Source organism: Hemitrygon akajei, chromosome 17 (genome assembly GCF_048418815.1).
Source record: "Hemitrygon akajei chromosome 17, sHemAka1.3, whole genome shotgun sequence".
Lineage (NCBI taxonomy): Eukaryota > Metazoa > Chordata > Chondrichthyes > Myliobatiformes > Dasyatidae > Hemitrygon > Hemitrygon akajei.
Window position 1 is genome coordinate 47,525,697 of NC_133140.1, and position 72,089 is coordinate 47,597,785.

Here is a 72,089-nt window from a genome sequence, read left to right on the forward strand (position 1 = left end):
CAGGATCAATGAGAGAAAAGTTCCATTTCTACGCACTAAGAAACATCATAGAAGCAACGCAGTAAGTTCATAAGACAGTCGATATGTTAAGGTAAAAATGTTAACGCTGTCTCTGTTAAAAGAAATGACGGTTGATAGAGTTTATTTTCTTGTGCTATTGAAAGCGTTGCTAGAAATTTTGTGTTGAAGTGTATTTAAATTTTTTGTTGGCGTAGGTAGATTCTGACTGTATGTTGTACTTTAATGAATCTTTAATATAGTTTGTTGTAGTTTTACTTTTACAAGTATTTATGATGTAAATGTGATGCTATGAAGGAAACAAATACTGTATATATTTTGTATTGTTTTGTCAACAGTTTTCACCATAGGTTAATGTGGATAAGTGAACAGTAAGCGGTTAATCTTACTGCGATCCTGTCTTCATTGACTTTGGTTTAACTTGGTGTTAGTTCAGAGTTTCTATACCCTGCACGAGAACACTACAACAAAGGAGCTAGGAGATGACTCATGTATGTTCATTTTTACTTTAAGTGAGATGCTTAGGAATCATGTGATAGCATTATGACATATGCAATTCACTAATTTGTAAATGCAACATGTAATAAATTATTTAAACGAACAAGAATGTTTACAATGCAAGAATGCAACAATGTATTTACAGTATTACTCAAATACTACTGAAATATTAAATATCCATGATAGGTTAGGACTTTATTCCTGGCCCATAGGAGAATGAGGGAAGATTTGATAGATGTATGCAGGATTATGAGGGGTATAGATAGGGTAAATACAAGCAGGCCTTTTCCACTTGGGTTGTGTAAGACTAGAGGTCATGAGTTAAGCTTAAAGGTGAAATATTTAAGGGGAGCATGATGGTGAACCTTTTCACTCAGAAGGTGTGAGAGTGTGAAACGAACTGCCATCTGAAGTGGTGGATGTGGGTTTGATTTCAACATTTAAGAGAAATTTGGGTAAGTACGTGGATGGGAGGGGTATGGAGGGCTGTAGTCCGGGTGTGGGTTGACGGGACTAGGCAGAATAGTAGTTCAGCACAGACTGGATGGGCTGAACAGTGCTGTGGTATCCTATGTCTTTAATCTGCCAAATAGTTCCATCATTTTGACTTTTTATTCCGTTTGACTGATTCATTGTGCAAGTTCACTCTGTCTGCATGTACTCAACACATTTACCTTCAGTGGTGACCTTGGCTGCTGTGCTTTGAGCTGAATAGAGGCGTTTGGTGCAGAGGCATTTTCCACCCACATAATGGGTCCAGAGGTTATTCTAGCTTTCTTTTAGTGCAGGAGGGAACAGCGTCTAAGAAACATAGAGAACACAGAAGCACATAATTCAAGTGATGGATTGAACACAAAAAGGCAGTTATCTGGATTGATAGAAAGTGGTATATATGTTTCGGGGTCTGCAGGGAACCTTGTGACTGACCTATGTAATCATCCATAGCAACAGTATGGGCTGTCAATCACGTGTACTATGTTATTGCTCTCTGCAATAGCCATCACCATTCTGTGCTACTGTGGCATAAAAAGCACCTTTCACATATTTGAACCACCTTTCTTTATCTACTGCTCTGTTAAAGAAATAACCACGTGCCTACATTATTTATTTCTTTTGTGGAATCTGGGTGTCATTGGTACCATGTCCTTTATTGCTCATCTTAATTACTCTTTGAACTACACCTTGTTAAGAATCACCCATCACTCCTGTGCATCTGGAGTTGCATTTAGATCAGGTCACTTATCAAGACATACGAACTGTTGTATTAACTACCAGAGGTACTTCATTTGTAGGAGCTCACACTGTGAAAGACATTATTCCTTTACTGTGTGGCCGCACTGCCACATAGGCAGACAACTTTTCCCCAGAGGCGCACAATCTTAGAAATAGATCAAGCTGTAGAATTCTTTTAAGTGTTACCAGCCCAATACAGCCTGGTAGAATTTCTTTATCTAATGGATGAACCAAATACAGTTACCACCTGACATTGTAGCTATAACTCATGGCAGGTGCTTTTATAAGCTGCTGGTTTCACAAGGGCGAAGGGTTCCCCTAATTCTCTACATACAGCTGTCGATATGCCAATAGCACATTATTTGCTCACATGAATGGCAGCCATTAGAGGCCGCAGTGGTTATGTTTGTAATCCTATTATACTGTACGGGCATTATTAGGGCTCTCCGGCATCCGCACTGTATAAACCATCATTGCCCTGATGGATGTCGTTTTCTATTCTTGAAGTAGCATTCTAACCAAAGGCCTCAAAATTCAGTAGAACCTTTTCTTTAGATCCCAAACCCTTCAAGCATCTCTATCAATATTGTTCTGGCAGTGCAGTGGCTGTTGAAATAATTTTCAGAAAATATTACGAGTTGGCATATACTTCCCAGAATGATGCAAGATACTTTATGGCTGAGACTAAAGCTTTTCAGTATTTGAGAGAAGAGTGGATGGTTCCCCTCTTGAAAGGGTTTTCCTTAGAGAATTGCACAAAACTGATAGTGTTTTTAATCTGTAAATGCAAGCGAACCCTTTCAAGATTTATACCTCCTCAAATCTCATTTTCTGCTTTCAACTGCCACTCTGCCTGGTGTCACATTAGAGGAAGACAATATAGATGACCTGAGCTTGATGTGCTGGGGCGTGCGGTCTGTTCCTTTATGGGGCGTTTACTCTGTAATCGTGGTACACAAGTGGTCCTTAGGAAAATCGGTGAAAGGAAATAGATACAGAATAAAACAAAATTAGGACCAATCTACCTCTGCTGTGTATGGAGAATGCTATCAAATGGCACTAAAATCCTGAGCACAAATATTTTGTTTAAGGAAATTAGATTTAGATCTTAAAAGTTCAGTGCAGATGTGAAAAGGGGAGATTAATCCCACAGCTGTGGTGCACTTGATTGCTTTTGACAGCAAGGTAACTATTGACTTAGTGTGACATCAAGAAGGCCATGTGATATTGAAATTATTGATAACTTTTTTTAAAAAAAACATAGACTAGCACAGTATGGGCCCATTGTGCCAACCTATGTACGCCTGCTCCATGATCAATGTAATCCTTTCCTCGTCCACAGCACATAACCTGCCCCTCCCATTTCTCTTACATCCACGTACCTATCTAAAAGTCTTGTAAATGTCCCTATTGTAAAGCTCTACCACCACCCCTGCCACTCTATGTCTCTCATAATCTTATACACCTCTATCCACTCACCTCTCATCCTCATTCACTCCAAAGAGAAAAGTCCTAGCTTGTTCAACCGTTCTGTTGTTGCATGAGGAATGTTTGATGGCTCTTGGGCTGAACTTGTTGGAGTCTAGAAGAATAAAGGGGGGGGCTCATTGAAACATACTGACTACTAATAGGTTTAGCTAGAGTGGCTGTGGAGAGGATGTTTTCAATAGTGGGAGGACCTAGGACCAGTGGGCACGACTTCTGAACAGAGGTGAGGAGGAATGGGAATTCCTCGAGAGGCCAAGTTATTAGGTTTATTTACAATAGAGGTGATATGTTCTTGATTAGCAAGGCATCAAAGGTTATATGGCGAAGGCAGGAGAATAGGGTTGAGAAGGAGAATAAATAAGCCATAATCGAATGGCAGAACAGACTTGATGGGCCAAATGGCCTAATTCTGCTTCTGTGTCTTATGGTCTTGTAAGCCATGTTCCCTAATCCAGAAACATCCTGGTAAATTTCCTCTGCACATTCTCTAAAGCTTTCACATCCTTCCTATAGTAAGGTGACTAGATATGAACGCAGAGTTTTATAGAGCTACAACGTAACCATGTGGCTTCTGAGCTCAATACTCGACTAATGAAGGCCAACACACCATAGGCCTTCTTAACCCTATCAACTTGCACAGAATCTTTGTGGGATGTATGGACTTGGACCACAAGATCCCCCTTTTCCCCTACATTAAGAATCATGCCATTAACCTTCAAGTTGCTCTACCTTCAAGTTCTGTCTTCCAAAGTATATCACTTCACACTTTTCTGCATTGAACTCCATCTGCCATTGAAATTTTCCACTTGTTGAAATCAGTCACAGCACAAACTAAAATAGGTTCTAATTGTTGATCGATCATTCCAGTTTAAGGTAGTGTCCTAAGCCCAATAATTTTCAGTTGCTTCATAACCTTCCTTAATTTATAAGTTCAGGAGTGATAGTATTTGCTGTTTTTATAAAGTTATCTCCATTTATTACTCAAATAATGAAAGAGTGTGCACTCTGACAGTATCATATTTCACCATGCTTTAAAGCATTTTCGGGATATGGTGTCACTGGCAAGGCATTATCTATTGTGTTGTCTGCAGTGAGTAACATATTTCTGCTTCCCAGAGCCCCTTTCAACTTTCCAGTGTTTCTTTAGCCGCAGCCTCCAAACATGCAATTTCTACTATTTAAAAGGAGACGGACAGCCGATAGAAGATGATATCAAATAATCCTTCAAATTATTACTCAAGTCTACATCATACTGCCTTAGAGATATACTGCCTCTGCTCTCTTGTTACTGGATCTATATCCGCAACCTTGAAATTCTGCAAGTATTGGGTGTAACTTTTACCATGCAGTTTGGCAGTTCAAGGCTGTGGCCCAGTGTCCTCACTCAAGGGTATGTAATAATGCAAAATGAATGTTGGCATTGTTATCGATACTCGTGTCTTCTAAATGATTATAGGGTAGGTTGACCCCCTTTGACTTCATTTCTTTCTGTAGATCCTGAATCCAAATGGCATTATGGTCAGGTAATAGGACAGGACAGAACCTGCAGTTTCTTATGCTCATGAACGAGTCTAAGGAACAACTTGTAAAAGACTGAACTGAATTCTCTCCTTGGCCCTCTTCATCTGCTTTTGCAGATTCCCTTAGCAAGGTTGGCATCTGAATCAGCAGGTGTTAAAATTCTTACACAGCTTTGCATAGCATCATCAGCCAATTTTAGAGGCCCTCATCAGCTATCTCACATTTGTTGTTAAAGTGCTGCAAGATGGGTATGAGGTTTGGACAGGGTTTGTAATATAATTGTGGTGTTTGTAACTCTTGTGACTCGATTTTGACAGTTGAAATTGGTAGAAAAAGAGGTGGAACGAGAGTCACTGAGTGTTTAAAAGCCTCTAAAGGTCCAAAAGTTCAAAGTAAACTTATGATCAAAGTACTTATATGTCACTAAATACACAGTGAGATTCATTTTCTTGCAGGCATTCACAGTAGAACAAAGAAATACAATAGAATCAATGAAAAGCTACATGTAAACGAAGAGTGACAGACAACCATTGTGCAAAAGAAGACAAACTGTGCAAATAAGATAATAATAAATAAATAATTCTGAAACCATGATTTGCAGACTCCTTGAAAGTGACTTCATAGCTTGTAGAATCAATTCAGTGCTGAGGTGACCTTTGGAGTGGATGAATGGTTAAAAATGCATCAATTGGAACAGTAACCGAACACTAACCTGCTGCCATCTGCATTTATAACTATATCGGATTGTACAGGATGACTACAATCCAGATATGGTATTCACTCATCAAAGGCATTAGTTTGGGACTTTGCTCCCATTGCGGTCGATCACCTGTCAGCTGAGCTTTCACATTGGTGCTGGGATCCCTTCTTTCATGTGGGCTCTTTGCAGCTCCATCTGCCACACACTAACATATACGAGTCCACCAGCCTTATCCATCCACTGCTGTTTTCCGTCAGTTCACAGTTCACATAACTCGAAATGTCATCTTCCTCTCACCAAGCAAGGCTTCTACGGACCAGAAGTAAGTCCTAACTAATAATTTTGTTGTTCCAAGATCTGAAACATTGGTCTTCTGCACAGTGTTCAAATTTAACATGTGTGCACTTGAGAGTTTACAAATTTATATTCCTTTCTAGAACTTGGTGCTTTCCTGTGGCACCAGAGATAGATTCAACATCTCTGATGGTCAAGGTACTCTTGGTTTGGTGACCCTTGTGTTTTGTAGCCCACAGGAGTGAAAATGTCAATTAAACCTTTTACAGAAGCAGAAATAGTCACAAATATATTTGACAGTGGGTGGGGTGGGAATTCTTTGATTCGAGATCCCATTTTCACATCACCTCTCATTGTCCCTCCTGTATTCTGTTCTCTCAATGCAATAAATATCACAAGTGGCAAAGTATTTTATCTAATGCCCGAGTCATTAATATCATTCAGGCCCTCAGCAAGCACTGCATGAGTTTGTATGCTTTCTACATTTTATTTCCTAAGGTGCTCAGTATTTGAATGTGAAAGCAGCATTACAAAGGCCTTTGATGTTCTTCCATTGATATTTAAGGCATTGGTGTGGCTGCAGTTCATTTTCTTTCTCAGGTCTAGAAATGATCCATTTAAAACCAAAATGGGTTCTATTTAATATGGAATAAGAGCCTTGTATTTAAAGGAAAGTGCTATAAATGATTTAGAGGCACTCAGAGCGTGACAGAGCCATTAGGCCCTTAAAACCTGCTCACCGATTCAGTAAAATCATGACTGATCCTTGACTTTAAAGCAATTTTCTGACATTATCCTTGTTTCCCTTTCCTCTTTAACGTCCAGAACTCTAACTTAATCTGTTTTGAATGATCAAAATGCCTGAACCTCCACAACTTGGTGGGGTGGAGAACTTCAAAGCCACCATTCCTCGAGGGAAGATGTTTCTCTCATCACATCTTAAATGTCTTAATTCCTTTTTCTGAAACTGTGCCTCCTGGTCCTGGATACTTGCCAAGGGAAACGTCCTCCCCGCATTTGTAGTTATAGAGCATGGAGTTATACGGGCCCTTCAGCCCAACTTGTCCATGTCAATCAGGTTGCCTAGTTAAACTTTCATCTCATTCAGTCACAGCTTGCCAATGTCTCCTCAAATGGAAAAGCTGCCATCCTTGGGTCAGGCTCAAGACTTCTTGCTACACTCCTGTATGCTAAAGAGGCAAAACCAGATGCAATGCTACAAAATCTCTAAACAATTATAATAAGACCTGCTTACTCCTGAATTTAAATATTCTTTTAGTTGTGCTTAACCTACTATTTACTCTCTTAATCACTTGTTATACCTGCATATTGGTCCCCTCTGCAACAGCACATCTAGGTTCTGTGAGTATCAGTACTACCTAGTTTCTCATCATTTACCAAGCCATTTTTCTGGTGTGTGCCCCAAAGAGGATAATCTCTCATTATCCATATGATGTTCTATCTGCTTATATTCTCACCCACTCTCTCAGTTTGCCTGTATTCCCTCGACGACTCTTTACGTTGTCCTACATTAGATTACATTAGAATTTTATTGTCGTTGCTGACGACAACGAGATTAGAGTGCTGCTCCATTCAGTGCAAAACAGCAGACTGGCGATTCAATTACTGAAAACACAATGACTAAATTTAAAATAACATCTGAGTTTTTTTTAGAGTGACATCTACGTTACAACTGGATTAAAAACAAACAACTCTTAAAATTTAAAGGAACAGTGGCCGCCCCTTCAAAAATTGCATGTGCCCGTGTTATAGAATACAATGGTTAAATATTTTTTAAAAATTAAGAATTCAAACAAACTTAAAAAAACAAAGGGCTCGGAAATCATAGAAAGGCAGCTGCCCCTTTGAAACCCAAATATTACCTATGACTATGTATTGCTGTTAGAGATGGTCTATGTACCTATGGGTGGGTGGGGGGCATTGTTGAGTTGCACAACAGCTCTGGGGGGGGGAAGCTGTTTTTCAGTCTGGATGTCTGTGCAGAAATGCTTCTGTATTTCCTTCAAAATGATAAGAGATTGATCAGGTGATTACTGGGGTGGGGTGAGTCCATCATGATGTTGTGAGCCCACTGTAGACAAAGTGGTTTGTTGATGGTGTCCAAATCTAGTAGTTGTGTCCCGGTGAAGTTCTGTGCAGTCCTGATCACTCGTTGAAGTGTTTTCTGGTCAATATTTTTGCAGCTAGCATTCTACCAGTTCTACCAGAACCTTCATACATTCTACCAGTCTGTTGTCACCAGTACAATCTTTTATGTGGTTGTGTTCTGGGGCAGTGGCATCAACACAGGTGATGCCAACAGGCTCGATAAACTGATCAGAAAGGCTGACTCTGTTATAGGATTCAAACTGGACACACTGGAGGCTGTGGTAGAACAAAGAACCCTACGGAAAATCCTGACAATTCTGGACAATGTTTCTCACTCTCTGTATGCCTCCTTGGCTGAACAGTGGAGCACTTTTAGTAATAGACAAAGACAACTGCGCTGCTCCAAAGAGCACTATATAAAGTTATTCTTACCCTCGGCCATTAGGCTCTGTAATGAGTCAACCTACAGTCAGTGATGACCCCCTCCTGTTAGACTGTTTGAGGTAACTTATTTATTATTTTTTCTTTCTTCTCTTCTAATATTTGTATATCTGTGCACTTGTAATGCTACTGTGACACTAATTTCCTTTGAAATCAATAAAGTATCTATCTTTTTCTCTATCTATCTATACTATTATGTAGTAAGTTAGTATGCTTTCAATGGCACATTGGTAAATGTTTACCAGCAGGTTTTGGGGCAGATTTGCTCTCTTTAAACTCCTAAGATTGTCTAGGCACTGTTGAGCCTTCCCTACAATCAAGGAGGTGTTGCTGGTCTGAGAGAGCTCCTCTGTGATCACTCTCAAGAACTTAAAACTGGAGATCCTTTTCACTGCTTCACCAGTTATGAGCAGTCGAGCTCGTTCATACCACGTTGATTTCCTGAAGCTGCTAATCATTTCATTAATTTTTTTAATGTCAAGTGAAAGGTTATGGTTGTTGCACCATTCAGACAGTTTCTGCACCTCCTTTCCGTATGCTCTTTCATTGTTATTTATAATCAATCCAATCACTGGCATCCACTTCGAATTTGATGATGGAGCTGGTGGTGTAGGCAGGGCATATGTTAATTTTCAACAAGTTTGGTATCATCAGCAAAGATGGAAATGTAGTATTTGGTGTTCTCAGCCAAATTATTGGTGTATGTTATGAATTGCTGTGGTCCAAAGTATTAATCCCTGTTTTATGCCACTAGTTGTAATGGGGATAATCCACTCATTCCCACTATTTGCCTTCTGTACAACAACCAATTTCCTGTGAATTGCTCCCACAAACCTAAATTCACTATTTCCACTAACCTCTCTTTAACAATTCTACTTGTCCATCCACTAAGGACTCCAGCAGAGTTGATTCTCCTGTCAACAAAATCCATGTTGGCCCTGCTCTATTCAATATTCTTTTTAAGGTGCTCTGCAATTATATTATATGTTCCAGCATGATCCCTACCTCTGTTGAGCTAATATGTTGGTTGTTCTCTTTTCTTCTTAAATTGGTGTTTGCAAGGGTGGGAGAGAGGCACATTTACTGTCCTCCACTCCACATAAACTACTTCAGAATCTACAGAATCTGGAAGATGATAACTAGAACATCCAGCATTTCTAAAGCCACTTCTTTCAAAGCTCAAGGATATATATTGTATTACTGTATGTCCTTGGCAGCTATCAGCTTTCAAGGTCTTCAGCTATTTTTTGATTAATACTTTCTTCATTCAGTTCCTAATTCTGACTGGACTTTTGATTCTCTTGCAGTTTTTGGTGCCATCTTTGAGTGGATGTGCAAAATAATTGTCTAATTCCTTTTCTATTTTCTTATTCCTTATTGTACGCACATACTCCTTTTCCTTCCCCTGTGATTACTGGCTATTTCCTCTTTATGGACCTGTAAAAGCACTTGCAGTCTGTTTTTATGTTTCTTGCCAGATACGTTCCTATTCCATCTTTACTTTATCAATTTCTCAGTCCTTTGTCGAGTTCTAAGATGCCCTCAATCCTCAAGTCCAATGCTATTTTTGGCAACTTTACGAACCCCCTTCCTTTGATTTAATCTAACTATCTTTAATTTCTATTGTCAACCAACAATGTATTACATTTCCTGTGGGTTTTTGTGCTTTAAAGGATTTTTTCCCCCAGAATGCTAACCATTGACTATCCACCATCATAACATGCTCTTCCAACCAATCACAGTCAATTTTCCACTCATACCTTATTATTTCTTTTGTTTTGGTTTTAAGTCTTTAGTTTTGCATTAAGATACATCTTCAAACTCAATGATAAATTCCGTCACACTTGATGTGAATTAGGTTACAGACACCAATGAACTGGATGTGTCTGGTTCATTAAGGTTGGTCAGGAAAGCATTGTAGTTAACAACAACAAAAAAAATGCAGGTTTTAAATAAAATCTAGAAAGCTGGCTTTAGCCAGATATGAGCTGAAGCAGGAGTGCCACCAACTGATAATCTCGTGGAGAAAATGGGTAGGTTTGGTGCAGGTATGCATACAGTATGTGTTTAGAAATTCATTGCAAGGCCACTGAGATTGACAAGGTAACCAGATTTGATCTTGGATCATGGTCAGGGAATGATAGATTAATGGAAGTAGGCTCTTCAGCTTGAACCGTCTTTGCTGACTATGATGCTCTGCAAGCTAGTCCCATTTCCCTACATTCGACTTGTATTCCTCTAAACCCCCACCTCAACATCTAACTGTTCAAATACCTTTAAAATACTATTGTTATTGAGAGGGGTGGAATCTCTGGCTATAAAACAGTGTGTGGGATGGCACTGAGTACAATATGTGGCTATGGTGGATGGAGTGGAGGGTGGGAAGAATGGGGCATGAAGCAGTAAAGGGACTGAAATGTCCTTGGCTTCTTAGTTTTGGAAGAAATTTCTATTCATCTGTGACTTCTTGTCAGACAACCACTGGGGATATTGAGAGAGGTAATGATAAGTAGCCCTGGATATCGTCAGCGCCACCATTATAAATATTAGGCTAAAGGATGTGAATTCTGTAATTTTTATTGCTTTGGTGACTTGTATTTTCCTTTGATGTTGGCAGATTCAATTTAATTGGCATGCTGTAGCAGTTCAACTGACATTTCTAATGCTTCAACCTTACCTTGACAGAGACACACCACTGCTCCTTGGCAGTAGCTCAACTTGCTGTTTCTGCATGGTTAGAAACCACTTGGATGCAAATTCTGTCTTATAAGTTTCTGTACAATTACTGAGGGATTCGGGGAGTGGCGTGGAAGTGGTGCTTTATGTTTAGTCATGAAACTAAAAGTCTGTTCACCTCTAATTCATGACTGAAATGAGGCTGAATTATAGGTAAATCTTCAACATTAAGGTTTTTAATAATTAGCGTATTAAGTGCTGAATTGAAAACACTCACACCTTGAATTGAGAGAAGGAAATCTTGAAATTATCAAAACCTCAAGACTTCAGCATCTCCATGTCCCCCTCTACCACCAAAAAATAAATAAATTCTGGTTTAAAAGAAAGCAAAGAAATTAAAATAAAGCAAAACATGGAAATTGCTATTTGGGTGCTCTGTGTCTTCATAACCATGCTACAAATCTTTATCTGATTAAACCAACATTAAACCTGACACTAAGCCAAACATAGCACTTTTTTCACTTAAGATAAATTATTAAGCTGTGTATGTTGGTGTGCAGTTGAGATGTGTAAACTTAAAGGTCCGAAATATAAAGATAAGCTGTCATTAAATTCTGAACTTAGGTCAACTAATTTCAGCTGGTGTGGCCATAAAGTTCTGTAATTGATATTGTTGCTTGATTTTCATATCACGTTTCCTTGAAGTTTTATGAATATTTATGGTGCTGTTAAGGGTTAATTGTGATGATTCCAAAGCATCAATAAACAACATCTATAATTACCATGTGATGAATGCACCTAATGGAAGTTAAAGGAGGATTTGATCTTCATAAGCTATACCTCAGCAGAGAAAAGCCAACAGCTTGACATGCAAGTATGGTTTTCAATTTACAGTTACAAGATGAGGGAATTGTAATGTTGGTTGGATAGGGTTTAAGTCCAGAGTAGGAAAGATCTGCATTTATTGTTATTCATGCAAAGTTCAGTTTTATTAGCATTCACTGAGTACTATTGGAAATAATTCATTAAACTATGAGAGCCTATGTTCGTGTATGACTGAGCTAATACTTGGGTAGTACCTCTAAGTCTAAATTATTGATGTAATTTTGACTGTCATCTTTGTGAGGAATGTGGTTATCCACAGTAGGATCGATGTCAATGTCATGTAGAGAATTTGTGACTTATGTCAACAATGTTGACTATTCCTGCTTCATGTACGATATGATTTGAATAACTGATGCTTTGCTGTTTGCTGGTTCATTTCAAGGGCAGTTGGAAAACCTGCTTGCCCCTTCTGGCAAATGGCTATTTAATCAGTAAAATTGCATTTCACCTGTCTTTAATAACTTTGTATTCTATCTTTAGTGACAATGAGCAAGAGAAAAAGGTTTAATTTTATTAATGTTTAAATATTCTCTCCTCTGCTTTCTGGTTGCCTGTGTCTTCTGAGCCTTTTAGTCTATATTTGAATGGATCACAATGAAAGATGCCCTTGGCTTCTTATTTCACCATCATTTGGAATAAAACCAACAGATTTTCCTGAGGATTACTACTTTTGATATCCTTTATCAGCTTGTAGCTAATTGCTTTGCTGAAATTAAGTGCTCCTCTGTGATCTGAGGTACTAAAACTGCTTGCTATTATGTCTTAAGGCAGAATACTTCTGGTGAGGCTGTAGGAATTAAATTCTCAGTGTACCTGTACATCCTTCGCAGAGTCAGCTAATTTACGGTGCCTGCCACAGTAACTCCTGATGACAAGGACTACAAAAGGTCGTGGCATCAACACTTAAAAGGCACTTACCTCCTTTATGAATGCATCAGGGAAAAATAAATAATGTCAAAGCCAGAGAACAACAATTAAAAATCACAGTGCTTGGAACAAACCGATATCTACAGTGTTAGCAAAACGGTGTTCCATCATCGCTTAAAAAATCCAGTTTTATTATAGTCTCACTTACTTTTATTCAGGGCATTCATGGAAAGAAAATTTGCACAAAAATGAAGAATGACAGAAACCATGCATAAATAACTCACAGGGAGTCTCGCTTGTCTTGTGTGCTTTGCTGTATTGTCAGTATAATGCATTAGCTTAGTTTGTTGGGTGTAGAGGTCATTTGGCAAGTTGTATGGATGAAAGGCTATTGCCTACAGTATGATAAACACAACTAGTTTACAGATTTGAATAGAGATTATTTTCAACTAGAATAAACATTCCAAAAAGTCCATAGTTGGCACACTGGCACACCTGATGGCATGTTTGTATATTTAATAAGCTATTGTAATTTTTTATTTCTTGGTGTGATTTATCTTTATAAAGTAATATATTTCTCAAATTTAAGCCTTATTTTAATAGTCAGGTTACTTCATTTTTTCCTTATTAAGAATATTTTTGGATAAATAAAATAGTAAAGAATTTGAAGTATATTTACGAATAAAAAGAGATTTTGAAGAATTATATACAAGCAGATCTCTCAAGGCGATCTTCCAATGCTGCAAGTTTATAATGATAGAAAGCATTAACTGATGTCACTATACAATGTAGTATTCACCTGCGCTTTCAATTCCTCCCTTGCTATTGTCCACTCCCTGTCCAGGTGAAATAGCAATTTGCTTTCAATTTAGTGTTTTCAATGCGGCTTGGCTCACTGCTTTGCAGAAAACACCATTCAACCTGCAAACGTGACCCTGGACTTCAGGAAATCTATTGCTGCAATTCCACTTCATCTCTGACCCCTCACTTACTCTCTTGTGCAGTCCCAGCAGAGCTCAATGTAAACCGAAGTAACATTACCGTCTCTTTCACTGAGATACTTTTCAGCCATTTGAACTTCTCAATGAATTTAATAATTTCAGACAACAATATTGCTGTTTTCAACATATAACTCAGTTAATCCTATCTTTTTGTTTCTTGTTCCATTGTTTTGCCCATTATCCAGCTCCTTCATCCCATTAGTTGTTTTTCTCTGTCTTACAACCTCTCATCAATGTTTCCTTTTGTTCCCTCCTCTCCTAATCCACTTCCATGCACCTTAAAACTTGATTCATCTATTTCTTCTGGTTTTGATGAAAAGCCATTTATATGAAATGTCAGCTTTGTTTCTCATCTCATGGATGCCACTAGTCTATTGAATTTTCAGCATTTTTTTTATTGTTTGAATATTTGTTTCTGCTTGCTTTATCTTGCTGTGGTGCAGTAATATTTAACCAGACTTGCCATTTTCAGATCATAAAATTAAATACACAATAAGGTCAATTAGAATCTGATGTTATGAATACAAGTTTGTACTTCCGTTAAGAATTCTCTGCTTCAGAGGGGAAAATTCTGGCAGAAGTAAATTCCTCTTTTTCAATGTTTTACATTTATTTTGTGGGACCTCAAAGTTGATTTTCTAGAGACATTTTTTATTATGGTTGGTAATATTTGGCTAATCTTGTTCGCAAACAAGAAGAGAAAGCTAATTTCAGACATTCATGCTGCATTGAAGGCTAGCATGCAGTTTGAAATGATGTCTAATTGTTAAAGAGTAGCGCCTTGACACGTTAAATTGTGAGAAACAACATTTGCATTGTTTACATTAAGAACTAATTTTTGTGACAGAATGAAGCCTAGAAGCTTTCAGCTTATCAAAAGACCTGTGTGTTCAGTGCATGTCTGGGCACCATGAGGGGAAAAGATGAACACTGAACATCAAGCATACAATTACATGAATTGTCTGAGACGAGAAACATCCAAGTTCTTTCACAGTGGTATCTCTGAAATCATATGTGGAAAGGTATAGAAAATTCTCATGGTTAATGGGAGAAGAAAAGAAAGATCATTTTCTTACGAGGGGTGATTGATATGTTCGTGTCCTAAGGTAGAAGGCATCAAGTTTAGAAAACCTAGCACATTTATTTTTCAACATAGTCCCCTCCCATGTTTACACACTTAGTCCAGCAGTCGTGGAGCATACGGATCTTGGACCTTCAGGAAGTGTCCACAGCAGGGGTGATTGATACGTTTGTGGCGTAAGGTAGAAGGAGATGAGTTATATAGCTGTCTTTACATGCACATGCAGCTCAACTCTTAGAGTGATTATGCAGAAAGTTTGAAGTTAACAACTTAGCAGTTAATAACTCATTGGGGTGATTGATAAGTTCGTGGCCTAGGGTAGAAGGAGATGAGGTCCAAGATCTGTGTGCTCCACGGCCGCTGGACTAAGTGTGTAAATGTAAGAGAGGACTATGTTGAAAAATAATGGGGGTCTACCTTAGGCCACAAACTTATCAATCAGCCCTCATATATGACTGCATTTCACTATCAGTTGACATGCTACTTCACTGTTTACCAACTTTCCCATCTGTATTCTACTGCCTGTTTCCTCAAAATTTGTATTCTGGAACTTGCAATTTCATACTACCATCTGGTCTGCTTATTCGAACTGAATATGTAAATATATTGTTTTGCACAATATAGACACATTCAAAATGAAGTAGCAATGGGAATGACAAAATTTAACTTTATTCACCAGAGGGTTGGAGTAACAACGCTTTAAACGCCTTTGATTGTTTTTCATCTGAATATTCCACTGAATTCAATTTTGGTCTCCATTGGGCATGACAATTCTACACAACCAGAGACTGAAAGCTTGGAAAAATTCAGTAAATTGTGTTTTGATAAAAAGTCATCTACCTGAAACTTAGATTTAGTCTCTCTTTCCACAGACGCACTCTGCAGCTGGCTGAATTTTCCAGAACTTAATTTTGGTTTTATATTTACAGTAAGAATTTGTATTAGTGACTATTTGCTTTTGTTATTTTCCTTTAAAATATTCAAAGAATACTGAATTTATAACATAAACTGGAACATGCCATGTCTCTGATAAGATAGGGTACTTGTTAATGTCACACCTACAATGATGGTGTGATACACTGAGTCACCCAAAGAAGCCGTAAGTTCAGGCAATGACAAATGTCTACAATTGGATGGTTAAATGAAGAGTCCAGACCCATGATGTTGAGTGTACATTCCTCTCCATAATTCTATCTGACCTGCTGAGCTTCTCTAGATTATTCTTCTTTTGCCTAAAATTACTGCCAGCTCCTGAGAACAATCTTCTTCAGTTATCAAAGATTAACTTTAAAGTTCAGTGTAAACAAATTTTGAAGTAAAATTTATTACCGGAGTACATGCATGTCACCACATACAATGCTGAGATTCCTCTTCTGTGGGCATACTTAGCAAATCTATAGAACAGTAACTGTAAACAGGATCAACAGGCAACAATGTGTGCCAATGCAGATATAAATAAATAACGAGCATGAAATAGGAAGATAAGAGTCCTTAAGTGAGTGTAGATATCCTTTATTGTTCAAGAGCCTGATGTTTGAGGGCTAGAAACCATTTTTGAACCTGCTGGGTGCGAGTCCTGAGGTACCTGTACTTTACATCTTTACAAGTAGTTACATTGGGAAGCAGGGCCTCTGCAAATGTTAGCCAAGAAATTAGATTGTGTGGTGCCTTTTTGTCAAATTTCAATGTTACCCCGGAATAAATCATAATTCTTTCTGGGTGAATTAGTGCCTTTTGTGAAATTGGACTAGCTAACTCCATTGTGGTTGATGTGATCGTCTAATGTTTCGGTGCGCACTGAAAAATGTTCCTATTTGTATAACCCACATAAGTCTCCTTGAAGTAGAAGTAACTCTGTGTGACCTGGATAAGATTAGTGGTCATCGTCACGGCAGTTGGCTGTATTGCTCCATAGCTTCAGATACCAGAGCTGATTATAGCCTTCACTGTATTTGAAAAATTTCAATACTCTGCATTTTACCCTGTGACTTTCCCTGGCTGCTCTGGCTTCTTCCCATAATTCATTGGAGTGTAGAAGAATGTTAATAAGGATATGAGAGGACATCATGTAGATGATGCTTCATGGTCAGTTTGGATGTGGTGGTCCACTTGTTAACTTTCTTTTGGCTTTTCTTGTTATTTTAAGGAGGCGTGTGGTCTAAATAGGGATATTGACTGGGCAACTTCTGGACTGACTGCAGGCTAGAAAGAGACTTTGCTAACTAACAGGAAGAGTTTTCAGTTGCTAAAGTCCTTTTTCCATGATTGCCTGAGTAGTGCAGCTGCTGGAAGTACTCCACTGCAAGCAAGGAAGGCTGCAGTGCTGGGACGCTCCGGTCAGTTATATAACCATATAACAATTACAGCACGGAAACAGGCCATCTCAGCCCTTCTAGTCCGTGCCGAACGCTTACTGTCGCCTAGTCCCACTAACCCGCACTCAGCCCATAACCCTCCATTCCTATCCTGTCCATGTACCTATCCAATTTCTTTTTAAATGACAATACCGAACCTGCCTCTACCACTTCTACTGAAAGCTCGTTCCACACAGCTACCACTCTCTGAGTAAAGAAATTCCCCCTCGTGTTGCCCTTACACTTTTGCCCCCTAACTCTCAACTCATGTCCTCTTGTTTGAATCTCCCCTACTCTCAATGGAAAAAGCCTATCCATGTCAACTCTATTTATGCCCCTCATAATTTTAAATACCTCTATCAAGTCCCCCCTCAATCTTCTACGCTCCAAAGAATAAAGACCTAACTTGTTCAATCTTTCCCTGTAACTTAGGTGCTGAAACCCAGGTAACATTCTAGTAAATCTTCTCTGTACGCTCTCTCTTTTGTTGACATCTTTCCTATAATTCGGTGACCAGAACTGTACACAATACTCCAAATTCGGCCTTACCAATGCCTTGTACAATTTTAACATTACATCCCAACTCCTATACTCAATGCTCTGAATTATAAAGGCCAACATACCAAAAGCTTTCTTCACCACCCTATCCACATGAGATTCCACCTTCAGAGAACTATGCACCATTATTCCTAGATCACTCTGTTCTACTGCATTCTTCAATGCCCTACCATTTACCATGTACATCCTATTTGGATTATTCCTACCAAAATGTAGCATCTCACACTCATCAGCATTAAACTCCATCTGCCATCATTCAGTCCATTCTTCTAACTGGCCTAAATCTCTCTGTAAACTTTGAAAACCTACTTCATTATCCACAATAATTATCCACCGACCTTAGTATCATCTGCATACTTACTGATCCAATTTACCACCCCATCATCCAGGTCATTAATGTATATGACAAACAACATTGGACCCAGTACAGATCCCTGAAGCACACCACTAGTCACCGGCCTCCAACCTGACAAACAGTTATCCACCACTACTCTCTGGCATCTCCCATCCAGCCACTGTTGAATCCATTTTACTACTTCAATATTAATACCTAACGATTGAACCTTCCTAACTAACCTTCCGTGCAAAACCTTGTCAAAACCTTACTGAAGTCCATATAGACAACATCCACTGCTTTACCCTCGTCAACTTTCCTTGTAACCTCTTCAAAAAATTCAATAAGGTTTGTCAAACATGATCTTCCACGCACAAGTCTATGTTGACTGTTCGTACAAATGTTCAGTTATTACATTTTTGACCCATCTCTGATGACCCCGCTCCTAAAGACTCTTCACAACTCTTGGATCACTACGCAAGATGCACACTGATTCTTGTTGCCCAGGTTTCTCGTCACTGAGATATGTGATAATCTGTAGGAATACCTTCACCCATGCTCTCATGCCTGGATTGTCCTCTGCACTGTTCATAATTCTGTTGGCTTTCAGCCTTTTAGGCCTGTCCACCACAAAAGGCAGAGTTCCCTGGTGGCCAGCCACTTAGTTCCAATCCCCTTTCCAATTCTGACATGATGAGGCCATTCTCCGGTTGGGGGAGCAACACTTCATATTCCATTTACGTAGCCTCCAACTTGATGGCATGGAGATTGATTTCTCCAACTTCTGGTAATTTTCCACCTCTCCCCTTCCTTCCCTTTCAGTTCCCACTTGTGGCCCCCCACTTACCTCTTCTCTTCTCACCTGCCCATGGTTTTCCTCCTGTTTCATTTTCTCCCATGGTCCACACTCATCTCCTATCAGATTCCTTCTTCTCCAGTCCTTTATCTTTTCTACCTATCACCTCCCCCCCCCCCCATCTTCTTACTTCATTCCTTCCCTCCCCACCCACCTGGCTTTGCCTGTCATCTTCTAGCTTGTACCACTTCACATTCTCCTACCTTCTTGTTCTGGCTTTTACACCTTTCCTTTCCAGTCCTGATGAGGGGTCTTGGCCAGAAAAGACAATCGATTATCATTTCCATTGATACCATCTGACCTGCAGAGTTCCTTCAGCATTTTGCATGTTTCTCTAGATTCCTAGCATCTGTAGAATTTTTTGTGCTTATAATAGTGGCTATTTGCTACCATCTACCTTCTCCCAGGGTAGAATTGGTGAACAGTTTTTTCTATTCTGACAATACATCCCAATGAACTTCTTGGTGAATGTGAGAGCTGTTTCCCTCTCACTCCATGGCAACTATAGTCTATGTTGCTGCTGCCACTCATTGAGGGAAATAGTGTATTGAGAGTTGTATGGATACTGTTCTCAGAGAGCCACACTTCTGAAGTTGGGAGTGTGTACATGTATATTCCTTTACGGTTGCTATAGCTGGGGATGGTAATGGGAACAAGCTCTAACTACCTATTAAGTGCTCCCAATGGCATGCACCTCAAATAGTCTCTGACAACCAAATCCAGCTCCTGGTCTTCATGTGTGGCTTAGCTACTAAGCCCAGGGGAACTGTTTCTGCTGACAGGAGAAGGGGCAAAGGCAGGTTACTGGCGGCTTAAAACCAATTGCATTGGGTCGAAGGGGCTTGTCAGCCGTGGATGGCAGCTCATCCAGGAGATGGAAAACTCTGATCTCAAACCTCTGCTGCCTTGCAGGTGTATTCAGTCATGGGGGAAGGCTTCTGGAGGAAACCCTGTGGAGAAAATCCAGAGCTGCAGTCCCTAAGGCAGTCCTAATGCTGACTGGTAACTCTTGCGACGTTGCTGGTACCAAACTGTAATCAGTCTCTGCTATTCCTTTGGGTTCATCAGATTCATGGAGAAGGGGAGCTTGCTGCATGGGCAACAGTCTATTGTGTGCATGTCCCCCACCCCCTCTCCCCCTCCCCCCATTTAGCAAGCACCTCTACCTTCTCTTTGTATACCCATTCATCACTGTTGTTGATGAGGCCGGCCACTGTAGTATCATCAGTGAACTTGATGACATGGCTTGAGCTGAATCTGGCAGGGCAGTTGTGAGTCAGCAGTGGGCTGAGCACACACCCCTGGGGGGCACTAGTGATCAGCATGACGGAGCTCGAGATGTTGATGCCAACTCAGACCGACAGGGGTCTTTCCATCAGGAAGTCCAAGATCCGGTTACAGAGTCCCAGCAAGGACAGTTTACCCTCCAGCCTCCGAGAGATAATCATGTTAAGTGCCAGGCTGAAGTCAATGAACAACAAGTCAAGTACAAGTCATCGTTTTCTAGTTAGGACATGATGGAGTGGAGGGCTGAGGCAATGGTAACTTCAGTAGATCGGTTTGAGCAGTAGGTGAACTGAGAAGGGTCCAATGTAGCTGGAAAGTGAGATTTTATACATTCCATCACCAGCAGCTCAAAGCTCTTCATGATTGTTGAAATTAATACCACTGGGTGGTAATTATATAGGCCAGTTACTGTGCTCTCTTGGACACTTGAATGATGGTGGCTGCTTTGAAGCCTGCAAGGACAGTGAACTGTTTCAGAGAGATGTTAAAGATGTCTCTTTTAGCTGGGCTGCGCAGTTCCTCAGCACTTGACCAGGTATGTTGTCTGGCCCTGCAACTTTGCATTGGTTTACCCTGGCTAGGTCCTCCTCACATCGGTGCTTTTATCTTGCTGCAACTCTTTCAGATTTTTGTCCAGTTTCACTTTCGTTTTCCAGAATACGCTTTGGGGGGGGGGGGGGGGGGGGGGTCAGTGCTAAATGCCGCATTGTTTCACCACGGCAAGCTAGAAGTCTTCCAATCCCTCAACAATAGTAATTTAAAAGCTGAGTAATACTCCTACATGTGTTTCTTTTGCTTTGCCCTGAACAAATTTTCTGATAAATGTCACCCGTGTATCCACCGAAACCAATGTTATAAATGTGGAGTGATCTTGTGGATAGTTATGGAATGTATTGAATCATTGAATCATTGTGAGACAGTGCAAGCTTATAACTAAACCCTTGACAGTGTTATATTGGTCAGTAACTAATGTTAAAAATAGCATTGCTGCTATTATGCAGCAGAATATTTGAGGAGGATTTGGAACTGAATGTTCCAGTTTGCTAATTAATATTGGCCCTGCTTGCAGGGAAGCTTTTGTACAGAAGAAACACTTGAGTTACAGAGTACTTACCATTGTGTGCTGGAGGTCTCCTGCTGCACAGTACGGTGTGGAAGTAATGGACATGCTGGAGCACAGATTTGCATGTGTCTCACTTTCTGCTCCATCCCAGAACTCTCAGGGGTGATCCTGGAAAATGACCTGCAAAATCACAGTGCTGGCTGGAGGGTCAAAGCCAGGCAGCTAGCTCTTTGAAAGCGTGAATGTTTCAATGGTTGGTGAGGTCAATGCAGCTGGAAACAAATACATGGAAGTGTGCCGAGGTAGCCCCATCTGCCTTTGAACTGATGGGAACTGCCAATCCAGGTGGAACAGCAATGGTTATGAACAGGAGATGATGAGTTAAAGGGGGATGGGTGTGAGGGAAAGAGGAGAGGGACTGTGAAGAATTGACAATGAGTTTGGTAAATGTCTGGCTGTAGATTTTGTGGGGGGAAAGCAGTGAATATATCCAAATGAGAAAGCTTTTCTTGAATTTAGGAGTAACTTACCCAAGAACTGGGAGGTGAAAATGAATGAGCTGGTTAAAAGAAGTGGGAATATCTGAGAAATCAGTTGCGTTTGGTGATAAAGCTCATATGGGAGAAGGAAGAGGTGATAGACAGGAGCTACAGAGAGGTTGTCACCCCTAGACTGCAGAAGACCGGTAACTGGGTGACAGTCAGGAGAAGGAGGGGAAATGTACAACCAGTGCAGAGTACACCTGTGGCCATTCCCTTCAATAATAATTATGCAACTTTAGATACTGTTGAGGGGGAGGACTTACCGGGGGGAGCCACAGTGGGTCACTGGCATTGTCTAGTGCTGTGGCTCAGAGGAGCAGAGAGGTGAAGGGAAGTGCAGTGTTGATAGGAGGTTCCATAGTCAGAGGAACAGAGACAAGGTTCTGTGCGTGCAATAGAGACACCCAGGTGGTATGTTGCCTCTCTGGTGCCAGGATCAAGGATGTGTCAGCTCGGGTCCATCCATTCTCAAGGGCAAAGGCGAGCAGCCAGAAGTCTTGGTACTTACTGGCATCAAGTACGTAGGTAAACAAGGTGAGGAGATCCTGAAGAGAGATTTTAGGGAGAGGTAGAAAGATGAGAAACAGGACTTCCAGGGTATTAATCTCTGGCTTGATACCTGTGCCACATGCCAGAGAGGGTAAGAATAGGATCAGTTGGCAGATGAATGTGTGGTTGAGGAACTGGTGCATGGTGTAACAGTTCAGTTTTATGGATCGTTGAGATCTCTTCTGGGAAAAGTACTACCTGTAAGAAAGGGATGGCTTACACCTGAACCCGAGGTGGTCCAATATCCTTGTGCCAGGGTGGCTAAAGTTATTCAGGTGGGTTTTTATCTAATTTGGCAGGGGGATGGGAACCGGAGTGGTTGTGCTGAAGATGAGGTAGTTGGTTTACAAACAGACCATGTGTAGTGATACTCCCAGCAAGGAGAGGCTGATGATGAGGCAAAGTTGCAGTCAACAGGTTGCAATGTAAAAGGCGGATAAAATTGAAAAGGGAAAATGCAGGACTGAAGGTGGTATATTTGAATGGGCGAGTGTACAGAATAAGGTAGATGAACTTGTAGTACAGTTACAGATTGGCATTGTGATGTTGTAGGCATCACTAAGTCATGGCTGAAAGAAGATTTCAGCTGGGAGCTTAAGATCCAAGTATACATGTTGTATTGAAAGGATAGGCAGGCAAAGGGGGTGGTGTTGCTCTGTAGGAAAAAATGAAATCAAATCATTAGTAGGTGACATAGGGTCAGAAGGCATTGAATTATTGTGGATAGAGCTAAGGAACTGCAAGAGTGAAAAGACCCAGATGGGAGTTATATATACCCCCAAACAGTAGTGAGGATATAATCTATAAATGACAACAAGAGATAGAAAATGCATGCTAAAAGGGTAATGTTACAATAGTCATGGGAGAATTTCAATATACAGGTAGATTAGGAAACTTAGGTTGGTGCTGGATTCCAATGTGGTGTGGAAACACTTCTGCTAGGTCACAGTATGAAGACTTCTTCAGTTTCCAGCAGTGGAAGATGTGACAAGCCATCAGCATTGTTGCTGTGTTTTTGGTACCCTGAACTCTGTCATAAGTGCAGGCTCCTAAGAATAGTGAGGTAGCAGTCATCACTGGAATTCCCTTCCTGGGATTGAAAATGGACACAAGGGCTGGTGATCTGTGTCCGTAGGGGTAGTGTCCGTAAACTTTTGTCCATAGGGGTAGTGGTGGAGCTTCTTTATTCTCCATACTAGACTAAGGGCCCCTCGGTCAATCTGTGTGTAGTTGCACTTTGCTCTTCTCAGCAATCTTGAAGATCTCAATCGGGCACTCAGATCCATCTTTCATAATGTGTGACAATGCCATAAGGGGACGCATCATATTCCAGTCTGATGGAAAGGGGTGGGTCATAATGGGTGAGCAGTTCATCTGATGTTATTAGTCTCATTGTTTCCTTGAATGCCTTTTCACATCTTTCTGACCGTTCCCACTTTGCTCCTGTCTGCAACAGTACATTCAGTAGATGCAACACTGTAGCAGTGTTTGGGAGAAACCGGTGGTAGTAGTTTACAAGGCCCAAGTATGACCTGAGTTGTGACACGTTTTCCGCTTTGGTGCCTGCAGCACTGCTTCAGTCTTCTCTTGTGACGTATGTAAGCCATGCTTGTCAATGACGAGTCTAACACTATGAGATTTTGTTCTGGAAAAACTCACATTTCTCTCTCTTTGCATGCATATTATACTCACTCAGCCTGGTAAGCACTTTACCAAGGTTCTGGAGGTGCTCTTCAATACATTTGCCAGTCACGATGATGTCATCAAGGTAACTTTGTGTTCCTGGGATATTTTGGAGCACTTGGTCCATTGCTCTTTGCCAAATTGCTGGAGCTGATGCCACGCCAGAGATGAGACGATTATACTGGAACAGTCCCTTGTGTTGATTGTGAGGAACTTCCTGCTTGACTCCTCAATCTCCTTTTGCAGATAGGCTTGTTACAAGTCAATTTTTGAAAACTCTCCCTGCCTGCCAAAGGTGCAAAAGTGTCTTCTATTCATGGCAGGGATATACACAGAACTCAGCACTGGGCTGATGTTCATGTTGAAATCTCTACATATGTGAATGGCTCTGGCCTTCCCTTTCTTGAGCTTGATCCAATCATTCTACTCAGCCTTGGAGAGAATTCCAGATGTCTCCAAACTCTGCAGTTCAGCATTCCCTTTAAGACATTGGTGTTGCTGCTTCATCCAGTTCAATTCTGACTTTCATGCCTTTGTGTTTACCAGTCCCCTTCTCAAACACCTTCTCATTAGTATTAAGCAGCAGTGACAGTCTCTGGTTAGTGCTACCATTTGGGCTGCTGTTGCCTGTTGATGGCACATGGAGAGCTTTGATTGACCGCCAGTCTAGTTGGAGTTTTCTCAACCATTCATGTCCGACAAGTGCTGGACTCCACTTTTCAATACATAAAACTCTAACTGTTGTGTTTGACCTCCATACATCACATTTACTTTCAGTTTGCCTTTGGGAGACACTCTTTTTCCTGTGTAAGTGTTTAGCATCACTGAGCTCTTCTCTAATGGTATCTTAGAAAACAGTGTGTTGTAGTCAGCCTCTGGAATTATGGACAAAGCTGACCCTGTATCCAGCACCATTTTCAGTTTTACACCAAACATGTCTGTTGTGATCCATATTTACGTGATCTGCTTCAGTAATTCTATGAAGTTCTAGGCATGTCAGCTCATCTTTTTCAGACTTGATGGTGAGGACATGGATGTGGTGAGCACCTACAAGTATGTGGGGGTGCACCTGGATGACGGATTTGATTGGAGCATCACCAGAGAGGTTGTGTACAAGAAGGGCCAGAGTCACCCCTACTTCCTGAGGACTGAGGCTCTTTGGAGTGTGCAGGCCTCTCCTTCACATGTTCTGCCAGTCTGTTGTCGCCAGTACAATCTTCTATGCGGTGGTGTGCTGGGGCAATGGCATCAACACGGGTGATGCCAACAGGCTCGATAAACTGATAAGAAAGGCTGGTTCTGTTATAGGAGTCAAACTGGACCCACTGGAGGCCGTGGTAGAACAAAGTTCCCTACGGAAAATCCTGGCAATTGTGGACAAAGTTTCTCACCCTCTGCATGCCACCTTGGCTGAACAGAGGAGCACTTTTAGTAACAGACTAAGACAACTGTGGTACTCCAAAGAGCGCTGTATTCTTGCCCTTGGCCATTAGAGCTCTATAAAAAATGAACCTATGGCCGGGGTAGTGATGACCCTTGTTAGACTGAGGTAACTTATTTTCTATTCTTTCTTATTTCTTTTCTAATATTTGTATATCTGTGCACTTGTAATGCTACTGTGACACTGTAATTTCCTTTGGGATCAATAAAGTATCTATCTCGATCCATGTTGTCTGATTCTGTGGTATATTTGGTCACTTTATGCATTTGCTTAGTTTGTATTTTTCACTTGGTTGTGCATTTTGTCTACGTTGCACACTCTCTTGATGTGCCCCTGTCTGTGACACTTCCCGCAGACATTTTCTTTGAACCAACAGTCATTTACACCATGGGAGGACTTGTCACATTGATAAAATTATTGGCTTTTTGCACCATTCAGGAACATTTTATGCATTTCACATTCTAACCTCCTTTTCTGTAGTTCTGCAGGAGCCTTTGCTGCAGTGTCCAATGATATTGCAATGGTCAATGCTTGTTCTAAGGTTAGGTCTCCTTCTACAGGTCACATACAAGCCTGCCTTTTAATGCATCAGGAAGCCCATCTCTAAGGTCACAGTACTGGGAGAGTTTGTGCAGTTCTGCAATGTATTCAGAAAGGCTTTCATCTTTTGACTGGTTCCTTTTGTATAATCTGAATCTCTCAGCTATTTCCAGCAGTTTATGGCTCAAGGGATTTTGTAAAATTGTTGCAATTTAGTTGAACATTTTGCTTGCTGGCTTTGCAAGGGTTATTAGGTTGTGTAAGAGACTGTGTCCTTGCACCCATTAAGCTAAGAAGTGCAGGAGCTTTCTTTTGCTCCTCCACGTTGTTCGCGTTACAATACAGTTCAACCCTCTTGATATATGACTCCCAGTCTTCATCAGCACGATCAAATTCACTGACTTTCCTGACTGAAGCTATCGCCATGTTATTTTCACTTTAGGTTCAGCGCGTCTTTCACTGTTACTCATGCGTTTGTTGGCGGTTGTGATGGCCTTCTTGTGCTGTTTGACTCTTGCTGTTTCATCCCATAAGTGTCTGTGCAGTTCGTGATATCCTCTGACATTCAGGTTTGTACTTGTCACCGATTTGTTGTGTCTGTACACAACTTCGTATCAATAAAATAAAAGCACATGTGCTGGGGATGGCTTTAACTGTTGTATTCACATTGCAATGAGAGAGAGAGCACAATGCGCATGCATAGACAGCAACCCATGTGCAGACAACAGGTCAATATGTAGTGCTAAGGGAGGGTCATTGCTCTAAAAGAAATAGATCCATACATTACAGCACTGATGTGGAGGACCTATTTCAGTGGTGCTTTATACCTCAAACTCCAGTAGCTAAACTTCTGATAGTACAGTGTACCTGGCAAAGCAAAGAGCTATATTCTGCTGGCTCTGCAAGGTGTCATTGGCTTGAATAGTTTATAAACTTAGGATGCAATTTCATCCCTTTACAAACTGATGCTGGAAATAACTGAAAAAGTTATTAGCTTGTTAAAATTAAAGTTAAATTAATCATATTATTATTTTGTTCTTTAAAAATCCGTTTTAAAATCAGTGCACCCCAGTCTGACACGACCAGAGTAGGTAGCATCTATGAAAAAGGGTAAACAGATCTCGGCTCGAAACATTGACTGTTTACTCTTTTCCACAGATGCTGCCTGGCCAGCTGAGTTCCCCCAGCATTTTGTGTGTGTTGCTCCGAATTGCCAGCAATTACAGATTTTCTCCTGTCTGTGACAAGACCAGAATGGTGTTTTCCCCCGGCTTTTCCGCTGACTTTCATTAAGATTGGAGTGAACTTATAGGTTCTGTTTTGTTAGTCTTCTGAATGTTTGGAAGATCTGGTCAGAGCAGCTGGCAAATATCTACTCATCATCTTATCTGTAAATTGCCATTCTGATGGGAGATGTATAAAGGGATGATGATGGCTGAGGCAGTGACAGATAACACATCATTACCATTGGTTGGGATGACTTGGAAGGGAAGGAGATTGACAAGGTTAACCACGTGTGGAAGAACTGGGTTGATTTCTGGAAGATAGTAGATTGGAGCAACTTTAGTTACTGCTTGTAAGGAGTCAGTAATGAATGTCTGGTGGGATCTTTAGAGAGAAACTGCCAACTTCGGTAGAGCCAAGATGGCAACGGGAGAATATGAAGGATGAGCAGTATAGAGTAGTGGGGGCAAGAATTTTGAGGAAGCCAAGTTCTTGGGAAAGAGGAATGAAAGGAGGTATGATAAAAGTAGAGTGGAATGTGAATGGTAAAAGGAAGGTCAGCCCTGGTCAGCAGCCATCTTGGATTTAAAGTTCAGCATGACTGCAGAAGAACTGTAAAGCAGAAAAAAAGAAAATATGACAGAGATTGTATATTACCATAAAATGTAGAAGATCTATGCTTTAAAATCAATAACTGAAAAGGCACTTTTTAATGATGTCTTAAAATTGGAGGTGTTAGGACTAGTTGATACTGCATAAAAATGAGAGCCTGCCTTCTCAGGAGTGCAGAAGGGAAGTACTTACACATGCAAAAGGAAGCAGCTGGAAGTTTGCTTTTACAGATTAATTGGTAATTTTAAATCATTGGGATAAAAGTGTTTCAATGCAGTCAGATTGCAGTTCAGCCATGATCTCACTAAATGGCAGAACTACTGGAAGGACTAACGTATGTCACTTTCCCTGGTGCACCAGAATGCAACGTATTTATGTCTTCAGGATTTTCTTTGATGTGGGATGGTGATGTTTTAGTTTCCACTGGAATGTTTTTAATCTGGGCAATTTATTGTTCCTGATGTCCAGATGTGTCTCAAATCTGCACGAAGTTCCAATGTGACAAGATAAGTTGGGTCATTCATATTTACACGGACAGCGGATGGTGAGTGAGGTTCCTTTTTGCTGCAAGATGATATCCTGTTATGTGCATTTTTTTTTTTGCACCTCCATGTGGAATATGCTGTTATTACAAAAACAGAAAGTGATAGAAATGCTGCACTGGTCAAGAAGCATTCATGGAAAGACAAGCAGCTAATATTTCAGCTTGATGGATGCTGTCTGACCTGCATGTTTACAACACCTTCTGGTTTGTTTCTTTTTTTTTGATTTTCATGCAGTTGACACAGACTGCTATTCATTACTTAATAAGTCTTCTGCCCACACTTTCTTCTTGTCACATAACACTTGACCATAAATGCTAATAAACTGTTCTGTGTACTGATAATTGGAAATCAATCTGGGAATTAAGTCCAGTGCCAGCATTAATGAATAGAGTACTCTGCGCTGATATCATTGGAAGTTGTGGTGAGCACGCATCAGCAGCCCATTGCTTGCATCATTGGATTAATTTTATTCTGAGCTATTGCACTCTGAATGCCCATAAAAGTAATTAACTTGATCTTCTGGAAACAATAAGCTTGTTAGTTTGAGATGAGTGAATATTCCAGCAAAGATACAGTAAATCATCAATGTCACTTCAGGTCTTGAGTCCTTCAGTTAATTGATGTACGTACAAATGAAAATTTCCTCTATACTCAAGTTGTAGGATTTTCCCATAAGCACTAAACTAGGGTCACTAGGAGTAAAATAGCTTGGGACGTGATATTCAACGTATATTGTCAAATTCTCCTTTATGCTAACCCCAATATTCTTTGAGGTACAGTCTAACTGGTTGTATCATATCCGCTAAACCTTACCAGTGGTTAGTATATCAACATTTGTGGGGTCAGAAGAGATCATTTATTGAACAAGGGCCGTGCAGCTGGGAGACATACAAAGGGAAGGTCTAGTCTGCAATTTCTAGGGAGGGCCATAACTTGATCGACTTATCTGTTGTTACCAGCCCTTTGCCCTTCTCAATCCCTTGAGTTAGGAATCTGATTAGGAGAAGTATTTATAAACAGAATAAAAATAACAGTTAGGTGGAGGTCTACCTGACTTTGTTACCCTGAATCCTGTGGTTTAAAATCTAAAAACTGCAGATGCTGGAAATTTGAACTGCAAGTATAAAATACTGGAAATACTCTGCAGGTCAGGCAACTGTGGGAATGTTTTAATGTTGCAGTTGTTGCAGTTAAATGACCTTCAAACTCTTTCCACAGGTACTGCTAGATTTGTTGAGTATTGCAGCATTTTTGCTTTGCTTCCCATTCTCCCATTTGGAGTTTAGTACATTACTCAGATGCATGAATATGCCAAGCTAAGGATGTACTGTAATATTTGGGCATAGGTTCTGCACTGGAAAGAAAGAAAGGCTCACCACAATCAGAAAATTTTTGAAGCACTCAGCATGTCTCCGCCGTCAGCCATAAAGGTTAATTCTGTTTCTCTTTCCTTACATGTTGCGTGACCCGTCAAGTGGTTCTGGAATGTTTTTATTTCAGCTTTCCGGCATAAGTAGTTCTTCGATATTCACCCAACACGGTCAGTTCCCTGTTTTGTTTTCTGAACGGTTGTGGAAGAGTTAAGGAAGATGATGAGTAGTATCCCTACATTTAGACTGCTTGGAAACTTTAAATTACTTGTTTACTTATTTAGAGATACAGTGGAGAATGTACAAACTCCTTACAGGCAGAAACTGAATCAGAATTAGTCTTTCAGAATCAGGTTTAATATCACCAGCATATCTCATGAAATTTGTTGTTATGCAATGCATAATAAAAATTGTGAATTATTGTTAAGAAGTGTGCATGTGTGTATACATTTCAAAAGTTAACTTAAATAAGTAATGCAAAAGGAGCAAAAAAGTGGTGAAGTAGTGTTCATGGGTTCAAAGTCCATTTAGAAATCTGATGGTGGAGGGGAAGAAGCAGTTCCTCAATCACTGAGTGTGTGTCTTCAGGTTCCTTTAACACTTCCCTGATGGTAGCAATGAGGTCCTGGATAGATCCTCAGAGATTCTGACTCCCAGGAATTTGAAATTGCTCACTCTTTCCATGTCTGATCCCTCGATTGGACTGGTATGCATTCCCTCGTCTTACCTTTCTGAAATCCCCGATCAAATCTTTGGTCTTATTGATGTTGAGTGCAAAATTGTTGCTGTAATTCTGCATATCTTGCTCCTGCATGCCTCCTAGTCACCATCTGAAATTCTGCCAACAATAGTTGTGCCGTCAGCAAATTTATAGATGGCATTTGAGCTTTGCCTGCCCACACAGTCACGGGTGTAGCGAGAGTAGAGCAGTGAGCTAAACACACATCCTTAAGGTGCGCCGGTGTTGATTATCAGTGAGTTGGAAATGTTATTTCTGATCTGTACAGACTGTGGCCTTCCAATGAGGAAGTTGAGGATCCAGTTCCAGATGGAGGTTCAGAGGCCCAGAACTTGGAGCTTTTTGAGCAGACCTGTAGGAATTATTGTATTAAACTCTGAGCTGTTTTCAATAAAAACAGCTTAAGTATGAGTGATGGATCCAAGTGATCCAAGGCTGCATGAAGAGCCGATGAGACTGCATCCATTGTAGAACCGTTGTGCCAATAGGCAAATCGCAGTGTATCCAGGTCCTTGGATATTACCTTGAGATTGACGGTGATTGGTTTCGTGGTCCTCTGTTCGGTGGAAGTTGGAGAGAGAAGATGCCAGAACGGGGAGTTGTAGACTGCAGAACGGAGTGGATTTGAATGGGGTTGGGAGTCGACGCCCGGGGAGGAACTCGACTGAGAACGAACAGACACAAAAACTGTGAGCTCCAATGTTGCAAAATAAACTGTTTCATGAGAATGGGCCCTTTTCCTTTTTTTAATGTTTTCTTTACCAGCCTTAGTCAAATTAAGAATTATAAAGCTTAATCATTTAATTGCATATTGTGTACTGTTTGTTATTTCATGATATTGATTTGTTAACAGAGGCCACATCACACCGCATCCACCCAAACAAAATTTCTTAAGTTTGGCCGGGCCAGAGGCCGTCTTTCCCTAGAGTAAGCTGCTCCAAACCTGAAGGAAACAATTGTGGGGTTCGTCCAGGATTGATTTTGTTGGATGCTGTGTGATTACCCTGAGCATTGATCCAGTGGGGTAGATATTTATACTCGGGATGAATTGTTAATTCGCCTGTTAAGTACTGCTCGAGTTGTGATTGTGGGCAGAGGTTTGATAAAATGGCAGGCGCAGCTCTCGTTTTAATGCAGACGAGTGCTGATGTAGCGGTGGCAGAGCGGGCCAAATCACAAGTCAAGTTTCCTGTAGCTGGGGGTGGAGATTTCAAAGACAGGTTCTATTGTTTCTGAGGAGTGAGGGAAAGGAGTGGTCAGATTTGGAATGTCTAATTGGTTGCCTTCCCCAGGGAAGAAGGAGAATTCCGAGTTAGTATCCGCCCTCACCTCTCTGACAAGTAAGTGGGAAAATGCCAAGGTCCAGAGTCCCTGCTATGGTAGGCTTTGCCTATTCTCTGGAATAACACCCACCCCCAAGGGGGAAGAGGAGTATGAGAGCTGGGCAGAGCAGACCTCTCAGTTGTTAGGTGAGTGGCAGTGCTCTGATAATGAAAAGCGACAGAGATTGGTTGAGAGTTTGAGTGGGCAGGCTGATGGTGTTGTGAGAGCCATCAGGTTGCAGTATTCCTTAACGACAGCTGTCAGTTACATGCAAGCACTGGGAAATGCTTTTGGCTCGACAGGAAGTCCCATGGAGCTCAGGGTGGGGTTTCAGAACATGCATCAGGAGAAGCCTTCTGCTTATATTTTTTGGCTAGAGAGGCAGCTAAATTACTTGCAGTGCAGAGGGGTCATACAGGCAGCTGAGGTGGATCAGTTAAGAATGGACCAGATAGCCAGGGGCACCCAGTCCCAGGAGCCTGTGACTGTCTCGTAAGATGTGCCCCCCTCCCTCTTTTGAGCTAACCAGAGAGGTACAGGAGGAGGAGGATGCATCGGAGGCGCGGAAGGACTCTGTCAGCAGCGTAGAGTCTTCGTAGTAGTCCCCTGCAGTGGACCACGGATAGCCTACCCCGGGGAGTGGTAGAGGAGATTGTGGCAGAGTTGAGAACAGAGATGTCTCAGCTGTTATCAACCGGTGTGACCCCCCCCCCCCCATATGATGGAGCTGATAGAGGGCAGATCCTCTAAGGGGCAACGAATGCAGAGGGTTGCTATCAGCCGGTGTCACATGAGAAAGAGAGCGAACCCCCTGGGTACCTAAGCGGAGAGAGTCATTGCGAAAACTTAGCGGAGACCCAGTGAGGGAACGGCCTGGTGTCTCTGGGGGAGCACGTTCCCAACAATATACCAAGGAGCCCCCGAAAGCGAAAGGCCCAATTTCTGAGGGTGTAGTGGGACCCTGCTCCAGTGTGTTGCCTCAGATAGAAGGTATTTATGCTAAAGCCATATTCGACACTGGGTCACAGGTCTCATTGTTGTACTGTTCGTTTTACACCCGATATCTGAAGCATTTATCATTGACCCCCTACAGGACACTGGAGATCTGGGGTCTCAGTGCTGGTGATTATCCATACGATGGTTATTTGTCAGTGAAGCTGGAGTTCTCGGAGGCCGATGTAAAAGTGTTGGAGGTCCATGATACATTAGCGCTGGTTTGTCCGGACCCTGTTGAGGCGGGCGGCGTTTCAGTTCTGGTGGGGACCAACACCCCTCTTGTGAGGAGGCTCATGGGGGCCTGCAAGGAGAAGGTGGGTGAGAGCTTTCAGGGAACATTGTCTGTGCACCCGGTGTTTCGAGCTGCTTTTGAGGAAGGGTGTCGCAGCATTGGGCCGGATACCGAATTTAAACGAGGGACTGTGTGGTTCACCCAGTCGAAGCCAATGGTGGTACGGCCCGAGGAAGTAGCGAGAGTGATGGGGACCTCCAAATTTCCCGGAATGCCTGAGGGCCAAGCCCCCTTAGTGGATGCTCTGGAAGACCATGAGGGGGAGTTGGGATTTCTTGCTGGGGTACTGGTGAGGCCCAAATTGCAGAAGCCCTCGATTGTACAGGTGAGCAGGATGGCAGTGATTGTCAGGAACACTACAAAGAGGGAGGTCACCTTCAAATGAGGGATGCCCCTGGCATCTGTTCCCAGTGACGGTAATGTCTAGTGGCCCTGTGAGACAAGCCAGGGAGAAACTATTGGAAAATTACTGGAAAAAAGGGGAAAGTTGACCACTGAGTCATTCAACTTTTGGGACTTCCTGGTTCCTATGGGTTGGAAGAGGAGGTTGAAAGAGAAGATGTTGATGAATTTGATGTGGTTGTTCCAAGAGCACTCATCACACTATCCGGGTGACTGAGGACAACCCGTTTAGATATTTGGCAGCATTTGTGTAAGTTGAAGGAAGCTGTGGCCCAAAAGAAGAATGGGAAGGTACGGATGTGTATGGACTATCGGACTTTGAACAGGCATACCGTCCCTCACCCGTATACGGTTCTGAGGATCGAAGACACGCTGGCTTGTCTGAGTAGTGTGAAGTGGTTCACTGTGCTGGACTTGAGGAGTGAAGGAGGCTGACAAAGTGAAGATGGCATTTATATGACCCCTGGGATTCTTCCAGTTCGAAAGGATGCCCCAGAGCATATCGGGCGCCCCTGCAACCTTCCAGCGGGTCATGGAGAAGATGATGGGGGATATGAACTTGCTTGAGGTATTGGTGTATCTGGATATCCTCATAGTGTTTGGATTCACCTTGGAAGAACATGGAGCGAAGCTGCTGAAGGTGCTCGGCCACCTGAAAGCTGAAGGGTCAGAACTTTCCCTGGACAAGTGCCAGTTCTGCCAAACGTCTGTTAGCTATGTTGGACACGTAGTCTCACAGAATAGAGTAGCTACAGATCTGGTTAAGATAGAGGCGGCTATCATTTGGCCAAGAACCCAAACTGTGAGCGCTCTGCGCTCGTTTCTCGGGTTCTGTGGTTACTATCGGAGATTTGTGAGTGGCTACGCAAAAATGAGTCACCCTTTGAGTCAGCTTCTGTGCGGTTACATTCCATTGGGGAAGAAATGGAGGGGGAGAAAAGGACTGGAGGGTGGAGAGTATCTTAGCCCGTCAGAGCCCTTTGGACCGAAGTGGGATGCAAAATATGAAGAGGACTTGCAGTCGCTGAAGGAGTTGCTGACCCAGGCACCGGTGCTGGCTTTTGCGGACCCCCGATTGCCATACGTACTGCACACGGATGCCAGCCAAGAGGGTCCTGTATCAGGTTCAGGGCACCGGGTTAACATCCATTGCGTTTGTCAGCCGGAGACTCACCCTCTGAGAAAAAACTATTTCACCCTATAAGTGAAACTATAGTTGAAATAGTTGAAATTATAGTTGAAATTTCTGGTGTTGAGATGGGTGGTAGTGGATAAGCTCAGTGACTACCTCAAGTTTGAAGTGAGGATGGACAACAACCCCCTAACTTATATCCTGACCTCGGTGAAACTGGATGCCACAGGCCAGCAGTGGTTGGTGGTGTTGTCTGCCTGTGATTTCAGCCTGAAATACCAGCCGGGAAGTTGGAACATTGATGCAAACATTTTGTCCCGACAGGTACATGAGGGACTGGACAGGGACAAGGAGTGGGAGAGTGTTCCTGCCCCGGGGGTGAAAGCTATGTGTCAGTTTGCCATCACCGTGAAGGCAGAGGGAAAGGAGAGGCAGGATCGAGCAGTGGATCAATAATGCCTTGATCAATAAAAGGTTCTGATAACGCCATTCCACAAGTTTACTGTAACCTGACTGCTCTGAAGACAAATCAGCTGTCGGAATTGAGTTCTGGGGAAGTGGCAGTCGCTCAGCGAGATGACACGAACATCGCTATCGTTTGGTCAGCGGTCGAGAAGGGAGACATGGCTCAGGCAGAAAAGACAAACCATGCGGCAGTGCCTCCGTTACTGAGAGAATGGCCTCGGCTGGAGTTGCGGAACCAGATCTTATACCTGTTCTCGTCACCCCCAGACTGACTTCGGCGTTCCCAGCTGGTTCTGCCGGAGAAGTATCAGAGGATTGTGTTGAAGTCACTTCATGAGGTTTCTGGACATCTGGGCATGGAAAAGACCCATGGATTGCTCAGAGACCAGTTTTACTGGCCCAGAATGAAGTCTGAGGTCCAAGAATACTGCAAGTCGTGCATTTGAAGATGCTGCCTACGCGAGCAGCTCCCTTGTCCCACCTGCAGAGTGCGGGGCCTCTGGACCTGGTACGTGTGGATTTCCTGTCCATAGAGGCCAATGCCAGCAACACGGCGAATGTCTTAGTCATCACGGACCACTACACCAGATATGCGCAGGACCAGGACCAGAGGGCGTCCACAGTGGCCAAAGTGTTATGGGATAAATATTTCATTTATTATGGCCTTCCCAGGTGGATACATAGTGATCAGGGATAGGATTTTGAGAACAGATTCAACCATGAGTTACTGGGCATGCTTGGAGTCAAGAAGTTGAGGACCATGCCCTATCATCTGCAGGGTGATCTCTAGCCCAAGATGTTTATTCGGACCTTGTTAGATATGCTCGGCATCTTGGAGATCAGCAAGAAGAGCAAGTGGAGTCAACATATTGGACATCTGGTCCACTGCTACAACTGTACCCTAAATGAAGCTACCGGGTACTCACCATACTATCTGATGTTTGGGCACGAGGCGAGGTTGCCCATTGACCTTTGTTTTGGGACTGACGAAGGCGACTTACCACCGAAGACTTGTCTGAAGTATGTGTTGGATATGAGAAGATATAAGAAGAGGATATGAAAGGGCTTATGAATTAGTTAGGGTCAGGGCTGCCAAGCAGAATCAAGGGAATAAGAGGAGGTATGATCAAAAGGTGAGGTTCTCCCAATTCCTGCTGGGAGACCAAGTCCTCATAAGGAATTTGGGGCTACCTGGGAAGCATAAGTTGGCTGACCTCTGGGCGGCTACGCCCTATGTGGTAGAGAGTCAGATGCCAAACCTACCAGTTTTCTGGGTAAAACCAAAGGATGGGAATGGGCCTGTCAAGATTCTTCATCGGAACCACCTGCTGCCCCTGGGTCAAGAGGTGTAGGTAGACCCAGAGCCTGACTTGGAGTCTACACCTAGCAAGAGGACTCCGTGGAAACGTGGGGCAACTGCAAGGCCAACAGCCGGAGAGGTTAAGCCAGCCCCCACCCCTGAGAGGGAAACTGATTTGGAGGATAATGACCTGGATGTGTGGTATATGTTGCCTTTTGCTAACTCCCCACTGATTGATGGAGAGACTCCCAGCCCTTCTTCCACTGAGTCAGGTGAAGTGGGGGTGGGGGCTATCTGTGGGCAGCCTGGGTTGCAGCGGGACCCTGCAGGGGATGAAGCGGGGCCTGGACACGGGACACAGGGGTCTAAGTTGCAGGTGGGCATGTGTGACAGGTCAGGGGAGGCCTCTCCAGGTAGACCAGAAGTATCCCCAGCAGTATCTGAACCTGAAGAGTTAGGTGAGGGGGAACGAAGGTCTCAGAGAATTAAGAGACCACCGGATAGGCTGACCTATGTAGCACCAGGGGAACAGAGTGGGACCCCTACCTTTTTTGGGGAGCTATGTCACTGCCTTTTACAACTGGGTTGGAGTTTGTGTTTTGCAGGAAGAGTTGGTGAATTATCTCAACGTCATGAGGACATGACTAAATTTAGTGGGGGAGAGTGTAACATGCTGTAAGGTTTCACTGCTAATGTAATGGCCTCTCTGTAATGTTTTACTGCTAAGGTAATGGTTTCTCTGTAGCAGCAATGTTTGGGTTATGACTAGAGATAACGGGGTTTGGAATGTATGCTAGCCAATGAGAGGCATGTTGTTCTTTCTTGTGGGTCTGGGAGCAAAGGTTTCATAGTCAGTGGCAGCTGGAGAGAGAAGATGCTGGAACGGGGAAGTCGTAGACTGCAGGATGGTGTGACTTTGAATGGGGTTGGGAGTCAACACATGGGGAGGAATTCGATGGAGAATGAACAGACGGGAAAACCATGAGCTCCAACGTTGCAATATAGACTGTTTAATGAGAATTGGCCCTTTTTCTTTACTAACCCCATAGTCAGATTAAGAATTATAAAGTTCAACCTTTTGATTGCATATTGTGTACTGTTTGTTATTTCGGGGTACTGATTTGTAATGGGGAACACATCACACAGCATCCACCCAAACAAGATTTCTTACGTTTGGCTGGGCCGGAGTCTGTCTTCCCCTAGTTTAATCCGCTAGCCAAACCTGAGGGTTATATTCATCGGGACAATTTCAGCAGCAAACCTTCCTTTTCTGGATCTCTTTGCCTCCATCTCAGGGGACAGACTTGTCATTGACATCTTCTCTATAAACCCACTGACTCCCACATGTGCCTTAGCAGTAACTCCTCCTGCCCTGCTGTGGGTTCAATTCCTGCCACTGACTGTAAGAGGTTTCACCGTGTCTGATCCCACTGGGTGCTTTGGTTTCCTCGCACATTCCAAATATCATAAGACATAACAGCAGAATTAGGCCATTTGGCCCATTGAGCCTGCACTGCCAATTCATCATGGCTGAATTATTCACCGTCTGAGCCACGTTCTCCTGCCTTCTCCCCATAACCTTTGACATCCTTATGAATTAAGAACTTATCCACTTTTGCTTAAATATACTCAATGATTTGTCCATCACAGTTGTCTGTGGCAATTAATTCCACAGATTCACCACCCCCTGCCTAAAGAAATTCCTCCTTTGCTCTAAATGGACATCCCTCTATTCTGAATCTGTGCCCTCTGATCCAAGATAGTGAGAGCAAGATTTACCCAACATTCCTCTCAATGGCAGAATCCTTTTTGGATTCCAGTCATTACTGAGAATGTCCTATTTTAGACTTATTAGTTAGTATCATAACTGCCATGCTGTAGTCGAGTCAACAGAAACTTCTGTGGGCAACCACATTTGAGAATACTGTAGTGCTCAATAGTCCTTGAATGATGGTCAAAGGTATTGGTGAGGCTAAGAAAGGTCACGTAAGGTGCTACTTACTGCTGTTTTTCTTGAAATTGTCACGCAGTAATGTTCATGTGCGCTATATGTCTAAATGGGTAGAAACCACAGAGTACTGAGACCTGTTAATGTCAATGAAGAATTGATTAGATCTTGCAATGGTATCAAACATTACCCCCAGTGCATAGGACCTACACACATGATCCAGATGGACTCGAAGACTTCTAGCCAGTGTACATTTTGTTACTACCTCCTCCAGCAGGATCTTTGGGATAACACACAATTCACATTGTTGTGTTGTCCAAAAGAAATTTAACCTGTAGTAATTTCTATTGATTTATCAAGAATATCACAATTTCCTTATTTTCAGAAGAACCTCTATTTCTCTGATTTTCTTTTTGTCACTGACTGATAACCTTCTGTCCAACTTAGTTCTATTTTGCCCAGCTAATCCTATGTTTTGTGGTGCTGGTCAGGAGCACCCAATCACTGTGCAATACCTTTTAGTCAAACAACCTATTTGCACAATATTGCATATGTCTAAAGCAAACCCTTTTAATTGTTGTGTTATTTTTCTGTTCACTTATTTACTAATTTTGCATCTCTCACATCCACTGTCAGAGTAGGAGTATGGAATCCTACTACCAACAGAATATGTTGCCAGTCTGTCCCAAATAAATATAGTTTAAGTGATAGGTATTGTAATTTTATTATTTTTATCTGTCTTAACTTCATAACATTAACTTCATAATTATCACATGGATTTGTTTCTTTCGTGTGCTTACGTCCCATTGCTATTCATTCAAAATGTAGTAGGGTCATTTCATGATGCATGTTAATTGTTGCAGATTAATGATACCTCACTTGAAGGTGGTACCACTGTGTTCAGTTGACTCCATAGTAACTTGAGATTTGTCCTTGCTTAGCAGTTGCTTTTGTCTGGTAGATGATGTCTTTTGTTGTTTCTGTTTCTTAGAGTTAGAAACTCAGTTGTTAGCAACTAGGAAAAAAACCATATTGTTCTTATCCTACAATTCTCTGCCCCATCCCTTCCCCTCCGCACATTCCTCTGCTCCATTCCCTCCTCTCACAATCCTCCACTCCATTCCCTCCTTCCATAATCCTCTACCCCATTCCCCAACCTATTTAATTGAGCAATTTTATTTTTTACTTCTAATTTTGGCATCTCTTTTGAAGAGGCATTGACAATGAGAAGTGCTGTTTGATCTTTGGAAAATTTTCATCACGACTTTTGCAAGGAGTTGTTTGGCTTAAGTTGGGATTGCACAGAGATGTCTAAATTTTACTTAAAGTCAGTTGATGCTAGATATGGAGTGTGGTGATTATTGTTCTCAGTTTTGAATCTGATGCTGGGAGACGGCACATTTGCTAGCTGCCTTGTGGAACCCTCTTGCATGCCCTCAGTGAGAAGCAATCAATGAGGAAACATGGCAACAGTGCTGCTGGTACTTTGAAACATCTCCTGAATCTGCCACTCATTGAGGGGGATTGCCAATGATCTGTTAATCGTTGATAGGAACATTATAGAAGATGTGTAGGAACACCGATAACAGGAAGTTCCCTTTCAAGTCGAGTGGGAATTGTGGTAAGGCAAGGGTTAAAGATGACGTCCAGGCGAAGATGACTGTGGCAGTGTGTAGTCAACCCAGACAAGGGAGACATTTGAAGTGAGACTGCTGGAGCCACCCGGGACAGGCAAGGGTGACTGTGGCAGCGTGTGTTCAACTAGATGAGTGGTGCCTCTGATATGAGAGCTTTTTTTGGAAAGATTCTTGAAGAACACAGCTTCCCTTTACATAGTAGGAGGTACGAGAGACAGATGAGTTACGAGTAATGGAAGGAATGTGAAACACACCTAACAACTGAGGGACAATTGCTTTATTAACTTCAGAGTGCCATTGGTTGTCAGCTTGCAGTTTGTATTGACTTTTAACATCTCTATATTGAAAGGTGACTGACCTTGCAATTAAATAATTCAAACATACAATTTACAGCCAATGTCCATAATTGATAAGCTAATTCTGTATGTGTAAAAAAAAATACACGTTTCAGTCCTGGCTTCAGAGCAGTGTGGTGCTTGGGCCATGCTGTTCTCCTTGCGCACAAGTAAAATAGTCTGGTTGAGTTGGGGGGGGGGGTGCGTGTACGTGTGTGTGTGTGTGTACTGGGCTCAGTTATTTTTAATTTTATTATCATGATGACAGTTATTTAGAGGTTTCACTGGTATTTCTAACCTTTGACTTTAGGGAGGAAAGGAATTCAGCCCCAGTAGCTTCTCAGTCCTAAATCTTAGGCTGTTCATATTGAAGAAGAGATGGAGTCACAAATTTCCTCCTGTGTGGGGTAGTCAACGTACACCAACACCTTAGCTGCCAATGTAGGAAAGCTGCAGTGTTTAAAAAAGGGGTGGGTCCCATAGGAAGCATAGAAACAGAGAAAACCTACAACACAATACAGGCCTTTCAGCCCACAATGCTGTGCCCAACATGTCCTTACCTCAGAAATTACTTAGGGTTACCCGTAGCCCTCTATTTTTCTGAGCTCCATGTACTTATCCAGGAGTTTCTTAAAAGACCCTATTGTATCCGCCTCCACCACCGTCGCTGGCAGCCCATTCCACGCACTCACCACTCTCTGAGTAAAAAACAATTACTCTGACATCTCCTCTGTGCCCTCTAAGCACCAGAATATACACCCGTGGTCCAGGTCAGGATTGAGGGAAGAACAGGAAGACTGTGGTCTGAATCGGGTCCCACGAGAAGGAAAAAGTTGCCTGGTTCTGGGTTGGGTCATGTAGGAAGCACAGGGAAAATTGTGTTTGTACATTATGGACTAGAAAGCATTAAGTATGTTGGGAAGTATATTGTATGGGTGGATGGACTAAGCATCTGCAGACATTGTTAGAGAAAGGAAATGTGAGAAGATTGTAGAGTGGCCTCTGACTGTAGAGCGTAGATGTGCCAAAATAGTTCAATGAATCCTGTTTTTAAAAAAGAAAAGCAGAGAAGGTGAACAAAATTAAATGAAGGACAAGACTCTGAAAGAACTGGAAAGGTTAGTAGTGTTTCCCTCAGTGTTTGAAAATAGCACCAGAGTCTGAGGATGAACTGGATGACTATAACCTGCTGTTTCCCTGCCTTCCTTAGACACCGTTCCCACAGGGCTCACGCCAAGCAGCACTTCTTGAGTACTCGATGAGACCAACATCTAAGAAAATATTTCTTTTGTACTATAGGTTGGCATAAAACAAGTGTCACACTGAAGGCAATTATGTTAATGAATATGTAGAATGCATGTGTAAATGTTTTCAAAATTATTCTGGATTAAATCTAGAAGTGGGGATGCCCGACTTTGTAATTGTTAATGTAAATAAGTTCAAGATTGTTCAATATTATTTCCTGTACACAAGTGTAAAGGAGAATAATATAATTGTTACTCTGGATCTGATGCAGCAGAAAAAACACAAGGATAATGAACACAATAATTAAAAACACAATAAATATAAGTGCTTAAGATGGTTTATGGTTATGTAAATAGATTGTTTGTTCATAAAGTGATGCCATAAAGTGCAACTTAGGTTAAAGGAAAATGTATCCTGTTCCTTGTGTGAGATGAGAGGAGTTGAGGAAAATTATGAGTGTTTTATGATTTTGCTGAAAGCAATTACAACATCAAAGGATTAAAGCTGTTAAGGGGAATGGGGATAATACGTGTGAGAATTCCTGGCTGCTCCACTATAGCCTCTGGGCAATACTGTATATTTGCCCAATACAATCTGAATGCTATTTTACCTCATAGCTTTGTTTCATACTTAATGAATTTGACAGTGACCAAATTTTGGCTAATCATTACCAGATTAACTTCTGATTAAAAATTCACTGTAAATTATGTTTTTTACATTTCCTGCTTTATACGCATATAGCTCATGTGACCCACTTGTGGCTGGTATTATGTTTTTGAACAGTGTAGAGATATTTTAGATAATGCTATTCTATATGTATGATTTTATATTCTTCACATCAACAAGCACAGAAATGGGGCAGTGGACGTGTTAGGGATAAAACATGAGGTGAATCTTTTTCTTTGCAGACAGCCTGGCCACTGGGCTTGAAGGTGCCCTCGGGCCAAGGCAACTTTGCTAACAGTTGCTGCCTCCACTGCCACCAGCACTATAGACTACGCAATTTAAATAATCCTTTCCTGAACTGTACTTAAGAACTTGTACAATTATGAAAACTACATGGGCGTCTCACCTCGTTGGAACTCTGATAAAACATGGTGAATGAACTATGAATCTTTTCTTGTTTTCAATTACTTACTGCAATTGTTGCTATAAACTATGCAGCTCATACTAATGGGAATAACCAGAGGGAACAAATGAGCTGATTCCTTTGCTAAAGCAGCAACAATAGATCTTTATGGCCACGTAGCACTCCAGTGTGATCAGGCTGCCAATACTTTCCAAATCCTTTAATGAACTAGTACAATGAGAGTGTGATGTATCAGTGGCTGAGCAGACTTCTGGTTTAAAGCACTCTACATGCAAAACTATAAAGGACGATGAGTATAATTGTAAATGAGACTCTTGACCATAGCACGAAAAGTAGCAGCAACTGTGTTTTCCCACAGACATAATCCTGAAAGGCACTGCCAGTATTTGCCACTGCCAGACCCTCCTCCTGAAGGTTATTTGTGCATCTTTGTGCATTTACCTAAATATTTAGGTTATGATTGTTAGTGTGTTTCTTATCTCCGTGGGTAAAAGCTTTTCCAGCTCATAGAAATGATGCTGTATCTGTCGCTAAACTCTTACTGCAAAAATTCTTTTCCTTGGTTTGGAGTCCCTGAAAACGTCTTGAATGATAATGGCCCATGCTTCACTGGCAAAGTTTTGCAGGAACTTATGAAAGTCTTGCAGTGTAAGCACCATTTCACCTTCTCTTACCACCCACAATCCACTGGGGTAGTTGAAAGGCAGAACGGGGCCCTGCAAAGCAAGCGGGCTAAGTTGTGTGAGGAAACACCTCAGAGGGCCTGAGGTGCTTCCACTGTCCCTCACAACAATCTGTGTGACCAGCCTATCTCTGTATGAGATTAGTTTTGGGACATCCTGAGTGCTTGCCAGTCACTCCTCCCTTTTTAATTAAACAAATGGACATCCATACTATGAGTGAAAGCATGTGGCAGTATTGTATAGTACTAACACACGCAGTTAAAGGTTCCCATCAACAGGTACTTGAAGCTCAGAAGATTGCGCTGGCTACAGAGTGCCACATCTACCAACTGAGAGATTGGCTACTGGTGAGAGCCTACCGATGAAAGAATTGCTTGGAACCCCCTACAAAGGTCCATTCCAAGTGTTGCTAACCACATAAACTGCTTTCAAGGTCCAGGGAAAGCCGATGTGGATACACTCCTTTCACCTTAGGTCAGCGGTGCCACCTGACCAGGGAACAAGTGGCCAAAGAAACCTTGATGATAAGGACTGACAGACTGAAATCTTGATCTTTGCTATTTGCCACCTTAAGTATTCACTTTGCATTAACAGTTTTGGGTAACCTGGGCATCTATTTTCTGCTGCAGTGCTGAAGTATCTCACAACACTAATTTTTCTAACACTTTTCTTCACTGTAGTTATGAGCATGTGCTGGTCAGGTTCTTGGATGTGCTCTGAAAGGCCTATATGATTAGAAAGTGGACTGCACTGCCCAAGGGAATGACTCTTACTAATGCAAATGTTTTGAGGGATGGTATCAACCTACCTACAACAGATTTAATAACCCCCCCATCCCCCGAAGCTTCATGGGGATAAGGGTGCAGTATCAATCAGGGATGGGACAAGACTTAGATAATGGTACATGCAATGTCTGTACCACTGCTGACCCTCTGAATCCTGCTAATGGTGCCTACTGGGTGTCCGACCACCAGACCTACTACTGGTTGTCAGGAGTACCCCTTAAACATGGGATCTTTGGCTTGAACCAACTCCATGGAGGGGTTCAAAGTTCAAAATAAAATTTATTATCATATGTTCACCACATCCAACTCTGAGGTGCTATTTTTGTGGGCGTACCTAGCAAATCTGTAGAACCATACTGTAAGCAGGACAATGGACACTGAACTGTGAAAATGCAGATATAAGTAAATAGCAATAAATAACAAGCATGAAATAACAAGATGAGAGTTCATAAATGAGTGTAGTTATCTCTTTTTGTTCAAGAGCCTGATAGTTGAGGGGTAGTTACAGTTCTTGAACCTGGTGGTGTGAGTCCCGAGGCTCTTGTACCTTCTACTTGATGGCAGCAGCGAGAAGAGAGCACGACCTGGGTGGTGAGGATCTTTGATGATGGATGCTGATTTTCTATGGCAATGTTTCATGTAGATGTGCTCAATGGTTAGGAGGGTGTTTTTCCTATGATGTACGGGCAGAATCCTCTACCTTTTGTAGGATTTTCCACTCAAAGACATTGGTGTTCCCATACCAGGCCATCGTGCAGCCACTCAGCACCCTTTCCACCACACATCTATAGAAGGTCCTCTGAGATCCTCTCCGCCTCTGATTCTCCATTGATTACTGGTTCATGGACATCTGGTTTCCCTCTCTTGGAGTCTACCTCTAGTTCCTTGGTCTTATTGATATTGAGTGAGAGGTTGTTGTTACTATACCATTCAGCCAAATTTTCATTTTCTCTCCTGTATGCTGATTCATCACCCCCTTTGATACAGCCCACAACAGTGCTGTTATCAGCAAATTTGTATATGGTGTTGGAGCTGTACTTGGCCGTACAGTCACAGGTGTAAAGCAAATAGAGCAGGGGGTGAAGCACACATCCCCGTGGTGCTCCTTTGTTGATGGAGATTGTGGAGGAGATGTTTTTTGCCAATCCGAACTGACTAGGGTCTACAAGTGAGGAAATCCAGGATCCAATTGCACAAAGGGGTATTGAGGCCCAGGTCTTGGAGTTTACTGATTAGTTTTGAGGGATGGTGGTGTTAAGTGCTGAGCTGTCATCGATAAAGAGCATCCTGACGTATGCATCTTTGCTGTCCAGATATTTCAGAGTTGTGTGAAGAGCCAACGAGATAGCATCTGCTGTAGACCTGTTGCTTCAGTAGGCGAATTGGAGTGGATCCAAGTCGCCATTCAGGCAGGAGCTGATTTGCTTCACCAGCCTCTCAAAACACTTCATCTCTGTGGATGTAAGTGCCACTGAGTGATAGTCATTTAGACATGTTACCACACTCTTCTTGGGCACTGGTACGATTGAAGCCTGCTTGAAGCAGGTGCGTACAGACACTGCCAGAGTGAGAGGTTGAAGATATCTGTGAATACACCAGCCAGTTGGTCGGCATAAGTTTTTATACTTGGCCAGGTAATCTGTCTGGACCAGATGCTATCCTTGGATTCTTTCTCTTGAAGACAGCCTACATGTCATCTTCAGATACTGAGACCAAAGGATCATTGGTTGTTGTTATCTGGCCAATGTAGTACCATAAATAAACAACCTATCTATGCTCTCCACATCCTACTCTGTGCATCATCATCAAAGGAACGTTATGGAAACTGAGTGTTTCTGGATAATAGCATCCCTGTCCTGGAGATCTGTCAGACAGGCTTGTGACAGCATCATTATGGCCTCAGTGCTGGGGAAATGATGCAGCCTTAGCACTACATGTCAGGGTATCAATGACATCACTGCTGAAATAGTGGCAATCTGAACTCTGGCCAATTGATTAGCATTGGACTTGGCATTATTGGCTGAAAAGCATGGTACTTGTGCCATCATTGGCTAGGAGTTTTGTATATATAGCCTGTCTGAGAATATCATCAATTTAGCTGTGTGCATCCAAGTAGAAGCTGATAAGTTTAGTCCAATTGGGAAGGAGAAACACGAGACTCCATCCCCATCCTGAGGGCCCTTCAGCTGTCTTCACTCTTTACTTGGGGACTGGGGCAGGTCCATTGTTCAGTGGGCAATGGGAGCCATATCCTTGCTGGTTTAGTTACTCTGATTCAATTTCAACTCTGGCCTGAGATTACTCTATGGAATGTTAGACATAGAACAGCCAACTCCATCATGATAAAACTATCAGCTACCCCTGATGAAACTATCACTGAGTTTCAGAGCCTCTGTGCTATTGAAATTTGGTAAGACACGTGTTGCCCTCTATAGGACTAAATGGCAGGAGTGTGGGAGTTGTGGTAAGGCAAGGATTAAGGTCAATATCCTCACAGGGATGACTGCAGCAGATGTAGTCAACTCAGACAAGGGAGACCTTTGAAGTGAGTTTGCTGGAGCCACCCCGCTTACTACAGACGAGATGAGCATTGGCGACTGTGTCAGTGTATATTCAACTAGATGAGTGAGGTCTCTGAAATGAGACATTTTCTAGAAAGATCCTTGAGAAACTTTACAGAGTAGGGGGCACTGGAGGCAGATGAGATGGGAATAATGGAAGGATGTGATACACACCCACCAATGAAGGGACAATTTCTTTGCTAATTTTAAAGAGTCACCTGTTGTCAGTTTGTAGATTCTATTGACTTTTAACACCACTATTGTGAATGACAATTGATCTTGCAATTGAAGAATTCGAACATACTATTTACAATGAATATTCACAACTGATAAGCCAATTCTGCATAAAAATGCATTTTTCTGTCATTTGCTATGGAACAGTATGGTGATAGGTGCCATGCTATTCTCCTTGTGCACAAGAAAATAAAATGTGGTTGAGTTGGAATATTATGTGTGTTTAGGGTCAGTTATTTTATTTTATTGGTGCCAACGCATGCACTTTACTGACTCAAAATTATAGCACTATTTTGTTGTTGATGGGACCAACACCCAATGGAACACAAGAGCACATGAATACCTTCTCAAGGGCATCAAGGGTTTAGCAATGAATGTCAGCACTGTCAAGCGATGCTCTCATCTAGTAAACCAGCTATGTTTTATTTCACTTCCAAAATTTGTTAATGTTGCCTGTGAGACTTGAGTTTCAGAAGTAGAATATATTGCTCAGCTGACCTGACACAAATATCCACACAATGAACTTTATGCATCAACAGGTAGATTAAAGCAATGTTGCACATTACCTGGTAGAAGTGTTGCCATTAATGACGTCTGATAGTGATGTGCATAGAAGTTCAGCATGACATGGTCTAGAGATGGTCATGTTGCTCACGTGATTTTACTTTTTTAGAAATGAGAGAAATAATTCTTAGAAGAGATCTTGAATTCATACCCACTTCCCGCCACCAATAAATTCACTTTGGCATTTTCAGCCTGTAGCGATGTAATGCGCAGTCACTGAGCGTGGTTCAAAGTACAAAGTTAATTTATTATCAGTATGGATGTATGTCACCTTGTACAACCCCCAAGATTCATTGGCTTGTGGCTATACTTAATAAATCTATAATAGAATAATAACCAGAACAGAATCAATGAAAGACTGTACCAATTTGGACATTCAGCCAGTGTGCGAAAGACAACCAACTGTGTAAATACAAAAAGAAAGAAATTATAATCATGAATAAATAAGCAATAAATATCAAGAACGAGAGATGTAGAGTCCTTGAAAGTGAGTCCATTGGCTGTGGGAACATCTCAATGATGGGGCAAGTGAAATTGAGTGAAGTTATCTCCTTTCGTTTAAGAGCCTGATGGTTGAGGGGTAATAACTGTTCTTGAACCTGGTGGTGTGAGACCGGAGGCTCCTGTATCTTCTTCCTGTTGACAGAAGAGAGCATGTGCTGGTTTGTGAGGGTCCCTGATGATGGATACTGCTTTCCCTCGACAGTGTTTCGCGTAGATGTGATCGATTGTGGGGAGGGCTTTATCCCTGATGGACAGGGCTATATCCACTACTTTTTGTAGGATTTTCCATTCAAGGTCATTGGTATTTCCATACCAGTCTGTGATACAGCCTGTAATTATACTCTCCACTGCACATCTATAGAAGTTTGTCAAACTTTTAGATGTCATGCTGAATCTTTGCAAACTCCTCAGGAAGTAGAGGCACTGCCATGCTTTCTTTGCAATTGCACTTATGTGCTGGGCCCAGGACAGGTTCACCGAAATAATAACATTGAGGAATTTAAAGTTGCCGACCCTCGCCACCTCTGATTCTTCGATGAGGACTGACTCATGGACCTCTGGTTTCATTGTGAAGTCAATAATCAGCTCCTTGGTCTTCTTGATACTGAGTAAGTTACTGTTATGGCACCACTCAGCCAGATTTTCAATCTCCCTTCCATATGTTGATTCATCACACATGGCAATGGTGTTGTCAGCAAAATTGAATATGGCACTGGAGCTGTGCTTAGCCACACAGTCATAAGTGTCAAGCGATTAGAACAGGGGGCAAAGCACACAGCTTTATGGTGCATCTGTGCTGATGGAGATCGTGGAGGAGATATTTTGCCAATCCGAACTGATGGGTCTGCAAGTAAGGAGAACAAGGATCCAATTGCACAAGGAGGTATTGAGGCCAAGGTCTTGAAGCTTCTTGATTAGTTTTGAGGGAATGATGGTATTGAATGCTGAGCTGTTGTTGATAAAGAGCATTCTGGTGTATGTACCTTTGCTGTCCAGATGCCCAGCGTTGAGTGGAGAGCCAATGAGATGGCATCTGCTGTGACCTGTTGCTCCAGTAGGCAAATTGGAGCAGATCCAAGTTGATTCTCAGGCAGTAGTTGATATGTTTCGTCACAGTGGATGCAAGTGCTACTGGATAATAGTCAGTGACGCAGGATAGCATGCTTTTCGTAGACACCAGGATAATTGAAGCCTGCTTGAAGCAGGTGGGTATCTGAAATAGACAAAAGGAGAGGTTAAAGATCTCAGTGAACATGCCAGCCAGTTGATTAGTACAGGTCTTTCTTACATGACCAGGTACTACGTCTGGGCCGATGCTATTCTTGGGTTCACCCTCCTGATGGCTCCTCAGAGACCGAATTCACAAGATCATCAGGGGTTGGGGGAGTTCATGATGGTTCTTCCAGATTGTGAAGCTCAAAGTGAGCACAGAAGGCAATGAGCTCACCTGGAAGCCACCCCTGATGTCACCTGTGTCGCTTGATTTTACTTTATAAAAGGCAATATTATTCAAGCCCTGCCACAATTGTAGAGCATCCTTCATTGATTCAAGATTACTCTGGAATTGTCACTTCACCTGTGAGATGGCTTTCTGTAGATTGTTCCTGGTCCTCTTGTAACTTTCTTGGTCACCAGACTGGAATGCCTCTGATCTGGCTCTCAGCAGGTTGTGAATTTCACAGGTCAGCCCGGGTTTCTGATTAGGGAGATGGTGTGGAGACGGATGTGAGATATATTGTATACATTTATTGCATGCCTAATATTTTTTCCTTTAAAAAGAAGCTTGGTATTCATCTTGGTGAATTGGACAGCAAAACTGTGTTGAAGTTAAAGATTACCTCTTAAATTTGGTCCCAAATTTGTGCACCCCATTAACTTGCTGAAACTGTGAATATCAGTCAGAATAATTGAAAATGTAGATGCACTTTGAAACGTTATTGACTGATTCTGATTGTTGTGCAGAATCCACTTCTTTAAACAGAAATTCTGACAACATTTTTGCACACTTCAGTTGCTTGGTTCTACCACCTAGTAAGGTGTTGTTTTCTTGTACAGTCAGCATTGTTTACTCCAATATGTTCCACTGAAAGGATTTGATAAAATAATCCTACATTGAAGTATTTCTTTGTTTCTTTGACAGTAATTCAGTGAAGTACTAAAGAGCAGAGCATTTGTGATATCTCATCTTTCAGCTGCACATTGATAGAACAGCTGTGTAACTGTTTTATTTTATCTTCATAGCCACTTGGCAAGTAGTTTTTTAAAAATACAATAATTTATATAAATACCACTGCAAAGTACAATTAAATCAGTAAAACCAGTAAGTGATTAAAGTGATAAATAATTTAGCTCTGGTTCTGTTGTGAAAGCAGTCACTGTAACCTTTTTCCAGTACATTGAGGCATCACTTCCAATGATGTTATATCTCAATCATTCTGCTCCGTTAGAGGATAGAGAAATGTGTGCATCTTTAGAGACTCGACAGCAAATAAAACACAGCTTATTGTGGGAAGCCAGCACAATTTCTATCATAAGATTATAAGTAAATGAAGACCTATTGCCTGCCTAAATAAAACACTAATAGTTTTGGTGAAGCATCTTAGGTTTTCCTAAAGAAAAGGGGACCATGTCTTTGACGTTTAAAATATTTGCCAATGGATATTTCTGAACTCGCACAATCCTAAAGCTAAATCTCAAAAAGAGGAATGCGCAGTTTGTTTATTTCTGTTGCCTGAACTGGAAAAGTCCTTCTTGTCACGACAAGTAACTTGATAATTAAATATACTTTGGCTGCTTTAAGTGTTTAAAGCATGGTATCCCATGATCATTTATTCAGTATGAGCAATTAGAAACATATACAATGATATAACTGTATTTCTGCCGATCTAGTTCAATAATCTATAATCCAAGCATTCTTTGAAGTGAAATAGGAATAAGCAAACTGTTCAATACTTTGGTCTAAATATATAGAATTTGTATTTTCTCAAACAGGCACCCCTTGTGCATTTAGTTGAAAATTAGCAAAATCATGAATCCCCAGGCATCTGTTTGATTTATGTCGGTTTTATTCTTCTGACATTTTAGGAACACTTGTGCTGCGTATCAGTCAGAATCTTCCTTTTACCGCATTATGCAAATATAAATTTCCAATGTTTAATGTTGGACTCTTTCCTTTCTGAACATTATTTTGCTTTATTTTCAACACAGTTCCTCCCTCTCAATTGAACTAGCAACAGAAATTCACAGGTGGTGGACATTTTTAATATTTTATATTGCAGTATAATATAATGCCAGTGAATTGAAGGGGATCGGTATATGTCATACCATTTTTGTACCTTTGAGGTTGATATTCTTTAAATGAAAGTTTTAGTGTGACCATTAGTACATGATAGACATAGCAGCTGCAGCAATATATGTCATTATAATAGCATTGTTTGACAGCAAGGAACAATTTCTTTGTGAAATAATGTTCAAGCAATAGATATTTATTATAAATGACATTGCAAGAAAGTTGGGTATTAAAGCTATGCTTCTTCTTAAGCAATTCAACCTTTTGCCCTGCTCCTGATGTGTCCAGGATAATAAAGAGCCATGCACTATTAATGTTGCTCAGCCAAGCTACTACTGTGTGTTTCTGAGCTTCAAGGTCTTCTGAAAATGTCTCTTCATAATGCTTCACTTTAGGATGGTTTGGAAGTGTGAAAAACACATTTCAAGGTGCTGAATGATGTCTTTGTGTAACTCACATGAATAAAATGTTGAAAGGTTAATGGTAATCCAAGGTTGCACTGAATTTCCTATTGTTCCAAATGATGTCTATTGTACAACAGTTTACCAAAGGAGGAAAAATACCTTTATGATGAAAATTTACTGAAATACAGTGATTATAGACATTAAGTTTGTATAAGGGAAACAAAAAAGCTTGGATTTACATGCAATATTGCATTACTTTCAGATTCCACATTGTTTCAAACTGGAACACATTATGGGAGATTTTCCTTTGTGGCATGCTTGGTACACAGCTCTCAGAACTGTAGCCGACTTTCAGGCACATCCCTCCCATTTTTCAGGATTTTGCTGCACGATTTCCTACAGCTGCTGCTGTGAAACTCAATGTAACAGATCTCCCCTTCCTTATTCTTAGTATGTACCTCTACAAAAATACAGGGAGGGGGGTAGGGCTAACTCTGACTAAGCACGGTAATTACTGAGCACTATTCAGTACCCAAGCAAAGCTAGAAACAGGAAGAGACTTGGGAGAGGAAAGGTAATCTAAAACAAAATGACCCAGCACTTCACGGAATGAATTTTATGGGCTGCGAAGAAAAGAATCCATTTTCCTGATACCTTCATGGGTCCTTAACATGTCTAGCTTCTTAAAAGTTGGGTGTGAACACTTTTAATAATTATACCGTTTAACTATTTGCTGCCCATATACATATTGTTTCATCATAACATCTGAACTGGCTGGAAAATTTGCCCCTCTGGGAATAGGTAGACAGACAACAAAAGAACTGCTTCTTTCCTTGTAAATTTTTTTGCTTAGTTTGGCATTTTGCTAATTTAATTTATCAACTAACCTCTAATATCTTAGAGCAAGATATTAATACATGGTGGTAGAAGTGCCACCTAATGAAAATCACAATTTGAATGCCTGAAATCGGAATTTCAAGGACTGAGCGAGAACGTGCCTATTTGTGATGATATGTGCTGAGAGCCATTGGGTGATGTGATTCAAGTGGGAACAGATAAGACTCTTGAGACATTGGCTTTCCAGACGGGTAACACATCCAACAGGAAATCTTGCGCCATATGCTGAGTTGGCTATGCAAGATTAACAATGAGAGAGAAGTAAAATATCATATTGGCTACAAGAGCAACCTGTTTAGAAATGAACAGCTCAGTGTTACTGGATCTTTACAAACAGCCAGCAGCAGTGGCCATTCTTTCATATTTCCTTGATGGAACTGAGATTGTTAAATGCATAGATAAATTCGAAGGAGTCTTATTAGTCGGAGATCAGATTATTTGGGAACCTGTTCTGAGGGAGAGGTTACTACCTGAGATGATATCCTCCAGAAAAGCTCAAAGCTCTGGAATTATCTGAAGCTAGCTTGGAATTATTAGATAGCCAACAGTAGGATGTGCATGTTAAAAAGGCTGAATAGAGATAACATAACCAGGATGTTCAGGCAGTATGAGTTTTGTGGATGGTAATGTGAGTTATTCTGAAAGTAGTAGTCTGCATTTAGGAGACATGGCACAACGAGGAATGTAAAACTCTTCCAACAAGTGCTGCAAGACCTCAAAGGACTTTGGAATGGATGAGATTGGGGAGATTGATCTGAAGCAGAGTGCCAGCTGAACACAATATTTCTGGTGCCAGACAAGGTCAGTTTTGTGGACAGACATTGCTGGTTGTATCTATGGCAATAACAGTGGTGCAAGGGCAACTGGTGACATCTGAATTCAAGTTTAGAGCAGTTTAGAACATTATTAATTTCAGGCTGATGAATTGTACACGACACCGCACTGAAGTCGTCTGGAAGATGAGCTTTGAGTGTGGTGAATGCAGTGAATCAATGGAGACAGGAGAGAAACTGCAGATGCTAGAAATCTGGAGCAACACAAAATATGAGACGCACTTAGCATGTCAGGCAGCAACTATGGAGGGAAATGAACATTCGGGCTGAGACACTTCAGGACTGGAAAGAAAAAGAGCAGATTAAATGAGGCCACAAGGAAAAGGGTTTTTCAGACTGGACAGATAGACCCAGGGCTACGTTGGTTGGGATAGTACACTGTATTGTCGTAAAGTGAAATATGCAGGATCTGGATAATTACTTTGATTTTTTCCCTTTTCTGTTTTTTTTCTTATAAAAACAAATATAACATTTGTGCTTTATTTTGTGTGCCCTGTTAGGAATGGTGCAGTGGGACTATCTGTTCTTTAGATAGTTATTGTTCATTTGAGAGTTTCGAATGAGCTAGAATGTATTGTTTTGTCTGGAAATAGGCAAGAAGGAAATAAATGCTTTGCTTTTCTCTTTGAGTTGCTTTGATTAATAAAGCACTCAGATAATTTAACCTCTTGACTATCCACCATTATCTCAGAGCTGCTTTCCTAGGACTGCTGTTTTGTTGTATCAATGTTGATGATGTTTGTTCCACTTATGAGTATCTCTAGAATTATTTGGGTTTTTGAGGACTGGAACATCCAGGCAAGATCACCCTTTAGAATGGGCAATAGCAAAAGCAATGGAACAGGGAAATGTTCTATGACTTTTAACACATCGTCACTTCAGACTCCATCAGAGATCTCCTGATAACATCTCCTGTCCAGTTTGACCAATTGTTGTTAATAGTCCTGATGATGTAGTTGCGTTACTTGTTTGGTATTTGTAGAGTTAAATAATGTAGGTTTTAATAAGTTAAATTAGCATTTTGGCTCTGATCTTGCTCGACTAGTTCTGGGCCACCTCATCTACATGCCTGATAATCAAACTCCTGAAGTAAGGACTCCAAACTCTGGGGTGGGGGGGGGGGGGGGTGGTGGTGGAGAAAATTGCTTCAAAGACATTCTTAAAATGTTATTTTTTAACTCACAGGGATCTATAGTTTAGCCAATCAAATTGAAGGAGCATCTGAAATGCTGCAGAGCACTGGGAGTCTCTGATGGGAGAATGTGGAGGCCAAAAGAGCTGCTCATTGACTTCAGGAAGTGGGAAGAGCGCATGTTCCTGTCCATATTAGGGTTTTTGAGATTGACAGAGTTGACAGCTTTCAAGTTCCCCGGAGTGAACATCACTAGTTGCCTCTCCTGGCCCAGCCAGATTGATGTCATGGCTAAGAAAGTTCAGCAACTTTCATGAGGCTCAAAAAAAAAATTGGCATGTTCCTGTTGACACTTAAGAATTTGATTTTCCATCTGGATGTATAATGACAGCGGCTCCACATATGACAGTAAGAAACTGCAGCGAATTGTGGACACAGCTCAGTACATCACGGAAAACAGCTCCCCCCCCCCCCCCCCTCCATCGACTCTATAACTGTCACTGCTTCAGCATAATCAAATACCCCACCACTCTGGACATGATCTCTCCTCTCCCATCAGGCAGAAGATGCAGAAGCCAGAGGGCACATATAGAACCACCAGGCCTAAGGACAGCTTCTATCCCCCCCATTATCAGACTCTTGAGTGGACCTCTTGTACAATAACGTGGGCTCTGGACCTCATAATCTCAGTTGTTAAGATCTTGCACTTCGTTTACTTGCATTGAACTTTCTCTGCAGCCTTTACACTTTGCTCCTCATTGTTGTTGTTTTACCTTGTAAAATTCTACCCCAATGCACTGTGTAATGATGTGATCTTATGACAGTATGCAAAGCAAGCTTTTCACTGTATCTTGGTATATGGCACTAAGAAACCAAACGTTTAATAGAGCTAACATGAGGAAATCTGCAGATGCTGGAAATTCAAACAACAACATGCTGGTGGAACATAGCAGGCCAGGCAGCATCTATAGTGAGAAGCGCTGTCGACGTTTCGGGCCGAGACCCTTCGTCAGGACTAACCGAAAGGAAAGATAGTCAGAGATTTGAAAGTAGTGGGGGAAGGGGGAAATGCGAAAATAATAGAGCTGTTAGGGAGGGTTTAAACTAATTTGGCAGGGGGATGGGAAATGGAGTGATAGGACTGAGGAGGGGGGAAACAGAAATAAATCAAAGCATGCACCAGAGATTATAGAAAGGACGGGCAGGAGATGAGGCTCAATCAAAGCCAGTGGTATGAGTTACAGGGCAATAGAGGTGTGGTGCTGTTGAAACACAAAGCAACAAATACTGGACTGAGAGTGTTGTATTTGAATGCACACAGCATAAGTAATAAAATGGACAATCTTGAAATTCAGCTACAGATTGGCAAATATGATGCTGTGGCCATCTCTGAAATTTGGCTAAAGGATGGCTGCCATTGGGAGCTGAACGTCCAAGGATATATAGTATGTTGGAAAGATAAGTTAGTACATAGAGGGGGTGGTGTGGCTCTGTGTATAAGAAATAATATTAAATCATTGGAAAGAGATGACATAGTGGAAGGTGTAGTCTCTATGGGTTAAGGTAAGAAATGGCAAGGGTAAAAGGACCCTAATGCCAGTTGTATATGAGTCTCCAAACAGCAGATGGGATGTGGATTACAAATTACAACAGGAAATAGAAAAGGCGTGTCAGAAAGGCAATGTCATGATAATCGTTGGGGATTTTAACATGAAAGTGGATTGGGAAAACCAGGTCAGTACTGGGCCTCGAGAGAGAATTTGTAGAATGTCTAAATGGTGGCTTTTTAGAACAGCTTGTTGTTGAGCCCACTAGGGGATCGGCTGTGCTGGATTGGGTGTTGTGCAATGATCCAGAGGTGATAAGAGAGCTTGAGGTTAAGGAACCCTTAGGAAAAAATGATCACAATGTGATTGAGTTCACTGAAGTTTGAGAGGGAAAAAATAAAATCCAATGTGTTGGTATTTCATTGGAATAAAGGAAATTACAATGGCAGGAGAGGGGAACTGGTCAAAGTTGACTGGAAGGGCCATTTGCAGGAAAGACAGCAGAGCAGCAATGGTTGGAGATTTTGCAAAAAAATGAGGGAAGTGCAAGACAGATATATTCCAAATAAGAAGAAATTTTCAAATAGAAGAAGGACACTACCGTGGCAATCAAGTGAAGTCAGAGCCAAAGTAAAAGCAAAAGAGAGGGCATACAAGGAAGCCAGCGCTAGTGGGAAGATAGAGGATTGGGAAGCTTTTAAAAACTTGCAGAAGGAAACTAAGAAGGTCATACGGAAGGAAAAGATGAATTATAACAGGAAGCTGGCGACTACTATCAAAGAAGATACTAAAAGCTTTTTTAAGTATATAAAGGGTAAATGAGAGCCGAGGGTATATATAGGACCAATACAAAATTAGGCTGGAGATATTGTAATGAGAGATGCAGAGATAGCAGAGGAACTGATTGTGTGTTTTGCATCACTCTTCACAGTGGAAGATGTCTGCAGTATACCAGACATTCAAGAGTGTCAGGGAAGTGAAGATCGTGCAGTGAAAATTATGACTGAGAAGGTGTTCAGGAAGTTTAATGGTCTGAGGGTGGATAAATCTCCTGAACCTGATGGAATGCATCCTTGAGTTCTGAAGGAAGTAGCTGCAGAGATTGCAGAGGCACTGACGATGATCTTTCAATTCTGGCATTGTACCGGATGACTGTAAAATTGCAAATGTTATTCTGCTATTTAAGAAGGGTGGGAGGCAGCAGAAAGGAAACTATAGACCTGTTAGCCTGACATCAGTGGTTGGGAAGTTGTTGGAATCGATTGTTAGGGATGAGATTACGGAGTACCTGGAGGCACATGACAAGATAGGCCAAAGCCAGCATGGTTTCCTGAAAGGAAAATCCTGCCTGACTAACCTACTGCAATTCTTTGAGGAAATTCCTAGCAGGATAGACAAAGGAGATGCAGTGGACGTGGTGTACTTGGATTTTTAGAAGGCCTTTGACAAGGTGTTGCACATGAGGCTGCTTAGAAAGATACGAGCCCATGGAATTACAGGGAAGTTAGTAGCATGGGTGGAGCATTGACTGGTTGGCAGAAAGCAGAGAGTGGCAGTAAAGGGTTACTATTCTGGCTGGCTGCCGGTTACCAGTGGAGTTCTACAGGGGTTGGTGTTGGGGCCACTGCTATTTACGATGTATGTCAATGATTTGGGCAACGGCGTTAATGGATTTGTGGCTAAATTTGCTGATGATACAAAGGTAGGTGGAGGTGAGGGTAGTGTTGAGGAAACAGAGAACCAGCAGAGAGACTAAGATAGTTTAGGGGAATGGGCAAAGAAGTGGCAAATGAAATACAATGTTGGAAAGTATATGGTCATGAACTTTGGTGGAAGAAATAAACAGGCAGACTGTTATTTAGATAGGGAGAAAATTCAAAATGCAGAGATGCAAAGGGACTTGGGAGTCCTTGTGTAAGATACCCTTATGGTTAACCTCCAGGTTGAGTCAGTGGTGAAGAAAGCGAATGCAATGTTGGCATTCATTTCTAAGTGTATAGAAGATAAGAGCAGGGATGTGATTTTGAGGCTCCGAGGCACTCGTGAGACCACACTTGGAGTATTGTGTGCAGTTTTGGGCTCCTTATTATAGAACGTATATACTGTCATTGGAGAGGGATCAGAGAAGATTCACAAGAATTATTCCAGGAATGAAAAGGTTACCATATGAGGAACATCTGGCAGCTCTTGGTCTGTATTCCTTGGAGTTCAGGAGAATGGAGTGGGGGGGGGGGGGGTCCTCATAGAAACATTCCGAATGTTAGAAGGCCCGAACAGTTTAGATATGGCAAAGTTATTTCCCATCATAGGGGATTCTAGGACTTCAGAATTGAAGGACGTCCTTTAGAACTGAGATGCAAATAAATTATTTTAGTCAGAGGATGGTAAATCTGTGGAATTTGTTGCCACGAGTGGCTGTGGAGGCCAAGTAATTGGGTGTATTTAAGGCAGAGATAGATAGGTTCTTGATTAGCCAGGGCATCAAAAGGTATTGGGTGAAAGCGGGAGAATGAAGATGACTGGAAGAATTGTATCAGACCATAATTGAATGACAGAGCAGACTTGATGGGCTGAATGGCCTACTTCTGCTCCTATATCTTATGGTCTTATGGTCTAATATACCAATGCCAACTCACAATCAATGGAACATAGTCTGTAAAGCATCACCTTCCCCCCCCCCCCCCCCACCAGTATGTAGGGTAGTGCACATAATGGGAATGAAAGCTAGTCAGCAATAACCCCAGGGGCATCCTCTCCTCTGGCCAGGCACAGGAATTCTTTCTTGCCTTATCTGTACGGTATGCTCATCTTTTTAGTTTTTCCTTTCGTATATTGGTCATTGTCAAAATATAAATTTTGTGTCAGTTTAGTTAATTGCTTTCAATTGGGCCACAACTTGAGCAACTTGTACAAAACTCTGTAAAATTTCTGGGGAAGTGTTGCGCGGTTGGAGGTACAGTCTTTCTGTTGAGCCATTAAACTCAGGCCCTGTCAAGGGCCCTCAAGGGAATGTAAAAGATCCATGGTATAGTTTTGAAAAAGAACAGTTGAATTACACCTGATGCCCTGGCCAATATTTATCCTTCAACCATCATGAGTAAAACAGATTATCTACTCATTATCACGTTGCTGATGCATGCATATTGGCAGCATTCCAATAAGCACTGCACTTCAAGCAGCTCTTCATTGGCTGTAAAGCGTTTAGGGACCTCTAATGGTTATGGAAGGGGCTGTACAAATGCAAACCTTATTTTAATTATTTATCCTCTAAAGGGCTTTGAACAGTGAGCCTTCCCTAAATTATCAGCTGTGTTTCAATCCTTTATAAACCGCAGTTGCAGGACTTTTAATTTTAGTCAATGTTTAAGAACATTACAGTAGAAAGGAGGGTGAGATTATTCTGGGTGATAAAATAGTTGAAAGCCTACACGAGATGAATCGTGCACTGATTCCTCGGTTGTACCATTTGTGGCTGCATGTCTTCCAGTGTCTCAGTAGATGTCAGTACTGCAGCTGTTACTCTGACAGCAGTGAATGAGCTTCGGGTGGCAAAAATTGGAGCTACACTTATTGCCTTCAGACAACTTCCTCTCCTCCCCCAAAGGACAGACACATCAGAAACAACTGTAATGTAATTAATTTTTTAAAAAAACATTTAACTAAAAATAAATGCACTTGTAAGTTAAATAAAATCATGAATATTGACTAAAATAAAGGATGCTATAAAAAAGCAAACAACTTTGCTTCACTTACCTTTTTAAATGAAGAGAAGCCACATTCAAATTCAAGGGGCAAGTCCAGGGAGAAAGTGGGACATCACATGTGCTACCATCTAACCTCCAGGGGTACTTTGTATTTATGGGACTGCTGGCTGGACATCAACAGGATCTGGGCCAATAACTTTTCCTCAAGGGTCATTAGCTTAGGCACATCCTCATTAAATTTTCCACCTATCTAACACTTATTCTGAACTTTGGTCACTGTCCTGATACCGTTGTATGGGGCTTCCATGCTGTAGAGTAGTTGGGATTCTTTACTATGTCAAAGACATAAAATGTATACATGAATTGTTCCCTTTCAACTGGCTTGTGGCTAGTATGGTTCCATTACTATTTTAAGGCTACTACCTTCATCTCAAAGTTAAAAGAATAGTTCAAAGTAGAATTTATTATCAGAGTACACATGTGTCAGCACATACAACCCTGAGATTCTTTTTCCTGTGGGCATACATAGCAAATCTATAGAGCAGTAACTGTAAATGGGATCGATGAATGACAAAGTCCAAATGCAAATATAAATAAATAACAATAAATAACGAGCATGAAATAACAAGATAAAGAGCCTTAATGTGAGACCATCGGTTGTGGGAACACCTGAAATAGAATGAGTGTAGTTTTCCCCTTTTGTTCCTGATGGTTGAGGAGTAGTAACTGTTCTTGAACCTGAGTCTTGAGGCACCTGTACCTTTTAACTGCTGGCAGCAGTGAGAAAAGAGCACGGCCTGGGTGCTGAGGATCGTTGATGATGGTTGCTGCTTCCCTATGGCAACATTTCGTATAGATGTGCTCAATGTGCGAGGGTTTTAAACGTTATGTACTGGGCTAAATCCACTACCTTCTGTAGGGTTTCCCGTTCGAAGGCATCTCAAATTTGAGCAAATACTTACAATCTTCAAATTCAATAGAGCATATTTTTGTTTTCACATTGAGTACACATAACAAGAATGAATAATGAAAACAGGATATGCATGTAATCCTTACCGTTGCAATGGACACCTTCCTGTAGCAGAGTGATCGTCAGACTGCAGAAGCAAGAGGTTGACTATGTCCATAAATATTCTCGCTGGTTGGTCTGCGTAGATATTTAGTATACCGTCAGGGCCAGACGCCCTTTGTGGATTCACCACCTTGAAGGATACCGGAATGCCAGCCTCCGAGACTGAAATCACAGCATCATCTGCAGATGTGGGAACTTATGTGGGTGTGACATAGTTCCGCCTATCAAACTGTACATAACAGGTATTGATTCCAACATGTTGGTCCATGGCCTCCTCTACTGTCACCATAAGGCCACTCTCAGGTTGGAGGAGTTACATCTCATAATTCCCCTGAGTAGACTCCAACCTGATGGCATATGCATCAACTTCCGGTAATTTCTCCTTCCTTGGCCTTCTCTTTTTCCATTCCCCATTCTCCTTACCTGCTCATCAGCTCCCTGTGGTGCCCCTCATCTTTCCCTTTCTCCCATGGTTCACTGTCCTCGCATACCAGGTTCCTTCCTCTGTGGCCCTTTGCCTCTTCCACCTGTTACCTCCCAGCTTCTGACTTGATTCACCCCTTCCTCATCTACCGATCTAACCACCCCCCCCCCCCCCCACCTAGTTTCAACTATCACCTGCTGGCTTGTACTTGGCTTGAAACATGAACTGTTTCTTCTCCATTGATGCAGTCTGATTTGCTGAGTTCCTGCAGTATTTTGTGTATGATGCTAAAGATTTCCAGCATCTCTTGTGTTTATGATTAGCTTAGCTCTATTTAAACACATGATATGGGGATCAGTTTCAAGCTCTGCCCCTAGGCAAATTGACTGTCCCATCTTCTCCATGCCATCTCCCACTGCTTCTTTGTGTGGCTGCTCCAGCAGCAGTAAAGAAAACAACAGGATTAAATTTTAGTATGACTTAGCAATGTAGGAGACCAAAATGGAATAGAAAGAAAATGGAAAAAAAGGAAACAAACATTTAGAAAAAGCAGTGAAAATGGAAGAGATGGAAATAAAGGCGGTGGAAAGGACAATGAGCTGCAAATAAATGTTCAGGGGGAATTCATGATGGAGAGGAAATGAAATCAAGAACAGGGAATGAAAGAAATAAAAAAAGATACAAAGGCTTAAGGTTGGAAGAAGAGAATAGAAAGAGGACTGAAGAAGTTCAGCAAGTAAGATGCTGACAAGCATGAAAGAGAGAGAGAGAGTTGACAATGAAATGCAGAAATGGTTAGTTTAGGTTTTAAGATTGGAATTGAATTGACTATTTCTTACATCCTTCATGTACATGAATAAAATCTTTGTTACATCTCTGTCTAAACGTGCAATGTGCAAGTTATAGTTATTTATAATAAATAGTATGTACAACAGGACAGTCAATATAATATAGAAATATAATTGTATCCGCATGAATTAATCAGTCTGTAAGGCCTGTTAAAAGAAACTGTCCCAGAGCCTGTTGGTCCTGGCTTTTATGCTGCGGTACCGTTCCCCGGATGGTAGCAGCTGGAACAGTTTGTGGTTGGGCTGACTTGGGTCCCCAATGATCCTTCGGGCCCTTTTTACACACCTGGCTTTGTAAATGTCCTGAATATTGGGAAGTTCACATCTACAGATGTGCTGGGCTGTCCACACCACTCTCTGCAGAGTCCTGTATTTGGGGGAAGTACAGTTCCCTCAGGCAGTGTATACATTTAAGAAAAGGACCTTGTCTATAAAATAGCATTTCTGTTAGTTTGTTTTGTTGAATTTCTTGTTGATGAGCATATTGCCAAAATCTCCAGCAAGATATTGTCAGTGGTTACAGTAATCTGTCTTTACTATACAGTTATAGCATCCACTCAAGGATGTCAATTATCTTTCATCCTCAATTGGGAAACAAATAATCTTGAAGTACTAATTTATTTTGATCTTCTATCAACTTGAAAGAATTTAAATATGTACTTACTATATCCCGAAAACAAACAGAGGCAGGGAACTCAAGAGCATCATTGTAGTATCCAAATGCAGCTCAGGAAAATATTAATGATTTGATGAACATTGTTCCAAGTTTTTATTTCCTGTGTCAAGTTTTCATCTTAAAGCTTTGCTGGGAATGTATCAGATGGCACTTCCATGAAAAATGTCCTTTAGAAAACAATTATTTTCAAGAAGTGAATATGAAGCGTGTATTGAATTAGAACAACAGCAGCTTGGAGAGTATTCCAGCAGCATAAAGGAAGAGCAAAGTACATTGTTAACAATATGTAGATGAAGGTCACAGACTTGCTGAGGTGGAGCAGAGAATCAGAATCAGCTAAAGACAGAGGAAAAGAAGGAGCAGTAACTCAACAGGGACGCTGAACAAGATTGAGTGATAACAGCCTGAACATGTGAAAACTGATCGATTCGTAGCTTGTTCAGACTGGGTGAGTAAATTGTGCCCACGGTCTAATACAGTAATGACTCTAAATCTAATCAGAATCTTAAAATTTGATGGTGAGGATGGGTTTTTATAGACTTTTGAATTGCCAGGAGGGCAGCATAAATGGATCTAACGCATGGAAAGATACTAGTGCTTTTGCTTGGTAGGAAAGCTTTAACACAATTTTTGAAGACAGAACATGAGCTAATGTATTTTTCACTATGCGCTGGGTAAGGGGCTGATGACAAGGCACACAGGGAAAAGAGGTACTTCAAGTCTGCAAACTTTAAATGACTGAAAATAGTTGTGAGTGTGGTTCCATGGGACAATGAAACAGCATAAAAGCAGTTCTTGATGGTGAATGAGCCTTGTGCCAATTCATTTGGCGTATTATTAGCAACAAGCAGTTCTATATTACCTTTGCAATTTTTTTGTGTGTGTAAGATGTACTCACGGGCATTGCCTTAAGCACAAAGCATGCAATAAATATCCAGGATGGAGTGATTACTAGTATTGGGTCTGCACCGTTTATTTCATTGACAATCTATGGGAAGGAAGACAGATGTACATCAGTGAATTACAAAGATCCAAATTCTTAAGGAGTGAAGTTTGAACACTTTGTGATTTGAAGCCTAACACAAAATGAGCATTGAGTTTGTGTTGAACAATTTGGATAAGAATATACAGGGGAAGTTTTAAAATGACACTAAAATAGGTAGTAGAGTGGACAATGAAGGTTATCAAATATTCAGGGAGCTCTTGATCAGCCGAGTAAGTGTGTCAAGAAATGGTAAATGGAGTTTAATTCAGAGAAGTGCGAAATGTTGCATTTTGGAAAGTCAAATCTGGGGAGGACTTTCCACAGTGAATGAGGAATGTTGTAGAACAGAGGGATCTTGGAACAGAAGCACATTACTCATTGAAAGTGGAGCCATGGGTAGGCAGGGTGGTGAAGACGTCTTTTGGCATGCCAGCCTTCATAATACAGGGCACATAAGCAGAAATGTTGAGAGGCTATGGTGTGATGATTTAGAAGGCTGGTGAGGCTGCACTTTGACTATTGTGTTCAGTTTTGTTCACTCTACTGTTAGAAAGGTGTTACTAAACTGGAAAGAGTATAGAGAAGATTCATAAGAATATTGCTAGGACTTGAGGGAGTAAATTACAGGGAGAGATTGGAGGTTAGGACATCATTCATTGGAATATTGGAGGCAGGGAGGATTGTTTTAAATGTGTATAAAAGTATGAGGGGCATAGGTTTCAAATTATTTCAAATACAAATTTCAAATTATCATGTGTACATGTTTCTGTGGCCTGCTTCATTGTATCTTCAAATGCTGTGTTCTTTTCAAATGAAGAACATGGGCCTTGTGATCTCAAATGTTCTTGTAATTTACTTAATAGGTAATGGGCTTGACCTGAGTTATAAGCGGCACAATATATGAAAGAATGCTCAGTGACCGAAAATGCAGTTCTTGGGACTTCTAAAAATGTTTTGTTCAATTTTCTTTTATAGTAAAGGCCTAGAGAATGCTGTAAAACTTTGTAAATTGAATTATTAGACTTATCATTTTGGAACTGCCTTCTTGTTTCTCACCCCTCAGTTGTTTCATTTGAAATCTCGTGGAAGCCTCACCATGAGTCATGGCCAAAGTCAAATGTCCTGTGTATGAGTTACATGCAGATTTCCCATATGCCCATCTCTCTGCGTTCTATTAATGGCCTATGGAGGATAAAGTTATCTTTGTGATACTGGAGGGACATTTATAGACTTAATTTCAATAGGTTTCACTAGGTACATTTAATGTCAGAGGAATGTATACAGTATACATCCTGAAATTCTTCTTCTTCGCAGACATTCACGAAAACAGAGGAGTCCCCAAAGAATGAATGACAGTTAAACATTAGAACCCCAAAGCCCCCCCAAACGCCCCTCTCCCATGCACAAGCAGCAGCAAAGCAATGAACCCCTCCCCCACCACCATAAAAGAATCAGCATCCCCCCCCCCCGAACACTCAAGCACGCAGCAAAGCATCAATAAAGACACAGACTTGCAGTACCCCCAAGGCTACTCGTTCACCCAGTATTGGACATACCACAGGCTCTCTCTCTCCCTCATAAGGGTAAAAGAGATGTCCTCGTTTCACAGCGAGAGGGGAGACATAGCAAAGCAACTTGCTGATTTATGGTGTTAAAAGTCTGTTGCGTTGCTTCTTCCGAGCTCTGTGCCTAAAAAAAAGCTCAGGTCTCTGGGCACACAGCCAGCAGCCAGCTTGCTGCTTCTGTCTCCCACGACGCATCAAGCGTCGGCAGCACGGGCCTTGGATCCGCCCGCCTCCAGAGCCATGAAAATCCGGCACCTGAAGGCGCACTAATCTTTCAGACTGTATCCTCGGCATATCGAAAAGCGGAGAGCCGTGAGGCCCCGAGAGCGGGTCCCATTCCCGCAAAGAGCCGAAGTCAGCGTGTAATTCTAGGTCAGGGTCTTCAAAAAAACCTTGAAAAGGCGGAAGAAAAAGAGATATCATAGATAGAAATAAAGCTGTTTCTGAAAATGCAAGCAAAGGAGTCGCCGTTTGGCACCGCCCTTCTGCCCTTTCCTTATCACTCTTCCAAATCAAATAAAATAATTAAGAATGCAGCATGGTGATACCCCTTGTCATTGCCCCTTCAGACACCAGTGGAAACTATATACTATCTGTAAAATCCCCTAGTTTTATTCCATTCATTTCCTCTTGTTTAGGCTGCCAGCAGTACTAATGTCAGTGCTGTCATGGCAGAAGCTACTGGCCCCAAGCTGCCTGGATTTCTTAGACCCTCTTGCTTCTCCGTAGCAACAATCTTCTGTTGCCTAGACTTGGTTTGCCCTCATGTAGTACATAAGACCATAAGACATAGGAGCACAATTTGGCCATTCAGCCTGCCATTCCGTCGTGGCTGATCCTGGATCCTACTCGACCCCACACACCTGCCTTCTCGCCATATCCTTTGACGTCCTGACCAATCAGGAAATGATCAACTTCGTCTTAAATATACGCATGGACTTGGCCTCCACCACAGTCTGTGGCAGAGATTTCCACAGAATTACTCATCTCTGGCTAAAAAAATTCCTCCTTACCTCTGTTCTAAAGGATTGCCACTCAATTTTGAGGCTGTGCCCTCTAGTTCTGAATACCCCCACGTTAGGAAACATCCTCTCCACGTCCACCCTATCTAGTCCTTTCAACGTACAATAGGTTTCAATGAGATTCCCCCCTCATTCTTCTAAATTCCAGTGAGTACAGGCCCTAAGCTGCCAAACGCTCCTCACATGTTAACCCTTTCATTCCTGGAATAATTCTTGTGAACCTCCTCTGGACTCTCTCCAATGACAATACATCCTTTCTTAGATATGGGGCCCAAAACTGTTGACAATACTCCAAGAGCAGCCTGACTCGTGTCTTATAAAGGCACAACATTATCTCCTTTCTTTTATATTCTATTCCCCTTAAAATAAGTGCCAACATTGCATTTGGCTTCTTTACCACAGACTCAACCTGTGAATTAACCTGCTGGGAGTCTTGTACGAGGACTCCTAAGATCTTTCGCACCTCTGATGTTTGAACCTTCTCCCCATTTAGATAATAGTCTGCACTACCTTTCCTTTTGCCAAAATGCATTATCATACTTTTCCCATCACTGTATTCCATCTGCCACTGTTTTGCCCATTTTCCAATTTGTCTAAATCCTGCTGTAAGCGCATTGCTTCCTCAGCACTACATACCCCTCCACCTGTCTACAGGTAGTACAGACGCAGTGCGTTTTTGCCTATCTGTACTGTGTCTACTCGTGTAAGAAGGTCATCGGTGTCTGTACTGATGATAAGTTAGACAGTAAGTTAGATTCTTGGCATTCATGGAAAATACTGTCACCGAGCTGCTTATACTCATCTGTGAAGGGTTTCAATGTGCATCATTGTTCTCCCAGATTACAAAGTACAGGATAAAAGCATAGCTCTAATTTCTAACAATTTTCAAAATATCATCAAATAGAACAGATGATGAAGCAATGAATAAGGGGATTCCCCAGGAGCAGTTCAATCACCAGTATCGTATCTTTCTCATATGGTACTTGTTAAGAATGCATTAAATTAATTCTTAAAGCATTCAAACCCCTGGAGTATATCTGGACATGATCAGCATTGGGGAAGAGTTTGATCAGCAAAGTGAAGCAGCAAAGAGAAAAAGCTCTCTGAGATTTGAACAAAGATTTGCTGTTAAAATGTACTCACAAGCCGAAGAGGAAAATTGAGATGCTGTGTCCCATCTCTCAAATGCTAAATATAAGTTGAATTTCCTAAGAATCGACGTCTGTAGATCATGTCAAAATGTGATGTTGTTGACATATTAATAGAAGAATCTTAAATCAATGCATCAATTTGGAGATGGCATAGTGTTACTGATATGATAATTACAACATATTCCACTAATGGTTTGTCTTTTGAGAGTTATTATTACTTTTAAGCATTTTTCCTCTGTAAATATTTGTGTGTGTGCGCGCGCATAAAGATATAAGATCACCCCTGAATTGACTGTGTAATGAGTTTAGCTGCAGGAAGCTCTTTGTTTAGGCTTAACCAACTGGGAATGTAATGTTAGTTCAGGGACTGGTCTAGAATCTCAGGGCAGGTAACATTTATGCTTGCTTGCTGCCAATGAAGTTTCATTAAAATGAATGCATAACCAGTTCAAAACACAGCATAAGAATTAGTAGTTCCTTGTACAAGATCACAGCGATTTAGCCATAGCTTTTTGCCGTTTTATGCCTTACTGTGACCTAGTGAAAAGTTTATCAGGTTGTTAAGATGCAATCACTTTGTTTTTGTTTTTATACACTATTGATCCTTTCTCAATGTTTGACTCTGTTGAGGAGAGGAAGAGGTGATAGGATATGTTCAGGTTCCATTACCAATCAAACATGATGAATCACCTATTGTAGACTCAGCAATAGAAGATTGCTGGTTACTTTTTTTTTTAAACCAATACAGAATGTGCATTTTGTTCTGTTCTTCCGTTCCTTGTTGTTTGATTTTAATTGTATAAAGAAATGTGAAGATATTTTCTAAATACAAGTTTGTCTTATTGTAGAGGAGAAGTTGATTAGAACATAATGTTAGACAAAAAATGTTGAGGGCAATGTGCTTCTTCAATCACTTAATTGATTGTCAATCTGTTAAACTGATCTTTAACAAGTATTGCTGAAATCTTTGACATTCATACAAATATACATTGTATTTACAGTAAGAGAGGCACATTGCAGTGCAGCAAAACTGTTTTGTGTCAGTACTATACTGTATATTCAGATCTTCACCACTGTGAAAGATAGTTTGCTAACCACCATATATTGTGTCATGTTTTAACAGTCCAAAATTTATGGCAGCATGAACTATCCTGCATCATTAATGCCCAATTGTACTTAACAAGTGAAATTCTCCCATGGAACTTATGATTGGGAGCTGCCCTGTTTGCTGGTGTGCGGGTCTTTTGTGGTGGAAGAGAATCAGAGGACAGCGAAGGGAGGAAGACTGAAGGAATGAATCTGGAAAAATCTCTTCCACAAGCAAAGAGGAAAATCATGGTACTCATGTCAGCCAAACCCTGTCTTAGATAACTGCAAACACACCAATATTTCTAACGTTCAAAAGCATTCAGAAGCGTGCGTCAACTACTTTGAATTGTTTAATGCTGCAGTCTGGACTGATAGTTAGAGACCCGGACAAGCAGCACAGCAGCTGGGGATTTAAATTCCAGTAATTAAATACATCTGTAATCAACAGCACAACTACCAGATTGTCTTTAAGAACCTCTGGTTCACTTGGGGAAGGAAATGTGTCATCCTTGCCCCATGTGGCCTAAATGTAACATGACACTGACTGCACCGTGCTTGCCTTTTTGTTGCTCTTTGAGCAGACAGGCATGCTAGTCTGTGGGTAATTAGGAGGAGAAGTTAATGTAGACACATTCACTGGTGCTCATAGCCTTTAAAAGAGCAAAATAAAGTCAAGTTAATGACAAAAGCATTTCCCCAAAATACCTGATACGATTAATACTTAAAAGCACATAAATACATAATAAAAAAAACATCTGAATGAATGAATACTTTGTCCCTCACAGGTGTTTCCCTCATTAGTAGTGAACCATACTCAGAAGAGCCACTTGCCAGAACTTTAGGACTTATAAGTTTGTGTGGGAGTTATATGCTGTTATGCTGGTAAATGGTAACATATTGCTGTAAGATTTGGGCTGTAGTAACTGTGTCGGGCTTTTCAAATAAATTGCCCTAGTTTCAGCATTGTCAGTTTTACAAATGATGAATCTCCACGTTACCCCTTCTAACATAGGAAATACCCCCTCCGCCCACTAGTCTATTAAACTATAGCAATCATAATGGATAATTCCAGCTTAAATATATAAACTAAATAAACTCCGTTTATTGTCATTCAACTATACCATCAAATAAAACAATATTCCTCCTGAGCAAGGTGCACAAAAAAGTACATAGAACTCACACACAACACATAAAATAATACTACCACAAATAAAGTAACAAATAATAAATTATGTTCTGTAAGATAGACATTTAGCATAAGGTACTAAGGCAAGTCAAAAAATAAACAGTATAATGCTACTGGCAATTCCTAAGTGGTGGCAGGGAGTTCAGTAGTCTCACGGCCTGGGCAAAGAAGCTGTTTCCCATCCTAACAGTCCTTGTCCTAATGCTACACTGCCTCCTGCCTGATGGTAGAGGTTTGTTAGGTGAATGGGAGGGATCATTGACATTGCTAAGAGCTAACTTACATCGAGCAGAATACCATTTTCATAATAGAAACAAATAACTTTTTTTTAAGCCTTGGTTTATGCCTAAAGTTAAAGGTGTTAATTTTAATCAAGGGTCCAATGTTTTTTTGCCACTTTTATTCATTTTTTGAAATGTGATTACCTCTGGCCAGCCACGATTTATTGCCCATCCCTACCTACTGTCAAGCAGCTGATGGTGGACTGCCTTCACAAACTGCTGCAGCCATTTTACTAAAGGTATTCCCACGCAAGTCAAAATGAAAGGCCGATAGTAACATGTTTCCAAGTTAAGATGAGTGTGACTCTTGGTGGGGGATCTGGAGGTGGTGGTGCTTCCCTGCACCTGAGATCCTTCGACAGAGAGAGAGAGAGAGAGAGAGAGAGAGAGAGAGAGAGAGAGAGATTCTGGATTTTGGACGTGCTTGTGGAGTAGCCGATGTAAGTTACAACGTATTTTTTAAAACTTTTATACTTTCCCACAGCATCAGAGACCATTCAGCTTGTCAAGTCGATGCCTGCTCTCAGAGATATCACATTCCCCACTGATTTCCCTGTAGCATCCTCTCTGTCAATTCAAAGTTCAAAGTAACTTTATTATCAAAGTAGTTGTATCTCACAATGTAAAGCCCTGAAATTCGTTTTCTTGCGAGTATACGGAGTAAATCCAAGAAATATGATGGAGCCAATGAAAGGCCACACCCAACAGGTGGACAAGCACCCAATGTGCAAAAGGGAACAAACTGTACAAACACAGAAGAAACAAAAGAAAAAGAAACAATAATAAATATTGTGAACATGAAATGGTGAAATTGAGTCCATAGGTTTTGGGAACAGTTCAGATATGGAGCGAGTGAATTTCAGTGAAGATATCCCCTCTGGTTCAAGAGCCTGATGGCTGAGGGGTAATAACTGTTCCTGAACCCAGTGGTGTGCGTCCTGTAGCTCCTGTACCTTCTCCCTGAGAAGGCAGCAGTGAGAAGAAAGCATGGCCTAAGTGGCTGATCTGTAAAGCAAAAAGAGTATATGGAAGATAAATAGGAGGGAGAGTGGACATTATAGAACTGTCTACACTTCAAAGGTACTTTGGTTTTAAAGAGGCACATCTCGAATCTGTGAATATCTCTGTACAAATATTAATTTTTACATTGGTAGAAATATATGCATAATTAATCCATTCTGGTTTCAAACTCAGATGATGCCAAAGTGCAGCAGTTAACCTTATGGGTTGATCACATTTGGGTGGGTGGATGCTCAAAAGTAAGAATGCTTTGAGCAAGTTTTAAAGGTTCTCTCAGTTCACAAATGTTGAAGGTGCAGGAACTCAAGATTCAGCATGAGAAGCTGAATAGAAAAGGCGTCCCGGATTGGCAAATCCAGGGATTAATTTGGGTTAATTGAGTGATTAACCCAAAGTTCAACACTGAAAGTGAGGCATTGGTCACTTCTGACGGTTTCCCACTGCTCCATGCAATCATCTTTTTGTGTTGGTTATCTCTGCAACATGTTTGCAAAAATCTAGTGCCTGATTTTAAGCCAGAGTCTATTGCTACCCTTTGTCTTTGGCACTTGATTACCCATTCATGTGCTGCATCATATAGAATCCTTTACTGCACTGTTCTTTGCTTTTCTCCCTCTTTATTTATAAAGCCCGGGGATTAGTATGCTATTTTTTAACAGTTTTGTCAGGTTATCATGTCACCTTCAAAGCTATAATCATTACATCAGGTGATTCACAGAAATGACACACATTTCATGTTTTTTTTAGTTTTGAGTTTTCAGTAGCAGAGAATGGTGGCAATGTGGAAGAACAGATGCAGGAGAACTGGAATATTTATCACAGTTTCTATCCAAGCATTGCCAACAGAGTCAGTTCCCTTTACAAAGCTTAGGTACTAATAAAGTGCTTCCTTTGGCATTCTCAGGGAACATTGGCCACTATGAATATTGGGTTAAAGATGTCTATATTCATACCATTTG